The sequence below is a fragment of the Mustela putorius genome, unplaced genomic scaffold (assembly GCF_011764305.1).
Source record: "Mustela putorius furo isolate JIRA1106 unplaced genomic scaffold, ASM1176430v1.1 tig00003983_pilon_pilon_pilon, whole genome shotgun sequence".
NCBI lineage: Eukaryota > Metazoa > Chordata > Mammalia > Carnivora > Mustelidae > Mustela > Mustela putorius.
This window is the reverse complement of record NW_025422123.1, coordinates 4127643-4188590: the sequence shown is the minus strand read 5'-3', so window position 1 is coordinate 4188590 and position 60948 is coordinate 4127643. Positions and strand designations below refer to the sequence as shown.

Sequence of the window (60948 nt, the reverse complement as noted above, 5' to 3'; positions counted from 1 at the left end):
AATAGGGGCACCGAGGTGGCTCAGTCATTGGGCGTCTGCCTTTAGCTCAGGTCATGATCCCAGAGTCCTGGAATTGAGCCCTGCATCAGGCTCCCTGCTCAGCAAGAAGCCTGTTTCTCCCTCTCCCACTTCCCTTGCTTGTGTTCCCTCTCCTGCTGTATCTCTCTCTGTCAAATAGCCATTTTAAAAAATGGCTAAAAAAACAAATAAAATAAAAATTAAAAAAATAAAAACAAAAAATAATTTTAAAAATTTAAAATGCTTACTTTTTTCAATAAATGAATAATGATTTTCTTCCCTAGACATAGGTATTACAAATGCCTTCTGACCATATTAATTTCGTTTCACAAACAAGGGCTTTCTGTGTATGTATTTTTTGCATGTGACTGTGTGTGTTTGTGTATGTGAATATTCGGGTGTGTTTGTATATGTTGTGGTTTGTGTGCATATTTATGTGTCTGTGTTTGTGACATGTTGTGTATTTGTGTATATGTAAAAGGCTGAGTCAAACAATTATCTGGTGATTGTTAGAAACAACTTACTTTTTTTTTTTTTTAAGAAGGGGAATGGGAGGGGCAGAGGGAAAGGGAGAGAGAGAATCTTTTTTTTTTTTTTTAAGATTTATTTTATTTATTTATTTGACAGACAGAGATCACAAGTCAGCGAGAGGCAGGCAGAGAGAGAAGAGGAAGCAGGCTCCCCACAGAGCAGAGAGCCCGATGTGGGGCTCCATCCCAAGACCCTGGGATCATGACCTGAGCTGAAGGCAGCGGCTTAATCCACTGAGCAACCCAGGCACCCCAAGGAGAGAGAGAATCTTAAACAGGCTCCACCTCCAGCGAGGAGCCCACTGCGGGGCTCGAGCTCACAACCTTGAGATCATGACCTGAGCCAAAATCAAGAGTCGGAGGTTCAGCCAACTGAGCCACCCAGGCACCCCAGAAATAGCTTAAATGTTAAAGACATAAAAAGATTTGGGGGCACCTGGCTGGCTGAGTCAGTGGACTGTGCAGCTCTTGATCACAGGGTTGTGAGTTTAAGCCCCAAGCTGGGTGTAGAGATTACTTTAAAAGAATAAAAAATAAACAAAAATAAGGATATATAAAAAGGTAAAAAAGTGCTCAGGCTTTATGCTTTTCCATGTTTTAAAAAAGATTTTATTTATTTATTTGTTTGTTTGTTTGTTTGACAGAGAGATACATGGTGAGAGAGGGAACATAAGCAGGGGGAGTGGAAGAGGGAGAAGCAGGCTTCCCACCAATCAGGGAGCCTGCTGTGGGGCTCCATTCTAGGACCCTGAGATCGGGACCTGAATCGAAGGCAAAGACTTTGTGCTTTTCTAGAAGTTGCTTCTGCCTCCTACCAAGGTTGCCTTTCCTCTTTAGAAATACATCCTAAGGGATGCCTGGGCAGCTCAGCCTGTTACGTGTCTGCCTTTGTTCCAGGGTTCTGGGATCGAGCCCCACATCTGACTCCCTGCTTGGTGGGGAGCCTGCTTCTCCCTCTGCCTCTGCTGCTCCCCATGCTTGTGCTCTCTCTCACTCTGACAAATGAATAAGTAAACTTTAAAAACTTTTTAAAAAAGGAAAAAAGAAATACGTCTTAAAAGGGGAAACACTAGAAGGCATCTTCTGTAAAAGATGTTTAGGGGTGTCTGGCTGGCTCGGTCAGTGGAACATGCAAGACTTGATCTCAGGCTTATGATTTCAAGTTGGGTATAGAGATTGCTTAAAAAGAAAACGTATAAATAAATAAATAAATAAATAAGATCTTTTATATAATAATTTTTTTAAACCCAAAAAACTAGGGGTGCCTGGGTGGCTCAGTTGTTAGGCATCTGCCTTTGGCTCAGGTCATGGTCCCAGGGTCCTGGGATCGAGCCCCCCCATCAGGCTCTCTGTTCAGTGGGGAGCCTGCTTCTCCCTCTCCTGTGTCCCTGGCTCATGTTCTCTCTCTCGCTGTGTCTCTCTCTGTCAAGTAAATACATAAAATATTTAAAATAAAATAAAAGGGGATGAGGGGATGTTTGGCTTTTCTCTTGCCCCAACAGCATGACGCTGTTAAGACATAGTCTAGGAATGATGTGGAGACCGGAACTTGAGCTGTCCTGCCTCTCAGAGTTTTAGGGGAAAAAGTGATCCCTTTCAGAGGGATTGGGAGCAAACAGTTGTAAAAAGTGCCCAAGCCACTAGAAGTCCTCTCAATTCTGCAAGTAGACACTTTGCGACTCCAATCCAAACATCCCCAGCTCTTTCCATTTTCCTTCCTCAGTCCAGGCTAAGCTCCCGCCCAACCCCACCTCCTCCACCCTCTGATCTGAGGATCTCTTGCATTTTCTGAACTAACTGAGATTATTTTTTTTTAAAGATTTATTTAAAAAAATAAAAAGATTTATTTATTTAGTTAGTTATTTGAGAGAAAGAGAGAGAGAGAGCATGGGGTGGGGGGAAACAGGCACAGGGAGAAAATGTTTAAGCAGACTCCCTGCGAGCTCAGAGTCTAACAAGGGGCTCAATCCCAAGACCCTGTGATCACAGCCTGAGCCAAAAATAAGAGTGGAATGCTCAACAGCTGAGCCAGCCAGGTGCCCCTGACTGACATGATTTTATTTATCATTGTATCACCTTGTACAGAAAGTATCCTCCTTCCCCACCTGCAGACATCCTGGAACACACCTCAATGCTCCCTAAACACATGCATTCATTCTCTCTCTCTCTCTCTCCATTTCTCTCTCTTTCTTTCTTCTTTTATTCATTCATCAAAATGCATGATTTGCCAACTGTATGCTGGGCGTTGTGTCAAGAAGTGTGGCAAAAATAAAAAAGGAGATGCAATCCCAGCCCTGAAGCAAGAAGAGGGACATGCAAGGAAGTAATTATGATATGATATGATAAATCAGGTAATGGAGATAAGTGCAAAGTGCTATGTTATCTCTATCCTCAGTGGGTCATTCAACAAATGTTTATTTAGCATGTGCTGCACATCCGGCCCTATTCTAGATGTTGGAGATTCAGGGGAGAAGAAAACAAAATTGCTGTTTTCACGAAACTTCTAAGGACGGAAGACAAGTGATATACAAGTGACCTTGTAAATATATACAGTGATTTCAGGGGTGCCTGGCTGGCTTGGCCAGAAGGGTGTATAACTCTTGATCTCAGGGTTGTGAGTTCAAGCCCCACTTTGTGTGTAGAGATTACTTAAAAATAAAATCTTGGAAAAAAATAATAATTTCAGCTAGTGATGGGTACTAAGAAGAAAATGAAACAAGGTGATAGAATAGCCCTTCATCCCAGATAGTGAGACTTTACCAATCCTAGGAATTGCTGCCTCTTATGATTGTTTCCAGAGCAGCCCCGAGACCCAGAGGAGAGGGGCCCCTAGAAGGCCTTTGAATAAGGACTGGGAAGGTCTGTGGGAAGGGTTCTAACCACAGGGAGCAGCAAATGCAAAGTTCTAAGCCGGGGGAACAAGTGTAGTACCTTCAGAGACCAGTCAGAAGGCCAGTGACTGAAGCATAGCATGTGAGGGCCTCGAGGAATATGGTGGCTCAATTGGTCTTAGGTTCCTTTCAACTGCTCTGATGTGCCTTCCTGTGTCTCAGAGTGGAATCCCAAAACCGATGTTCCGGACTCCCTTGAAGCTATAGTCCTGGAGACTGGACCCAGAGTGTGGTCTTGGGAAGACAGAAGTGAGACAAAGGGATGGTGGAATGGACCAATGGGTGAAGGGGAGAGGGAGGTGCAGACCTGCAGTTGTGGAATGAATAAGTCATGGATAAAAAAGGCGTAGAACAAAGAAGATAATCGATGATGTTGTCAGAGCAATGTATGGTGATTGAGGGTCACTCCACTCATGGTGAGCATAGCGCCCTGGAAAACGTGTAGAATTACTATATTGTACGCCAGAAATTAATATAACATTGTGTGTCAACTATACTCAGATTTCATTAATTAATTAATTAAAGGTGCTGCTGGTCCACAAGGTTATGGAATAACAAAGTGAACTTTGCTATCCTGGTCCCTGGGTTGTAGTTCTGGTGTTTTCTGGAAATCACCAGTTCCAAGGGTCCTCTCCTGATCCCCACTTTCCTGAGCGGGCAGCAGCAGGTACTCCCTTGGCCAGAGGTTTAGCAGGGTGACGCCAGAGGTTATCCTAGAGGCCCAGCATCAAACCTCTTGTACCTGTCCAAGACTGTGAAGGAACCAGTATCTTATACGCAATTCCTTTCTGCCTCAAACACCAGTGGTGGTCTCTGCTTTCCTGCAGCGGGTCCTGAGTGATCTGGGTGTTTGGGAGACCCAGTGCTCACCCTTGAGAGATCTCTCCATTAACAGACAAGTGTCCATCGGACCCTGCCTCCTGTCTCCCAGCACAGAGCCAACTCCCTGCTTGTAACTAAACATGTACCTTCACCACCTCAGGATAGTGCAATCTTGGTCAAAGAACTGTTGGCAATCTTTTTATTATTATTTTTTTAATTTATTTATTTGAGAGATCAAGAGAGCACAAGCAGGGGGAAGAGCCTAGGGAGAAGGAGAAGCAGGCTCCCCGCTGAGCAGGGAGCCCAACGCAGGGCTCCATCCCAGGACCCTGAGATCATGACCCGATTGAGTCAAAGGCAGACACTTAACCGACTGAGCCACCCAGGTACCCAGTTGTTGGCAGTCTTTTTTGTTGTTGTTGGCAGTATTAATAAACAAGTCCACAAGTTTCCTTTTGTCTACAGTGCTTGTTGAATTGCTTAAAAAAAGAAAAAAGTAAGTAGATGTGGCAGGCTTGTTTTCCTCTGGGTGTCTTTCCCTGAGTAGGTTATACTTGGCTAGATGTTCATTGACCTGCCCATTATTATAATTCCCACAGGCTAACCAGATAGGGAAATGATATGTCTCTGAATTTCCAGGTGACTTGCCAGTTAAAGTCAAGCCTTATGGGGTGTTACGCTAGGCAAGCCTGTACAAAAAGCACCGAAGAAGATGCAATACTTCCCTCCAGGTTGAGAGTCTAGTAAGGAGTGATGCAAATAGTCACTAGACCAAATAGTGAATGCCGGGAGGTATCTGCTAGGCACGCCTCCAAATGAATGAACTAACTGAAATCTTACGACAATGCTATGACATGAATCATATTGTTTTCCCCATCTTACAGATGAGAAAACTAAGGCCCAGCAAGGGTAAGTCACTCTTCCAGAGTCACACTTAGAGTGCACTGTCAGGATTTGAACCCAGGCAACCTAGCTCCAGAGCCTCTAGGGGCAAAGCTACTGGCATCCGGGCAGTGTGTGAGGCTCCATGAAAGTGTTATGAGAGCAAACCAAAGACAGAAGTCACTCAGCCCAAGAGGGTCAGGGCTGTGTTCCCCTCCTCTGAAATAAATCTTCCATCTTCCGATCAATCCAGCACATGTGCATCAGACCGGGTTGTCAGGAAGGGTGCTGGGTTTAGAAAGGTGAACGAGACCTGTCTTCCTGCCCTTCACAGGCTCATAGGTAGGAGGGGAAGCTGCCAGCTAAGAACATGAATTGTGATGGGGGATAAGAAGGGCTTCCAAGCAGGGGGAAGCAGAGATAGCCCAAGGGTGTACCAATCCCGCAGGGGACTTACGGGTAAGAAAAGTCTTCTCCCAGTTGGGCTTTGAACAATGAAGATGGTTTGCCAGGCTGATAGTTTGGGTGGGTTTGGCGTGGGCGCAGATTGAGGGAAGGGCAGAAGGCATCCCAGATGGAGGGAACAGCAAGTGCAAAGACAAGGAGGTGGGGAACACGAAGATGTGTCTGAGGGTGTGGGAGCTCAGCTGGGCTGAGCTGGTGGTGGCAGCCAGAAGGGAGGCTGCGGAGGGAGGGGCAGGGGTGTCTTGAAGAGACCACCATGCTGTGCCAAGGAGTTTGGGCTTTTGTGCTCAGGGGAAACATTGTTCAAAATGAGGGTTGTAACCCATTTGAGTATGTGAAATTGATTTAGTAGTTTAAGACCAGTATTTTTAAAAATGAAAAGAAAGTTGAATGAAATAGACAAGAATAAACAGACACAATACTTTTTGTATTAAAAGTAAGTAATCACCTGCGGGGCCCAGTGGGTTAAAGCCTCTGCCTTTGGCTCATGGTCAGGTCATGATCCCAGGGTCCAGGATTGAGCCCCTCGTCGGGCTATCTGCTCAGTAGGGAGCCTGCTTCTCCCTCTTTCTCTCTGCCTGCCTCTCTGCCTACTTGTGATCTCTGTCTGTCAAATAAATAAATAAAATCTTAAAAAAAAAAAAAAAGGAGTAAGTAGCAGGCCGCCTGGTGGCTCAGTTGGTGAAGCATCTGACTTTTGATTTTGGCTCAGGTCATGATCTCAGGGTGATGAGATCGAGTCCTATGTTGGGCTCCACACTGGATATGAAGACTGCTTGAGACTGTCTCTCCATCTGCCTCTCTCCCCACTCCTCTTTTTCTCTGAAAGTAGAAATAAAAAGACTATACCAAAAAAATTTTTAAAAGTAAGTACCATTTTAGGGGTGCCTGGTTGCCTCAGGTAGTAGATCATGCAACTCTTGGTCTCGGAGTTGTGAGTTTGAGCCTCATGGTGGGGGTAGAATTTACTTAAAAAAAAAATAAAGGGGTTGGGGCACCTGGGTGGCTCAGCTGGTTGAGCCACTGCCTTTGGCTCAGGTCATCGTCCCAGAGTCCTGGGATCGAGTCCCATATGGGGCTTCCTCTGCTCTGTGGGGAGCCTGCTTCTCCTTCTCCCTCAGCCATTCCCCCTGCTTGTGCTCTCTCTCTCTCTCTCTGTCAAATAAATAAATAAAATCTTTAAAAAATAATAATAAAGGGGTTATTTTAAAAATGTTTAAAAAGAGTAAGTACCGTTTCATGAAAATGTTATTTCAATTGTATACAGAGTAGCACATACCCCAAGCTTTCCATCAATCCATTCTCCTTTTGAATTTTAATATCAGATACACAAGTGTTGACACTTGCTTGCGCAGACTACATTTTCCAGCCTCTTTTGCTGTCAGGTGTGGCCATGTTAGTAAGTTCTGGCCAATGCAGCATGTTCCAAAAAAGAATTGACTTCTTTGTGCCTTTCCCTTTTCCCACTGGCTGGAATACAGACGTGATGGTAGGAACTGGAGCAGTAACCTTGCGCCCAGAGTTAGAAGCTCTGCGTTGAGTGTATTAGGGCCTTGAAAAGTACAACACCCCCAGACTATAAAAGAGAAGTCAAGTTATGTGAAATAGAAGTTAATATCTACCTTATTTAAGGCACACGAACATTTTTATTACATTATCTCAGACCAATCCCTAGTGCACATATATGTGTACATGTATGCATGTGTTCATATATGTATATGTTTCTATACACACACACACAAGGCCATATTGTAAATTATACTTATTACTTTGGCTTGTGGTAAAAGAGAGAGAGAGAGAGAGAGAGAGAGAGAGAAACCCCCTATCCTTAAAAGCTGTTTTAAGCAAGTGAGAAATGTGATAAGTTTTGTGTTCCCAAACTGAAAAGAATCTTAAGGATCACTTAGCCCACTTACTCCCTCTTCTAACTGAAAGGGAAACTTAGGGCCCTAGGGGTTAGGTAACTGGTGCAAGGTCCTGGAGCTAAGTGGCAAGAGCTGGTCCTAGAACTATGATCTCTTTGTCCAAGCCTGGGCCCCTCCAGACTTTTTTTTTTTCTTTTAAAGTAAGCTCTACAACCAGTGTGGGCCTTGAACTCATGACCCTGAGATCAAGAGTCACATGCTCTACCCACTGAGCCAGCCAGGGACCCCCAGATTAGGACCCCTTCCATGTCGCCAGTCAGCCAGGATTTATTTATCTTGCTCTCTCTTTCAATCCTCAAACATTTTTCTGTAACACATTATTCTCTAATTATCTAATTCAATTCAAATCAGAAAATATCTGCTGCCAGGATGCCTTGGTGGTTCAGTCAGATAAGCAGATCCTGGGGTCCTGGGATCGGGCCCCACATCGTGCTCTCTGCTTGGTGGGAAGCTTGCTTCTCCCTCTCCTACTCCTCCTACTTAGGTTCTCTCTCGCTGGGATCTTAGATAGACACAAAGTGAGCATGGTTCTGTGTCCATGTGTGGATGAGGTTGCTTCCATGTGTTTCCAAGCTCTGACCCCTGAGGAGGTGTAGAAGCAGTGATGCCCCTGTCACAGTGGAGCACATACAGGGCCTAGGTTGCGTTTTAAATACCTTTCCTCAGTGAAAGAAACCAAGGTTCCTTGGAGCAGTGGTTGATTCCAGAGCTGGGAAAGGAAACCCCGAGATGAGCCCAGAGCATCCTCTGGTGACAGAAAGTAAGACAGTGCTCAGGAGGGGCAGCTGGGTGGCTCAGTTGGTTAAGCATCTGCCTTCGGTTCCAGGCATGGTCCCCGGGTCCTGGGATCAAGTCCTGCATCGGGATCCCTGCTCATCAGAGAATCAGCTTCTTTCTTCCTCTGCTCCTCACCCCCCTCCACACACACTTCTGCTCTCACTTGCTCAGTCTCAAATAAATAAAATCTTAAAAAAGAAAAAAGTGCTCAGGAAAGGATGGCGGGGTGCCTCATGGAAAGGAGCAAGAACCAACCTGAAAGCACTCCCAATGACCAAGGCTAGAGCAGCTCAAGCCATGAAATAACTAACAATGCTATTGGATTTTATAACCCATGGCATAAAATAAATACCCATGAGTACATATTAATATAAATCAATCATCACTGGGATGCCTGGGTGGCTCAGTCGCTTAAAGTATCTGGCTTCCGCTCAGGTCATGATCCCAGAGTCCTAGGATCGAGTCCCAAATCCGGCTCCCTGCTCAGAGAGAGAGAGCCTACTTCTCCCTCTCCTTCTGCATGTTGCTCCCCCTGCTTATGCTCTCGCTCTCTCTGTCAAATAAATAAATAAAATCTTTAAAATAAAATTAAATTAAAAATACTTTAAAAAATAAATTAATTAGGGGCGCCTGGGTGGCTCAGTGTGTTAAGCCGCTGCCTTCGGCTCGGGTCATGATCTCAGTATCCTGGGATGGAGTCCCGCATCAGGCTCTCTGCTCAGCAGGGAGCCTGCTTCCCTCTCTCTCTCTGCCTGCCTCTTTGTCTACTTGTGATCTCTCTCTGTCAAATAAATAAATAAAATCTTTAAAAATAAATTAATTAATTAATTAAAATAGAATCAAATCAAATCAGATCAATCAACCATTGCAGAAACAAATGACCTCCTTCACCAAGGATGTAGATGACTGGAAATATAAAGATTTCAAAATTTAGGTAGGTGGGGCTTGAATAATAAAATTTTGTGGGAATTGAAACCAAAACTCACTTGCAGTGGACAAGTCCTGGAACAGAAGGGAGAAGTTCTGGCACTAGTCTTATCTCTGTCACTTAAGTCTTGTCACCCTAATCCTTTATAACACGGGGATAAGACCATTTCCCTTGGGGCACCAGGCTGGCTCAGTCAGTGGAGCATGTGACTCTGGATCTCAGGGTCACGACTTTGAGCCCCATGTCATGTGTAGAAATTACTTAAAAAAGAAAAAAAAGAAAAAGAAAATAGGGACACCAGGGTGGCTCAGTTGGTTAAGCGGCTGTCTTCGGCTCCAGTCACAATCACAGGGTCCTGGGATGGAGCCCCAAGTCGGACTCTCTGCTCAGTGGAGCCTGCTTCTCCCTCTGCCTGCCTGTCCCCCAGCTTGTACTCTCTCTCTGTCAAATAAATAAATAAAATCTTAAAAAAAAAAAAAGAATAAGAAAATAAACAAAATAAAAGAAGGAAAAAACCCATTTCCCTTGCCTACCTCACGTTTTTTTCCAAAGAAATAAAACATAAAAAAGAAAGGTTAGGGGTGCCTGGGTGGCTTAGTGGGTTAAAACCTCTGCCTTCGGCTCAGGTCATGATCCCAGGGTCCTGGGATTGAGCCCCACATTGGGCTCTCTGCTCAGTGGGGAGCCTGCTTCCTCTTCTCTCTGCCTGCCTCTCTACCTGCTTGTGATCTCTCTCTGTCAAATACATAAATAAAATCTTAAAAAAAAAAAGAAAGGTTACATGCAAAAAAAGAAAACAATACAATAACAAGTCAGTATTTGTGGTATATTTATTTAGTGCTGTGTTTTTCACATTTTGTGCTTTGTATTGGTGACTTCACTGTTTAAATCTGTCCCAGCTGTGGTGATGCAGTGTCCCTAAGTGACACACCTCACATAGGAAACACACGTGTTAGATAAGCTTCCCTCAGACGTGACTTATGAGGTTGTTGGCCATGGGTTCAAGGTGAATGAGTTCATATACATATATATATATTTATATATATAAAATCAGATATCTTTTTTTAAGCTTCTTTTTTTTTGAAGATTTTATTTATTTGACAGACAGAGATCACAAGCAGACAGAGAGGCAGGCGGGGGGGGGCGCGGGGGAGCAGGATCCCTGCTGAGCAGAGAGCCCAATGCGGGGCTCGATCCCAGGACCCTGAGATCATGACCTCAGTGGAAGACAGAGGCTTAACCCACTGAGCCACCCAGGTGCCCCAAATCAGATATCTTAAAACAGAAACACACATAGAATGTTGGTTACCAGAGGCTCACAGGAACCTGACTCTGTGTTCACCTAGGAGCAGTGTGGTTCCGTGTTCACAGCGACCTTGCAGAACACAGCTACTGTGAAAAATGAGAACTGAAAAAGTATTTAGTAGCACCTTCTGCATGTCTGGCCCACCTTATGACTTCTTTGACATGGTCTCAAATATTCCTTACAACATCCTAGAAAAAAGGGTTCTGTGAATCCAGAGAAGGAGACAAACCATGAGAGACTCTTAATCATAAGAAACAAACTGAGGATTGCTGGAGGGGAGGGGGTGAGGGGATGGGTAACTGTGTGATGGACCCTGGGGAGAGTATGTGTTGTAATGAACACTGGGTTTTATATAAGGATGATGAATCACAGATCTGTACCCCTGAAACAAATAATACATTTATGTTAATTAATTGAATATAATTTTTTTTAAATAGTTTTTGTCTTGAGTTTTATGAGTCATGTAAGTGTTGAAGTTGGCTGCCTCTTCTGCCCTGTACTAGCCCCTGACAGATGTCTGATTAGCTGGGTACTTTTGTGGTCACATTTTTTTCAAGGAGCCCAATAATTTTCCCCGATGACTAGACTCTGTCCTTGCCAATTTCAAAGAGAAAATACTTACTGAAAATACTTACTCACTTGAAATTTGTTCCCAAATTTCCTACTTTTTATGACAAAAAAGGCCAAACATACAGAAAAGTTGAAAAAAGAGTAAAATGAACATTCCTAAACATTTAGAAGACTTGTCATATGAGCAAGTGATCATTCATACAGAGTCTAAGAACAGAGCTAGGAGCAAGGAGTGGAAGGTGGCAGAAAACAAACTTCAGCTTGAAAAAAGGAAGACTGTTCTGTCTTGCAAGGCGGGGGTGGGGGAGGTGGCCTGGGGCTGAGGTAGAATGCATATAGACCGGGACCAGGGACATGGGGGAGTAGATCCCTAGACCAGATAGGACGAAGGTCTAGACAACAGCTCAAGTGTACGAGGCTATACAAGCCACTGTTTTGTCTGAGTTCTAGAATCCGCCCAGCATTGTTTTTATAGTGTTTGTGTGGTATTTTGGCCACCTCGTGTGTTAACTCAGCATTTGAGGTCAGATATGAGTGCCCAACATCCATCTGTAATGCGGTTTCTCTGGGAAGATGGGTTGAATTTCAAACAAACGATACACAAACAAACTTTTGAAACATGACCCAATAGAAGCTGGAGAATTATCTGTGCTGCTTTTTCCTTGTCCTTAAACTCCTTGTCATATCCCAGATGTCCTCCTCCTGCCACCGTTCTGGGATTTGGGGAAAAGATCTGTGTTTGCCTTATTAAATGATGCTTTTCTAAACTTTGGATTCCAACACGGGTTTGATGAGACAGGAAGGAAGAAGACCCAAGATCTGTCCGGCCCCGCACCCTTACCAGAGTCAGATTTTCCCAGCCCGGCTCCAAGATTTTGTCTGAAGTAAATGTCTGCGGTGATAGGTAACTCGGCCTCATGTAGACTGACCTGACACCCTTAGCCTACATTCTCTTCTTTGGCTTCCAGTCTGTCTCTGTTCCAAGCAGACAACATATTTTTGGTCCTTGGTTACAATTTATTTTAGCATTTGATTAGGTATCCTCTTGTCTATTCTCCAGGTGTCCCACGGGTCTTAGTCTTGTTTTTCCAGAAGATGGTAAACCTTGACCTTGTGTCTGCCCCTAACATAGTCATCGTTAAGGATCTCTGTTAAAACTGACGGCAGGGGCAGTGTGGTAAATAAGGAAAGGCCTTAAACTTGGAGACAGATTGAATTCTACTCTCAGTCATTTCTCAGCCATGTGACCTTGGTAAATTATTTAATCCCTGAGTCTTGGTTTTCTGATTTCTGAAAGGGAAATGATTATACACTTATAAAGCGTTTGTCACATGCTAGGCTCCCAATAAATGGTCATCCTCACAAATGAGCTCATGCTGTATGACACCGTTTAAATGAAATTCTAGAACAAGGCAAAACTAATCCATAGTGCCAGAAAGTAGATCAGTGGTTGCCTGGGGCTGGTGGGGGTGGGATGGACAGATTGATGCCAAAGGACCGAGGGAAACTTTGAGGGTGGTGGAAGCTTTCTGTACCTTGATTGTGACAGTGTTTACACAGGCGTGTACCTCTGTCAAAATACATCCAATCACGCACCTAAAATTGACACTATTGGGTCGCCTAGGCGGCTCAGTGGGTTAAGCAGGAATTGAGCCCCACATCGGACTCCCTGCTCCCTCTTCCTCTGCCCCTGCTCATATTCTCTCTCTCGCTCACTCACTCTCTCAAATAAATACATAAATAATTTTTAAAAATTAAATTAAGGGGGTGCCTGGGTGGCTCAGTGGGTTATAGCCTCTGCCTTCGGCTCAGGTCATAATCCCAGGGTCCTGGGATCGAGCCCCGAATCGGGGGGTCTCTGCTCAGCAGGGAGCCTGTTCCCCGCCCCCCACCCCTGCCCCTGCCTGTGTCTCTGCCTACCTGTGATCTCTGTCAAATAAATAAATAAAATCTTTTAAAAATTTAAGTTAAATTAAAAGGGTGTTTTTTAGTATATGTAAGTGATCCCTCAGTAGTTTAAATAAAAGAAAAGTTCAGAGGTGCCTGGGTGGCTCAGTTGGTCAAGTGTCAAACTCTTGATTTCAGCTCAGGTTGTGATCTCAGGGTCATGGGACCAAGCCCGGAGTCAGGCTCTGCACTCAGCACAGAGTCTGCTTGTTTCTCTTCCTTTGCTTTTCCCCTCACTCATGTTCTCTCTCCCTCTAAAATAAATAAAATTAAAAAAAAAAAAAAGTTCATTCTTTTCTTATCTCCATCAGTGAAAATGTACTAGATCGGGGCACCTGAGTGGCTCAGTCCTTAGGCATCTGGTTGACTCAGGTCATGATCCTGGGGTCCTGGGATGGAGACCTGCGTCAGGCTCCCTGCTCAATGGGAAGCCTGCTTTTCCCTCTCCCTCTCCCATTCCCCCTGCTGGTATTCCTTCTCTCACTGTCTCTCTCTCTCTGTGTGTCAAATAAATAAATGAAAAAATTTTTAACTTCCTTGGAAACTTACTTTATTAAAAAAAAAAAAAAAGTAGGGCCCCTGGGTGGTTCAGCTGTTGGGCATCTGTCTTCAGCTCTGGTTGTGATCCCAGGGTCCTTGGATGGAGACCTGCATCCGGCTCCCTGCACAGCGGGAAGCTTGCTTCTCCCTCTCCCACTCCCGCTACTTGTGTCCCTCTCTCGCTGTTTCTCTCTCTGCAAATAAATAAATAAAAATCTTTTTCTAAAAAAATGTGTTAGATTAAGGGACACGTTCCAGGGTGACTGGATGGCTCAGTTGGTTGAGCATCCCACACGTGGTTTTTGGCTCAGGTCATGATCTCATGAGTCATGGGATGGAGCCCTTCCTCTGTCCCCACACCCAGCTGGAAGTTGGCTTGAAAATTCTCTCCCTCTGCCCTTCCCGCACTCGCTCTCTTTCTCTGTCTCTGTGTAAAAAAATAAATTAATTTTAAAAATAGTACCATGGGCGCCTGGGTGGCTCAGTTGGTTGAGTGACTGTCTTCAGCTCAGGTCATGATCCTGGAGTCCAGGGATCGAGTCCCGCATCGGGCTCCCGGCTCTGCAGGGAGTCTGCTTCTCTCTCTGACCTTCTCCTCGCTCATACTCACTGTCTCTCTCTCTCTCAAATAAATAAATAAAATATATTTTTTAATTGGTACACATTTCAGAGCCAAGTATACATTTTATTTTTCATCTTAGATTATTCATATTACCTTATAATTTTCCCTTGGATTGATGTAAATAAATGAGAATGGGTTTGATATCAAATCTCTTTTTCTTTTCAAATCACTTTCACTTTTTAAAAAAGATTTATATTTATTTACTTGAGAGAGAGAAAGAGAGCGGGGGAGGGGCAGAGGGAAAGAGAGAAACTTAAGCAGACTCCCTGCTGAGCTCAGAGCCATGGTCTCAGACTCCCCAGAGCTCAATACCACTCTGAGATCACAAACTAAGCCAAAACCAAGAGTTGGAAGCTTAACCGACTAAGCCACACAGACGCCCCTCAAATCTCTCTTTTTAACTGACTTGTATTATGAAGTTGGGAGGACGTGTCACAAGGCCTGTGAAGGCAGACAGACGCTGGCACCAAGACACAGTGAAAGTATACTTAAAGTACCACACATTTTCCCCAAGTCACCAACTGAAAAGGGGAAAGTATTTTTCTGGTGAAATAAAAGGATCGAGGGCTTAGAGAATGGAGTGGCCTGAGGGAGCCTGTCACATGTGTCTACTTACCTTTCTCCCTTGTCCTCCACCTTGTCACAAGGCTCCTCCGTTCCTCTTGGGGTGGGGGGGCACACCAGATGTCTTTTAAGAAATTTTCCTGGTATCAGCTCATTGGGCATAACTTTATTATGTGTCCACACGTAGCTGCAAGAAAATCTGAAAAAGTTAGTCTTCCTTCTTAAAGAAGGCCATATTGGGGTGCCTGGCAGGCTCAGTTGGTGGAGCATGTGACTCCAGATCTTGGCATCATGAGTTCAAGCCCCACATTGGGCAGAGAGCCTTCTTTAAATATAATAATAATAAAACTTTAATTAGGAACACCTGGTTGGCTCAGATGGTTGGGCATCTGACTTCAGCTCGGGCCATGATCTCCAGGTCCTGGGATTGAGCCCCACATTGGACTCCAGGCTCAGTGGGAGTCTGCTTCTCCCTCTCCCTCTGCCTCTCCCCCTGCTTGTGCACTCTCTCTCTCCCTCCCTAATGAATAAATAAAATCTTAAAAAAAAAATTTATTAAAATTTAAAACATAGGGAGACGCCTGGGTGGCTCAGTCAGTTAAGCTGCTGCCTTTAGCTCAGGTCATGATCCCAGGGTCCTGGGATCAAGTCCTGCATCCGGCTCCTTGCTTGGCTCTCTGTCTCTGCCTGCCACTCTGCCTGCTTGTGCACTCTCTCTCTCTCCCCTCTAATAAATAAATAAATAAATAAATAAAATCTTTAAAAATAAAAAAATTTTAAAATATAGGAATGCCTGGATGGCTCAGTCAGTTAAGCATCTGCCTTCAGCTCAGGTCATGATCCCGGGGTCCTGGGATTGAGTCCTGCATCGGGGTCCCTGCTCGGCCAGGAACCTACTTCTCTCTCTGCCTGTGCCTCTGCTCCTCCTCCCAACTTGCGCTCTTTCTCTCTCTCTCTCTCTCTAATAAATAAATAAATAATCTTTAAAAGAAACTTTAAAATTAAAAATATATATGTTGGGGTGCCTGGGTGGCTCAGTCAGTTAAGTGTCAGCCTTTGGCTTAGGTCATGATCTCAGGATCCTGCTATTGAGCCTCATGTCTCCCTCCCTGTTCAGTGGGAAGTTTGCTTCTCCCTCTGCCCACCCCTGCCTCCCATGCTCCCTTTGTCTCTCAAATAAATAAATACAATCTTTAAATATATATATTCATATATATATGTATATACATATATAAAGGAAGGCCATATGATGAACTAAAAATCAGAGGTTCTATCACCAAGGAAGAAAAAAGGATTGGCCTAAACAATTAATCTCTGTCCAAAGCCTTATCTGGTAACAGAATATTTCATATATAATAGTAGAAAATTGGAAATTACACAAATTAATAATGTATTTCCATATTATGGCCATATAAAAATGATTATATTTATCTGTAGTTCTTGAAATGGAAACTTTTCAATAGTACATTGTTAAAAGTGGTAGAGGGAGGAGTTACCAAAAATTGAGCTCTGCCCTGTAGACGTTTATGTAGATAATACCTGTGTATATATAGGGGCATCTAGGTGGCTCAACTCTGCATAGTTGAGTGTCCAACTACTGGCTTCAGCTCTGGTCTGTGATCTCAGGGTCATGACATCCAGCCCCGCACTAGGCTCCATGCTCAGTATGGAGCCTGCTTAAGACTCTCTCCCTCTGCCCCTCCCCCACCCTCTCTAAATAAATTAAATTTCTAAATAAATTAATTTTATTTAAAATTAAATAAATTTATTTCTAAAATAAATTAATAAATCTAAAATTTTTTAGTTTTAGATAAAATAAATTAATAAAATAGTAAATCTCTAAATAAATTAATATTTATTTAAATAATATATAGTTCTCTCTAAAATAAATTAATAAATCTAAAATATGTGTGTATAAATAAAAATATAATACACGGTTGGATGGATGGATGGATGGATATGTAAGATGTCCGGCTCCTGGGAGCCCGCGACTGTGTATCTGGAAGTTATTGATCCCCTGGCCTGGAGCTCAGAGGGAGGTATGTCCTAGATTCTTGGGAATCATCCTAGAGAAGGTGGTCCGTGAGGCTCAGGGACGAGGCATAAATCTTGCCTCGACTGTGCTGCAGTCATCTTCCCTTCGCCTCTCCAGAGCTGCTCCCCACACGTACTTCTCCACCTTGCTCTGCACCCCAAGAGGCTGACCTGTGATGATGGCCCCACAGGAGACTCCCTGCCTTCTGTCACCCCATGGAGCTCAGCCAACTGGAGTGGGAGGCCCTGGTAGGAGACCAGAGGGTGGAAAGAGATAGCAGGCCGGGGCATTTACTTCCCTGGCCTTCCGTGTGGGGTCACCACAGGCGGACGGCTTTTCTGGAAGAAAGGTCACAGCTCCTGTAGGGCAGGCTTTCTACATACTGGTGTGGTTCCAATGCTCGCTCCCTTCTCTACCCTTAGGCCCGAGTCGCTAGCTCTACCGTACAGCAGTGCACCCTTCCCAACACCTGCCCCACACCTTCGTGCATGGCTCTTTTTCACACTCCCTGCACAGGACACAAATGTGCCCCCACCTGTTTCCTGCCGGGGTCCTGACCCACACATGGGGATGGAGGGGGGGCGGTGAGGAAGGGAAAGAAAGCAGCAGTTAGTTTCAAGGCAAGAAGAAGGAGAGGAAACTGGGCCGAAGGGGCAGAGAGGTCAAAGGCAAACCAGGGATTACGAAACCAGAGTCAGAGTCTTAAGGAGGAGGGCAGGGCCAAAAGCTTTATGAAGATTGCAAGGATGGATCTCAAAGGCGTATTGGGATGGGCCATGTGGAGGAAGAGCTGGGAAGAATGAAGAGAGTTGGGCGGGTGGTTCTGGAGGAGGGGTCTGAGTGGGAGATCAGGCAGAAGATAAGAGATGAAGAGAAGTTAGAGAAACCTGCCTAGAAGATTCGGGGCAGAGGGAGATCAAGGAGGCAGCTAGGCCACAGAAGGAAGAAACAGGACTCTCAAAAAAAAAAAAAAAGAAAGAAAGAAAGAAAAGAAACAAACAGCACTCTTGCCCAAGTGGGATAAGCAGGTAGCAACTCCAAGAATGAAAGTGTTTATACAGCAGCACACACGTATCCATACATATACACACCACACACACTGTACTGTACTTAAACACACCAACATACACACACACACCACGCTTCAGCACACACACCGAAGATACACATACTTGCACATGTACGCCGCCACACCATGTCGTCATCTCTGTATCACGCCAGACACGCACACCACGTCTACACTGCCCACCCCAACCCCGCCACACACACATCATACACACATCACATCACGTGCACAAGAGCCACTGCGATGTCCAGAGATCTCATGGGAATCCCACACAACATCAGATCTCCACTTGGCTAGGAGACTTGTCTGTTGGCATCGTGTTGAACCCTAGAACGGGCCGAGAAGGGAAGTCTGGTTCTAGCTACTTATGCGTAAGAAAGGAGTTCTCAGCCCTCTGCCAGGTACAATAGTAGATGCTCCGTGGATAAATCTGGAATGGTTACACAGTCTGTGGCTTTCATCTTGGGGTTTTAGGCAAGAACCACACCTAGCTGTGTGTACTGACCGCCTAAGTGATTTAACCCATGGCTCCCCTAAAGAGTGGCCTCCACTGGGGGCACCTAGGTGACTCAGTTAAGTGCCCAGTTCTTGGTATCTGCTCAGGTTTTGATCTCAGGGTCGTGAGTTCAAGCCCCATATTTGGCTCCACACTGGGCAGGGAGCCTACTTAAAAAATAAAACAAAAACAAACAAACAAGCAAGCACAAACACAAAAAGCATACAAACAACAACAACAGAAGAGTGGCCTTCACTGACCACAATCAAAAGGCCTGTCCATAAAATGAAATTTTCTGAAGTGAAAATGAACCACACACGTGAGTCTTTGTAACACTGTGTTGAGTGAAAAGAACAAATTCCAGATCACTACATACATACATGATACTTACAATAAAGTTCAAGGACACCCAAAACTCAACATTACATAATGTAGGAACATGTGCTCATAACATCAAAAAATGTTTAAAGAGAGGTAAGAGACTACTAAAGGCAAAATTTAGGAGAGTGAATGCATCAGGGAAAGGCAAGGAAGGGATGAAGAGAGGATCATCTAGATAGATGGATGTCTGCTTCTCGAGTTGCGGGGGCTTCACCCAGTCCAGTGAAATCTAATAATAACAGGAGGCCACGCTTGGACCTCAAGAACATATCATGAACCAAGGATTACGATTAATCCAATTCTGTACATCAGACATCCTGTTAATGATAAATAAAAATAAAGACTGTCCCCTGAGCTTGACCCCAGTTCTGCATATTTTTGCACTTCCTCCCACAGCGCTGCCGAGGGGTCACTGCAACCTTGCTCTTGGCAATGGGGTTACTAACGCAAGGCTGGGCAGGAAGTGAACTGGGGTATGAGGCCATATCTGCTTTAACACTGTTGTCGATAGGTCCTTTGTGGTGAGGGTTTCCAAGAACCAGCAGAGCAGTTGAAGGAGCTGAGCAACATTTACAAGAAATGTGCCCCCGCCCCACCCCGAACCCGCCCTCCTCCCCCCCTCCTCTTTCTCTGCCTTTTACCGCCTCCAACTCTTCCTCCCCACTCAGGCTGCAGAGAAGGAGAGCTCACTAGAGCCAACAATGAATATTTCCACACAATTGAACTGCTTACCCGACTCTCTGAAGTCTGGGGAACAACTGCCTTGACCTCCAGATCCTGGGCCCTGAAGGAACCTTGAGATGACTAAGCATACAAACATTATTCTAAGTGGCAGTCTCACAGGATGGTAATGAACATGGATCTCCTGGGTCCAAAATCTGACCTGTCCCTTCCTTTGTGACCTTTGACATGGTACTTCACTGCTCTGCACCTCAGTTTTCCCCATCTGTAGAATGGGGATAAGTAGTAAACTACCTCATGGAGAGTTGTAAGATTAGCATGTGGAACGGTGCCAGGCACACAGTCAATACTGAACGAAGGGTAGCTATTATGCCTAAGTGGTATGAAAAATGTAGGTCCCCTGCAGGGGTTAGCAAACTTTTTCTGTAAGGGCCAGATAGTAAAATATTTTTCACTTCGCCAGACATAAAGTCTCGGTCACAACTACCCAGCTCTACCATTGTAGCAGGAAAGCAGCCTTGGACAACACATAAATGGGTAAGCTTTATTTACGAATGCTGACAATTACATTTCATGTCATCCTTCCACGTGACAAAACATTACTCTTCATTCAATCGCTTTTCAACCATTTAAAGATATAAAACCCAGTCTTAGCTTGTGGGCTGTACAGTCTCAGGTGCTGTGCCAGGCTCCGTCAGTAGGCCAGAGTTTGCTGATCCTTGCTTTCATAGGGAGAAAACTTGGCCTCTCTGGATTTCTTAACTCAGTCTGCATGCTCAGTGCTCACTTTACAGATGAACAAACTGAGTCTCATTCTTCAGAGCCAATTGAAATGGTGCTTCCTCTTTGAAGCCTTCCCAGATCACCTCCGCCAAGGGCAGTCATAACTCCATTTCCTGCTTCCTAGGTGATAAACACAAATTTCTTCGTTACTTTTTAAAATTTATCGAGGCTCCTGGGTGGCTCAGTTGGTAGAATATGAGAGAATCTTGAGCTCAGGGTCGTGAGTTCAAGCCCCACATTGGGCTTAGAGCCTACTTAAAAAAAAAAAAAGGAATAATGTAAACACCTTAATCTTTATCGTCTAACCTCTGAAATAAAGCATTGCCCAAATAGTCAAAGACCCCTGTGCAGATAACCATTCCCAAATCATTGCCTCCCTTCCTTCTCTCCAGAGTAATGACCACTATCCTGACTCTGGAAATTTATCGCCCACTCCATCTCAGTCCTCTGACCACGGCTATACGCATCCCTAAGTGGGAGATGATAGTGTTTGTTCACAAGCAACACTCCTGTTATTTAATTCTATCTTCCTAAAAATCCAATCAAGGAATATCTCTAGTTAGAGATTAGTCTGAGGGGGTCTAGGAACTTGCCCAAGGGATTCACGCAGAAGGTGGTAGAATCAAAGCTAAAGAGTGAGTCCCGGGCACCTGGGTGGCTTATCTGATTAAGCGTCTGCTTTTGGCTCAGGTCACAATCCCAGGGTCCTGAGATTGAGTCCCGCATAGGGCTCTCTGCTCAGCAGGGAGACTGCTTCTCCCTCTCCCACTCCCCCTGCTTGTGCTTTCTGTCAAATAAATAAAATCTTTAAAAAAAAAAAAAAAGAAAAGAGTGAGTCCCAAGCCGATGTTCATAACCATTGGTGCCCCCACCCTTCCCCCTGTATTCCTGTGGCCTTAGTTGTATTAGTCATCGACTCCCTTTCCACATTAGATTGTCAGCTGGCAGAGAGGAGATTAAACGTGCTTTCACCCTTCCCATACAACCCCTCATATCCTGCACCCAGTAGGAGCACAATATGCATTTTTTCAAAGAGACACTGTCTTCCATCACCCCTAGCAGTCTCAGAAGAGGATGGGGAAACTTGCCAGAAATTCACTTCAAGGGAGCGATGGGTGGGGCTTTGCAAGATTTCGTTAGAATTTGGAGCAACTTTATAGTTCAAGTGTCAACTTTACTGGAAAGGCTGAAGCATACAACACTCACGTGCCACAAGACTGGGAGTTGGTGTGTATGCTTGCGTGGGGGTGGGGAGAAAAGAGGAACTCGGGAAATCAGCCTCCCAAACCGAGAAATCCTTCCTTTCTCTCCTGCCTAGGGCTGGGATCCGGTCCAACTTAAGGGTAAACGAGTGAGAAGTAGTTACCTGGCCCCTCCAGTAACCTGACCAGCCAGCCTCTCACCAGTGTCCCAACGGTGTGTGCGCGTGCACGAGGCGGGGGAGGAGGGCATGCGGATGACCCGCAGGAGAGAAAAAATGTTAGAACTGCTACTGAGGCTTATTGAGAAAAAAGAAACCAACATTTACTAATACTTAATATGCAAATTAACAGCAGTACGCGCTCTAGCATGCTGCCAATCAGCATGCAGTTAGGCCACGTGCACTAAAGTGGATTCACAGGTTCCCCCATTCAGTTTAAACTAAACCCTCACAGGGGCCCCTGGCTGGCGGTTATCGGTAGAGTGCGCCTCTTGGTCCTGTGAGTTCGAGCCGCACATTAGGGGTAGGGCCAACTTCAAAAAATTTTTAAAATATACTCTCACAAAAAGAACAAGGGACTTCAACAGATTCCTGTAGAGAAACCACAGACCAAAATTACTAATCCCAGCACAAGCAGTAAGAAGAGGGCAGAGCTAACATTTATTTCATCTACTCCCCATTATAAACTGTGTAAAGCACATGGGAGGGGAAAACCCAGGTCTGCTTAGGTCAAAAACATTTCCACCCATCTGCTATTAATGACTCAACCCCACACTAAAGGTGAAGGGAACTTGAATCAGGAACTGAGAGTAATACAGGTATCTGGTTTTTCAGTAAGCTTAACACGTGTCTAGTCTATCTGCCCCAAACATTTTGCTGGTGGGAAAGAGCTGCACAAAGCTTCCACTCAGTTTAGCAATAGAGCTGTTTGCTGTCTCGAGGTCAGCCCTGTTCCAACAGAACTTTCCACAAGGATGGAAATGTTCTATAGTTCCATTACCCCATTGACAAGTGGCTCTTCCCTGAAATGCGACTTGCGCCACAGGGAAACAGCCACCTTTGCTGTGCTACTGCAGTTCTAGAATCTGCATGGGGCAACAGAGGTTGGAACACTCGGGCCGAATTCTGTCCAGCCAAGATTGCCCACCCACCCCACCCCCCAACCCTTCGGCCACACATTGACTTCAGAAAGGTATAGGCTACCCAGGCTGCCAGGTGGCCTGGTGCAGGGAACCAGAGTTGAGCTTCAAGTCCTGTGGGAGCTTCCCAGGAGTTTAGTAAGAGAGCATGCCTCTGCACGGACAACACTTAAAAGCCACAAGTTAAGACAAAAGGTTTTTATTCAAAAAACGCCAAGTATAAAAAAAAAAATAAGATCTCTTTTATTCCCCTGTACAGTATTTCACTCAGATAAAACCAGCAGGCTACATACTGCTCAAAACACAGCCCCAGAGAGGATCCGGAAGGCACACCATCCAGAACTGCTTTTCATATAGCTATCCTATATACACCAGTCAGCGATGCCCCTCCCCGTGCCCCTCGGAACCCGTCCCCACTCAGGTCAGGCCAGCGAGGGGCCCGGCAGCAGTCAGGGAGCCACAGCAGCTGTCCCGCCTGAGTCCCGTCACCCTACGAACAGAGCGAGCCCTCCCCGAAAGGTCCGCAAGTCAGAGGAGGAAAAGGAGGAAAGAAACTATGGCAGCAGCCGTGGAAGCTTGGAGCAGGAAGGGAACCAAATAAATAAATAAATAAATACATAACGTTGACCTCCAGGTTAGAATGCGCATCTTTTCAAAAAACAAAAACAAAAAAGCCAAAAAAAACCAAACAAACCAAAAACAAAACAGGTAAAATAACTTAAAGGCAAAAATTAAAAAAGATCAGATCAACTACAATCCTTTTGTACACTACCATGCCAACTATACACACATTTACAGTTTTTCTGTTGATTTGCATTGTTTGTGCATTTTGTGTGGTGTGTGTGTGTGTGTGAGACAGAGAGAGAGAGAGGTCTTGGCTTTGAAACAGTTAAGTAAAAACCAAAAAAGGAAGACCAGTTCACTCTGGAGTTTTACTAAAGGAGGCAGAAAAAAAGGGCAGGTGGCTCAGCATTTGGCCCTGTAGCCTCTTCCATGGCACCTTTCATATGAAGGATGGGGAGAGGGGGACAGGAGAGAAAAACAGGGAACCAAACCCAGGCAGATTTTTGGAGAAGCAGCAGGTAAAAGAGGCAAGTTCAAGTATTTCTCCCAGCACAGCCGGAGTCCCCACAGAAGGCACTCAGAAGAGTCGGAAGAGGTGACAGGGACTTAAAATGGTGCTAGTCCTATCCCACCCCAACCCGTTTCCCCCTACCCGACCCATCGCGGCATTCAGCAGAACTCGTGATGTAGAGAACAGTTCCATGGCAGGGTTCTGATCCCCCCACCCCCCCACCCCCGGGAGTTTGCAGAGCCCAGCAGTGCTTGCTGGACGTTCTGTGAGAAGGAGAGAGCATCTACGGGAGGAGTTGAGGCCTAGGACACCTGGAGTAGAGTCTCTTCCCCCCACTGTTGGGAGGCGACCTCCAGGGGCCTGGGGTCTGGAATGAGTTATAAATGTTGTTCCTGTTATCAAGCCCTGTCCTGCTTGGCGAGAAGTGTCACTGGTACTCGGGAAGCTGGAAACAGAAGCTTCCCCTCCCTTGAGCATCTGACAGGGAGGGGAGAATCTGCCAGAAAAGCTGCTATTTGCTGGGCCCTGGTGACAGGCTGTGCAGATGGATCTCAGCTGTTTCCTGGGGCAGGAGGACATCTTGCATCCAGGGATGGTTCTGGATTTCTTCGAAGGATGGCCGGTCTGATGGTCTCAGGGCCAAGCACCATCTAATGAGATGCTGACACTCTGAAGAAAGCAAGAGAGAGATTATGAATGACTCAACTCGTTTTTGCAATGCAAAGGTCTTGCTAATTTGCTTCCCAGGGGCCAACAAGTCTGGCGTCCAACAGAGACCAGGAACTTTCTAGAACTCTATTTTTCAATGGAAGATATTCACTAAGATCTAGGTCCTCCAAGCTGCTTTCAGCTAAAAAAAAAACCCCCCCCAAAAAACAAAAAAACAGCTCCCCTCTTAAACCTGTGGTTTTTAAACTTCAATAGCCAGCGCCTTTCCCACGACACCCACTCACCAGAAATAGGAAGAATGATGACAAGGGATTTTGATGAGACATCAGTGAGCATGATGAGGTGATTCAATTCACCTACAGCTTACAAATATGAACACCACCCACAATGAGGTCACGGGAACCTCAGAGTCTGCCTTCGGGGGAAGGCTCAAAGAACCCTCAACTTTTCTTTCACTCCCTGGCAAAACAGCCAGGAGTTGAGAGATGAGGACTACGGGTACTTTTAAAAAAAATCTTTCAGTGAGGGGCACCTGGGTGGTTCAGTGGGTTAAGCCTCTGTCTTCAGCTCAGGTCATGATCCCAGGGTCCTGGGATCAAGCCCCACACATTGGGCTCTCTGCTCTGTGGGAGCCTACGTCCCCCCTCTCTCTGCCTGCCTCTCTCTGCCTACTGATCTCTGCCTGTCAAATAAATAAATAAAAATCTTAAAAAAAAAAAAAAAAACCTTTCAGTGAAACTAGATGTTTTGTTTTTTTTTTTAATATTCTCACACATGCTCTTCCTCTGACCTCTCAAGGAATGCTCAAGTGCAAACCATTCAGTTTCTGAGGACTGGCTCTCCAGATTCATTGGCCCAGGACTCTGCTAAGCCAAGGGCAGCGGCATCCCCTGGAAAGGCAGAGCTCTGCAAAACGCAGAGACTGTCCCCTGAGGACTGCCTGCCTTGTGACTCCTGCTTCTCCTCAACAAGGCGCTTCCCCAAAGTTACCTGAAGAGACCCTCTGCCTGAAGAAAACTTGGCCCCTGATGATCTCCTCATCGTGCTCAAAAGGAATATCTCCACAGACCATGTCATACAGCAGGATCCCCAGGGACCAGACCGCTGCCGACCTGCCATGGTAGCGATGATAGCGAATCCATTCTGGAGGGCTATACACCCGGGTCCCTGTGAGCCGGGGGAATAGAAAAGGAAAACACAAGCTTTGAGCAAAAATTGAAGCAACTCTCACACTCAGTGGTACACGGACTCCTTGAAACAAAACACTTCACTTCTCCCAGGACAGGGTCTGGGCTAACTCTATTTCCCCCCTAGGCTAAAAGGAGTGCAAGAGTGGCATCTCTCAGACCCAAAGCATTCCCCACCCAGCAGTCCAGACCATAAACCAAATTCTTTATAAACTGCTCCAAGAAACAAACAGGCTGGCCACAAACCCAAAGCCTGAGGGGTGTATGTGGTAGGACCACCTACAATGGGGTGAAGGGAGGAGTGTCTGCACACAATCACGGGAGACAGCCCACAGACTATCCTTAAACTGCACTAAGGTGGCCCAGGAGCCTGGCTGAGATTCTGATCTCAGATATGATCCAGTGCAGGGCCCTTACACAATATACTGTAACTTAAGTCCGGGTGCCCTTTAGGAGGCCTTCCTCCCCACCCTGTGCGTGCAGAGGCAGACACCCACACCCTCTCTCTTCCCCTCACTACTGGGAAGGTAGAGCTGTAGAGCGGGTTTCAGACCACGTGATTCCTGTTTACAAACTTTGGGTTGTAAAAAAAAAAAAAAAAAGTGGGGGGCCATCCCGCTTGTGCTCACCAGGGGGCAGCAAAGACTCGAAGGAAAAAACTAGGGAGGACCCGGCCAGCCATTAACTGTTAAATACAAAAAAATGCAGCCCAACCCAGCGTCCTCCAAGGGCAAATAAACACAAACCACAAGCCCCAGTCACAAGTTTTGAAAGGCTGTCGTTTGTTAGGTTAAGTCGCTCAAATGATGACCCACCCTCCTTTGCTTTGATCTCTGGCTCTCAATTCCATCTTTTCTGAAAGAACCCGCTCCAAGCCCCTCCCTAGGATAGGTTTTCATCCTTTCTGCGGAGACACCCAACTAATTTTCAAACCAACAAGAGATCTTATTTCACAACATTTCATCCCCAACTCCCTCACCCCGCAACGCCATAAAATAAAGAATAAGCCCATCAAAATAAATTATTTAGTGAAACTACGGTTTCTATTCCTTTCCCGGCCCTAGATCAAAGGGGTAGAAAAACTGCAGTTTTAAAAACTAACCTTACACAAAACTAAACTCCCTTAGCACAAAACAAAAATTACAAAACCGGCATCAATTTTCATCTCTCCCGCTCTCCCCACCCCCCAACATCCTTTTACTGGCGGGGAAACTGGGTCAGACTTCAGAAATCTGGGCTACGGCCGGTTGCCCACAACCTCTTATTCATCGGGAAAGCTTGGAACCCACTGAATTCCACTTAAAAAATAAAATCATGCCAGAAACATGACAGGTTCAGCTGGCTCGAAATCTCCGGCTCTACTACGCTGGGAAGCTCTCCTTCGCCCCACCCCTGCTAGCATCGAGCCAGACGGCCCGGTGACCTTTACAAAGGGCCGGAGAGGAAAGCCGGCCGAGGCCTCCAGGCAAGGCCAAGTCACCTGGGCAGATCCCTCCCCGGCAGCTCCCTCCCAAGCCTGGCTCACCATCGAAGTCCGTATAGACGGTGTCCTTGAGCAGCGCCCCCGACCCGAAGTCGATGAGCTTGAGCTCGCCGCGATTGAGGTCAATGAGGATGTTCTCGTCCTTGATGTCGCGGTGGAGCACCCCGCAGCTGTGGCAATGCCGCACAGCCTCCAGCACCTGCCAGAAGAAGCTGCGGGCCAGCTCCTCCTGCAGGGCCCCCCTTTCCGTGATAAAGTCGAAGAGGTCTTGCACCGGCTCGGGCCTCTCCAGGATCAAGACGAAACTGTCGGGCCTCTCGAACCAGTCCAGGAGCCTAATGACGCCGGAGAAGCCCGAGCTCACCTTCTTCAGCAGGACCACTTCCATGGGCACTCGGGTGCCATTGGGCTGCAAGGGCAAGGGAGCTGCGTTAGAGCGGGAGTCGGAGGGTGTCCCTCACCCCACCCATCCTAGGGGTCGCTCCCTCCAGGGCACTCACCAGCTCTCCCCAGTCGGAAATCCGGTCCTTTTCCACGTGCTTGATGGCCACCTGAAAAAAAACCCCAAAGAGTCTCCATAAGATCCTCTCGCTGGGGCCAAAGCACACCAGGGCGCCCCCCTGCCCAGCGCGCCCTCCCCACGGCGGGGCGCCCACTCACCGGCAAGTTGTCGGCGACACGGATGCCTGAGTAGACCGAGCCGAAGCCGCCGCTGCCCAGTAGCGGGCCCACCTGGTACTGCGACTCCAGGGGCTCCTTCTCCTTGCCTAGTAAAGAGGGAAGCACAGGAGACTCAGTGCCGGCCCGAGAGCCCCCAGTTCCCACGCTGGGGGTCCAGCCGCCTCGCCATCCTGGGCTTGGGGGGGTAGTGCTCACCGGGCGCCAGCTTGGTGGCGTGCAGGTCGTTGCAGGGCGCGGCGCGCAGGTGGGCAAGCGAGTTGATTTTGGACAAGAGCATCCCAACCTCCAGGGTGTCGGCGTAGGAACTGTGTCTGGAGGAGCTGCAGCAGGAGCTGGGGCTGGGGTTGTGCCGGTGGCTGTGCCTAAGGCTGGGGCTGAGGCTGCGGGTGGCGTTGCGGCTGCGGCTGCGGCTGGCGCGGAAGGCCGAGGGCGAGTCGGAGGACGACTGGGGGCGCTGGCGGCTGGCGGACACGCCGGCGGGGTCAGGCAGCGCCGAGGGCAGCGGGGTGGGCGGTTCGTGGGGCTCGGGCGGCAGCGCCGCGGCACTGAGAGCTTGTAGCTGCTGCTGCTGCCGGTCCCGCCACCGCCGCCGCCGCTGCCGCCAAGTCCTCTCGGGCCTCCTCCGCCACCGCGGCCGCTGCAGCAGACGCCCGGCTCGCCCAGCAGCCAGGAGTAAAGGGGCGGAGCGCGCCGGCGGGTGGGGGGACGCGCGGGCGGGCGGGGATGGGGCGGGGCCTCTCCGGGAGGCCTAGGCGGCGAGCCCGGCTGCCGGGCCGGAGGAGGGAGGAGAGGGGGTGGGGAAGCGGCGGGACAGGGCGACTCCCCTTGGCCCCCGCCCCGCGCGCTCCGTCGCCGCGCCCCGGCCCCGCCCCCGCCGGCCCGTTTCCAGCCAACCAGAAGCCGGCTGATCTGCATAACGCGGCGCGCCACGCCCACGCCCCGCCCCGCTCTCGCGGTCAGAATGGTCTCTACGCCGCCACGACGTGGCGGGAAGGAAAAGGCGCCAAAATGGAGGGGGAGGGGCGCGGGGCGTGAGGGGAGGCGGGAGCTGGGTGTCGGGCGGCAAGGGAGGAAGGATGGGGAGGGGCGTATCGATTCAAACCCAAACAATAACAAAGCCATCAAAGGCCGCCGGAGGCAGGCTCTGCGGCTCTCTGTTTCTTGGAGGTTTTTGGGTCAAGGGCTCGAGCTGGAGCATAACAAGTTGCGCAGAGGCGACGGGCGTCGGTGTGTCAGGCGGGGAGATGGGGCTGCCGTCGCGCCGGGGTGTGAGGGGCTGTGTGGGGAGGGGGGTGGCGAATGCCGACGAGGGTGGTCCTTCTGTGTGACTCAGACCCGAGACCTCCAAGTCGGCTTGGGCGGGTTTCACGAGGCGCTGTGGGCTCGGGTTGGGTTCTCGGGGTTTGTGTGTTGGGGGCGCGTGGGGGGCTAAGGATCTGTAAGATGTGAGTCACGGCGGTTTCACCGAGGGAGTGGAGGTGTCACAGGCCTGGAATAAAACTGGGGAAGAGCTCGGCTTCTTCGGGGGAGGGGTCCAGATCGCGGTTCTTACAGCTGGTGAAAAAGCAACCCCCAGATTCGCAAGCCGACGTTTTTGTAAAAAATGCAGAAAAGTACCAGTGAATCCTGGTTCCTAAGAAGTGGTGTGTGTTAAGAGTGTCGGGTAAAGAGGAACCACGAAACAAATGTTGGTATTATGATGCCAGATGCTGTCTCAGCCCCTTCTGTGAGGGCGGGAGAGAGGAAAATTCCTCCTGTAAAACGAGGGTGGGAGGGTGCGCTTGATTTAATCAGAGTTTTCGCGTTGTATTCACCTTTTCATCAGCCTGTTATTACCAGTCTGGCAATACTAGCAATTATTGGCTGCACCGAGGCTTGTCTCAAAGGAAATCCCCCGACTCTCTGCCCCACCATGGAAATAACATGGAAAACTGGCCAATTCCATTTTCATCCTTTGTCCTTTTAAACTTCATGTAGAGTTGATAACGACGTGTGAAATGAGTGAATTAAAATTCTATGTAATCCATAAATTGGATTGTCAGTGGCCTAAGTAATTGAAAGCCTACTGCATCCCATTTTAGTATTTTTCAAGTTCCTACCACTTAAAGGAGAAATGAGGTTCCAGGATCTGTTACAGCTGCAATCATTAATGAATTTAAATGTTTCATTAAAAGTTTTCTACGGTGCTCATTTTATAAAGATGTGTCTAGATATTTCACAGCTTTTAGGAATCTATCTTATAAAATACTGCATTTTCCTTTTATTTGTGTACTATGGCCTCTCATTTTTGATGACTAGGAGAGAACCCAAGAGAACAAGAATTATTCCCTTTTGGGGCGCCTGGGTGGCTCAGTGGGTTAAAGCCTCTGCCTTCGGCTCAGGTCCTGATCTCAGGGTCCTGGGATTGAGCCCCACATTGGGCTCTCTGCTCAGCGGAGAGCCTCCTTTCCCCTCTCTCTCTGCCTGCCTCTCTGCCTACTTGTGATATCTGTCTGTCAAGTAAATAAATAAAATCTTTAAAAAAAAAAAAAAGAAGTATTCCCTTTTTACAGATAGCAAAATGAAACATAAGTAGGATGACAGAAGGTCATACATACAACAGCTAGAGGAGGAAGAGATGAAATGACCCAAATTCAACTCAGAGTATTCAATGATTTCCTATTGTCAGGGTCTAAAACTGTCCTTGGTACTGAGTAAGACATGTGTAAATGTAGGTGACCCAGCACTTCCAATCCCCTCTACCCTCCCTTTCCTTTTCCAGTCCCTGCTGGGCAATCCCCACAGGTTCCCACTCACCTAGCACTTTCCAGACATTCTGCCTTTGCAGAGGCATTCATCCTGTTCTGAGGATGCCCTTACCTCCTCATTTTTATTTAAAGCCATTCCATCCTTGAGGAGGACCTGATTGTTGAATAACTCAAGCATTCTTCACCATCTACTCCACTCATCCAACAATCATGGGTTTGGCTTTTTATTTTTTTTAAATCTTTGTTAATCAACTTTTTCAATTATTTATACCATGTTTCCCTATGCCTTGACATATGTTTCTCTTGTCCAGCATTTCTTGGACAACATGTGTACTGAAGGGAAAGACCAAAATGAGTCCCAACAAAAAAGTCAGGTCATGATTAAAGTCAATTTATACCAAATTTAAATGAATTAAGTGGGCTTGGGCAAAATAAAGGAGAGGTTAGGACCAAAGGGTTTAACCTGGTTAGTCTGCTTTGAAATCTGGGATCTGGCACCCACTAGTTATTTGATATTCTTCCAGTTACTTAACCCTTTCTTTTCTTTTCTTTTCTTTTCTTTTTTAAAGTTGCTTAACCTTTCTAAGCTTTAGACTCTAAATGAAGATAATAGCACCTACCTCATAGGGCTATTGTAAGGAGCAAATAAAAGTCTGCATGTAAAGCTCGTAGACCAGCACAGAGTAAGCTTCTAATAAGCATTAGCTGTGATGGCAATAATGATGATTGTGTTTGTGACAATAATGATTTGGGAATGGTCTTGCACCTTGGAGGTTTCTAGGGTGAAATACTAGGTACATCACTTGATTGTAATCATCCAGGGAGAGAATGTGATTCAAAATAATTGTATACATTAAATCAAGTTCAACCTTTTTCACTTTCTCTAGATCTTTGTAGGGCTAAATATTTAATTAGGTAGAGCTAAAGTGATTAACATTTAATATGTCTGCTTTATATGGTGACTGCTTCACAGCTGGAAGTTACAAAACATGGACCTTGCTTGGCAAAGAGCTTTTATTTACTTAAAACTGCTTTTAAAGATAATTATTAAACATTCAAGTATGTTTTGTGTTAAAAATTACTCTTTGAGGGTAGGGAACTTGATGTTTTTATTCATCAAAATGTAGTTTTAATAATAAAAACAATCACAGCCTTCGCTGTTTCAAGGAATCTAACAAAGAATCAGAAAAACCCGCTAATAATTAAATGACAAGTGCTTTTGAAAAGATAGGCCATAATCATGCTTACAATTCTCTGGAAAGGGAAGAATTTGTTAATGTTAATTTGAACAATAGCCACATTAATCCTTAGGTCGTTTTCATAGTCCACCTGATACAGATTTAATCAAGTCACTGACAAAGGAATGACTTAAGCAATTTCTGTAATCCCAGAAGTTTGGAAGAAATAAGTTTGAAAGGGATGCCTGTACGCTTTTTTGAAGTACATCTGAGTCTAGTTGAAGCACTCATATAATAACTAGGTCTGTATAGCATTTTCTCTATGAGCTATTTGCAATTAATCGGGTAGAAATAATTTGGATCTGCATCTCTTATTTCTCTCCTGAAAAAATAATTACTATATATATATATATTTTTTTTTTTTAATTGTAGTGTTGTTGGCACACAACATTACATTAGTTTCAGGTGTATGAATTACTTTTTTTTTTTTTTTTAGTTTAAACTGTGAAACACCATTATTTTTTATTTTACTCTCTCCTCATTTGGTGAAATAAAAAGAAAGGAAGAAATTTGGAGAAACCCAACTGCTTCCTATAACTTAAAAATAACTCCGGGGGCACCTGGGTGGCTCAGTGGGTTAAAGCCTCTGCCTTCAGCTCAGGTCATGATCCCCGAGTCCTGGGATGGAGCCCCACATCAGGCTGTCTGCTCCGCAGGGAGACTGCTTCCTCTTCTCTCTCTCTCTCTGCCTGCCTCTCTGCCTACTTGTGATCTCTGTCTGTCAAATAAATAAATAAAATCTTTAAAAAAAAATAACTACAATTACATCAACAGTAGTAAGGTTATTTAGAAAAATTTAAATGTCACATATAGTTCATATGTGTGGAATATGTGTAAAAATCTACTACAAACTGTAAGACATAGAACAGTCTAAATTTTAAGACTGAAGTAAAGCCTCTTTTTAAATTTGTAATAATCATGGTAGTGGTGGACATGGTAGAAGTGGGACCAGACTGTCCCAACTTCAGAAGGGTCAGGAAATCTATGCAGTCAAGTTAGAACCGGTTCTTGTCCTTGACAAGATGTGACATTTGTTTCAAGTTTATAAATCTCTTAGTTTTCAGTTTCCTAAGCAAATCTGAAGAAAAAAAGTGTTTTTATTATCTGGCAAAGTATATTTAAATTCATTACCAATTCATTTTTTTAAAGAAATAAAAATAACCTAGATTTATTTTTGGAATTTTACATATTCAGCACTGAAAATTTGAGTAAAAATAATCAATATTTATTGAAGGCACTGTACACAAAGATTTTAAATTTCCTGAGTATTGACTGGATAGGTCAAAACAAAAAAGAGTAGCTAAGAATGTATAAAGATTATAGGAAGCTTGGAAACTGTTATAAAATACCTTATTAAAAGACCAGGAAAATGTTTGCCTCAGATCAAAAAGACAAGCACACGAATAAAAATCCTGCATGTCTAACTGATGAAGAAAAGGGGCCATCATGTGTGTGTGGGATGTGTGTGTATGTGTGTGTGTTTGTGAAAAAAAGCGAGAGAATGTTATATATTTGGATGTTGGGGAGGGGATTGTCTGCCATCTTTTTTTATTTAATTTTTTAAAATTTTTTAAAGATTTTATTTATTTATTTGACAGAGAGAAATCACAAGTAGGCAGAGAGAGAGGAGGAAGCAAGCTTCCTGCTGAGCAGAGAGCCCAATGCGGGACTCGATCCCAGGACCCTGAGATCATGACCTGAGCCGAAGGCAGCGGCTTAACCCACTGAGCCACCCAGGCGCCCCCCCCCTTTTTAAAGGTATTATTTATTTATTTGACAGAGAGCGAGAAATCACAAGTAGGCAGAGCAGCAGGCAGAGAGAGAGGGGAAAGCAGGCTCTCCGCTAAGCAGAGAGCCCAATGTGGGGCTCAAGCCCAGGACCCACTGAACCACCCAGGCATCCTGTCTGCCATCTTTTAAAAAGAATTAAATTGCTGTTTTAAAAATTGGAAAAGCCAGAGTGAATCTAGGTAAGTGGGAAAAAAAAAAAGTTGCTCAAAAAGATTTCATGATAGGAGCACATGGATGGCTCAGTTAAGCGTCTGCCTTCTGCTTGGGTCATGATGGGACCAGTAGGGGGGCTGTTTGATTCTCCCTCTGTCTCCCCCACCCCGGCTCATGCTTGTGCTCTCTCTCTCTCTCTCTGGAATAAGTAAAATCTTAAAAAAAAGATTTCGTGTTACATCTTGTTAAGCATTCAGAGAGATCCCAGAGAAAGCGTGTTTATTATATATCTCACTTGTTGTTTAATAGTAAACAGTCTTGGGACGCCTGGGTGGCTCAGTTGGTTAAGCAGCTGCCTTCGGCTCAGGTCATGATCCCAGCATCCTGGGATAGAGTCCCACATCGGGCTCCTTGCTCAGCAGGGAGCCTGCTTCTCCCTCTGCCTCTGCTGCCATTCCGTCTGCCTGTGCTCACTCTCTCCCTCTCTCTCTCTGACAAATAAATAAAATCTTTAAAAAAAAAAATAGTAAACAGTCTTACTTTTCTGTGTTTGGTCTGTACAAATAGATTATAAACATATTAAGGGCAGAAACCACATTTTCTTTCTTTCTTTCTTTCTTTCTTTTAAGATTTTATTTATTTATTTGACAGAGAGAGACACAGCAAGTGAGGGAACACAAGCAGGGGGAGTGGGAAAGGGAGAAGGAGGCTTCTCTCTGAGCAGGGAGCCCAATGCAGGGCTTGATCCCAGGACCACGGGATCATGACCTGAGCCAAAAGCAGACACTTAACAACTGAGCCACCCAGGCACCCCGAAACCACCTTTTCATTGAACATGAAGGCTAAGTGCTGAACACAGGTTTAGTGAAAGGGACAGAAAGAGATACTCGAATAGCACCCCACACTAGAGCGTCAAAGATGTCCTAGGCATTTTTCTAAGCACTTTCTGTGGATCTTTATATAAATCTTATGGCATGGGCAGTTTTACTGTCCTCACTGGCTTACAGATAAACAGAAACTAAGAAAGTTAATTTGCTGAAGGCCACGTGGTAGAACCATCTCTTACCGGCCATAACATTCCACTTTTCCAAAGAATGCAAGATTAGTTTAAGGGATTTAACAAGGTATTCTATGATTAAGTTCTGAGATTATCATCCACAGGGGCAGGGTTCAGAGGAGGTGGAAGTCAAGGAAGTCTCCAGGAGGATGTGGAACTTAATGTGGATTTTAAAGAATGAGTAAGAGGGGCACCTGGGTGGCTCAGTGGGTTAAGCCTCTGCCTTTGGCTCAGGTCATGATCCCAGGGTCCTGGGATGGAGCCCCGCATCGGGCTCTCTGCACAGCAGGGAGCCTGTTTCCCACTCTCTCACTGCCTGCCTCTCTGCCTACTTGTGATCTCTGTCTGTCAAAAAAAAATCTTTAAAGGATGAGTAAGACATGAACAAGTAGGAAGGAGAGAGGGAATAGGCTCAGTAACAGGCTCAGTAACGCAAAAGATGCTTTGTATTTTGCTCTTTTGCATTCCCTATAATGTGAGAAATTAATGAATAAAAGTGTCTTTAAATAAGTCAAGGGTGCCTCGGGTAGTGCAGCCAGTTAAGCATTGGACTCTTGGTTTCAGTTCAGGTCATGATCTCAGAGTCCCGGGATTGAGCCTCCTGTTGGGTTCTGTATTCAGAGCAGAGTCTGCTTGAGATTCTCTCTCCCTCTCCTGCTGGTACTCTTTCTGTCTCTAAAATAAATAAATCAATCTTAACGTGAAAAAAGTTTCTTTAAATCAAAAGCAGAAAGCCAGAGGGAGAAATCAGTAGGACCTCCTGATGTCATGATGCAAAAAGTGAAAGAGAGAGATGAAAAAGATGTAGGCTTTATTTCAGTCTTTACTAAAGAAGAAACCAGGAAGATTCTCTATTCAAATCATCTCTTGAAGCTGATGGTTTAGGAATAATAGCTTACACTGTGGCCGACACATAAGGTGTTCAAGATCCACATGAGGAAGAAGACATGCATTAACACGTTTGGATGAAATCTACTTGACAATTTGGAGAAACCTACATTTTCAACATGTACTTCCTCTTTTCCAATTCTGTTTTAGCTCTCTTTTTTAGGTTGGGTGCTGCTAAAACAAACATGGAAAGCTCACCACAGCCAAACCCAGAATTGTATTACACACATGGAACCATTTTTTATGGCCCTCAATATATAACTTTGTCAAATACTCTTTTTAATGTCTAAGTACAGGGGTGCCTGGGTAGCTCAGTCATTAAATATCTGCCTTAGGCTCAGGTCATGATCCAAGGGTCCTGGGATGGAGACCCACATCAGGCTCCCCACTCAGTGGCAGGCCTGCTTCTCCCTCTCCCACTCCCCCTGCTCGTGTTCCTTCTCTCACTGTCTCTCTCTCTGTCAAATAAATAAATAAAATCTTAAAAAAAAAAAAATGTCTAACTGCAGCCTTGCTCACTCTAGGATGAGCTGTGTTTTCCTTTTTTTTTTTTTTTAGATCTATTTATTTATGTTTTAGAGAAGGGTGGGGGGAGTATGCACATAATTAGGGAAAGGGCAGAAGAAGAGGGAGAGGAAGTCTTAAGCAGACTCCACACTGAGCATGGAGCCCTATTAGGCACTTGTTCTCATGACCCTGAGATCAGGGCCTGAGCCAAACCAAGAGTTGGTTCCCTCAACTGGCTGAACCACCCTGGTGCCCCAGCTGTGTTGTCCTCTTTTTTTTTTTTTTTTTTTTAAGATTTATTTATTTATTTATTTATTTGACAGAGAGAGATCACAAGTAGGCAGAGAGGCAGGCAGAGAGAGAGAGAGAGAGAGAGAGGGAAGCAGGCTCCCTGCTGAGCAGAGAGCCCGACATGGGACTCAATCCCAGGACCCTGAGATCATGACCCGAGCCGAAGGCAGCGGCCTAACCCACTGAGACACCCAGGTGCCCGGAGGACTGGCTTTTTGCCAATAGAAATCCCATTCATAAGAATGACTTCAGAGATAACCCTCATGACTGCCAATGATAAGTTTGAGTCTCAATTAGTGAGTGACTATCTCTCTAATAAAGTAGCATCACTGAATATAGAAATAAGCTGAACTTATCCAGGGAAAAGTAATATCATTTCTGTAAAGAGGACAACACAGCGGCGCCTGGGTGGCTCAGTGGGTTAAGCCGCTGCCTTCGGCTCAGGTCATGATCTCAGGGTCCTGGGATCGAGTCCCACATCGGGCTGTCTGCCCAGCGGGGAGCCTGCTTCCCTCTCTCTCTCTCTGCCTGCCTCTCTGCCTACTTGTGATCTCTCTCTGTCAAATAAATAAATAAAAATCTTTAAAAAAAAAAAAAAAGCCAGTCCTCTTGGGCAGGGCTGTAAAGGCAATGCTGATTGCATACTTTGCCCAAATTACATATGTATCCCCAAGTTCAGTCTATCCTTTTTGACTAACTCAAGTCCATTTGGCCTTCCTGCAGTTTTTCCTGGTCTTCCAGTCGATAGTTCTTAAATGCACAGCAATTATTTGTACCAGTGATCTGACAGAATCATATTCTTTTATCTAAGCTTTTATTGTCATCACAGTATCATCTTTAAAAGCAGGGAGCATCGAGTGTCTGCCATGAAAGGACCCATGTTTCCCCAATGAAATCATAGGCTCTTCAAGTGCAAAGACTACATTTTAAACTTTTTAAGATCAGGCACCTCCCTTCAGGAGGTACTAAACAGACGATTTTTTTTTTTAAGATTTTATTTATTTATTTGATAGGTAGAGAATAAGTTGGCAGAGCTGAGGCAGAGGGAGAGGAGAAGGGAGTTTCACGCTGAGCAGAGAGCCCGATGTGGGGCTCGATCCCAGCACCCTGGGATCATAACCTGAGCCGAAGGCAGACACTTAACCAAGTGCCCCTAAATAGACACTTTTTAAAAATACTAAATTGAATTAAACCCAAAAGAGAACACATAAGATCCTGTGAATGTCTCCTGCCTTAATCTTTGCCCCTGCCACTTTCACTGTGTATTATAATGAAAAGAAAAGTGGCTGTTTGCTCTTTGGAGAATACAGACTTCAGAGTAAATTTCTGCCTTTCTCAGAAAGGTACTTTTTGGGGCATCAGGCTCCCTGCTCTGCCAGAAGCCTGCTTATCCCTCTTTCCCTCCCCCTGCTTGTGTTCCCTCTCTTGCTCTCTCCCATATCAAATAAATAAATGAAATACTAAAAAAAAAAAAAAGGTAGTTTTCTTCCCTGAAGATGTATTCCCTTACTTCGGCTGGGGGAAGGCAGAGAGAGAGACAGAGAGAGAATCTCAAGCAGACTCCCTACTGAGCACAGAGCCCAATGTGGGGCTTGATCCCACGACCTTGAGATCAAGATCTGAATTGAAACCAAGAGCTGGGCACCCCTCTCAGAAAAGCGCTTTTATAAATTAAGGTTGCCAGGTTCCTAAACCAAAGGATTAATGAAGTAGGTATAGGCAAAGGTACAGAGGTAATATCTAATATTACTCAAGCATTTACTATGTGCTAAGGACTATTCTAATTAATCACTATGTATGCCCTATATATGGCACATACATAGTATGTATCATAGATATTTGTATAATACACATATTTATCTTTTCCTCTTAATTATTATACACAGGAAGTCACATAACTTGTTCAAGGTCCACAGGTGAGAGAGTCACAAGCTGTAATTCATGGAAAATATGCTGATTAAGAGGACAGACAATGTTAGGGGCAGCTCTTTGTGCATAACAGGTGATACGCAAAGCAGAGTTCCATGAGCCAGAGTAAATAAAATCAGGAAGCAAGGTAGTGAATGGAAAACAATGGAATCAGTGGATAATTTCCTTCAATATTGCGCCCAAGAGAAATGAATGGGGATTGAAACAATGTTGAAAATTAACCCTGTAAGTGAGTAGTGGCAAAGAAGAATGGCTGCTGAAAACCAGAGCTTCTGACAGCTAAGTTTGTGTGGTAAGGGTTAGTCTTAAGGTAAGGGGAAGCTATCATCTTTATAGCAGTGAGACAAGAATCTCTTGGGTCTTGCTTTGGTTCTGAGTGATTCAGTCAATTAGTCAATAAGACATTCAATGAACAGCTACTGTGTTCAAGGTACTGTGTTAAGTACCACTGAGATGCATAGAGACAGAAGGTATGGTCCTAATTCCTGGTTAAGGATCTTTTTATTGTGGTAAGGCAAGATAGAGAATCACAGAGATTGACCTGTAGGGAAACTTAAATATCTTCTCATAAAATCTTTTCAGTTTTCTAGATGACCAAAACCAAATCTCAGAGACAGGAACTTTGCCAAAGTTCCCATAGCATTATCAGAGTGAAGATAGAGCCCAACCTTGATTGCTACCCCTAGGCACTTTCTCTTTTCTTATAGAGATATAATTAGTAATAAAAGGTTAGTATTTACCAAGTAGCAAATTAATGGTATAGACAATACATCTCTTCTTACCATAATATGTTTCCAGGGTCAAGGTCTCAATGCTAAAACTTTTTCTGGGTAATTTTCAGGTGCAAAGGGACTTTCCCAGTTGTCTCCTCAGCTGTTTTAGCATGAAAACAGAAAATGGCCCCTCTCTGCTCTCTGAGCACCTGTGCTGCCTCAATTGTATACGCCACGTGTGATCTTCATATGTCTTGCTCAGTAGTTCTGAAAGTATGTGGTCTCTCCAAACTAGCAGCACCTGGAAACTTGGTAGAAATGCAAATTCTTGGGCCCACTCCAGATCCACTGAATCAGAAACTCTAGGGGCGGGGTCCAGTGATCTGTATTTTTACAAACTCTCCTGGTGACATTGATGTGTTTTTGAGCTTGAGAACCTATGGTCTCTAAATGGCACCTCAGAGAGATTGTGAACTCCTGGAAGGCAGGGACCGTGTCCTCCACAGATTTTTCTTAGCTTAGTATCCATTTTTGAACATAGTGGGTATTCATAAGTATTTCTTAAACAACTATAGGAGTGAACAAAGTTAAAGTAAGATAAAAGGCATGGTAAGCATACCCTTATCCACCTCTCTTCATGTAATGATTCGCACCTTTAGTTCACTTTATGTTATGGGCTGGAATGGCATCTTCCCCAAGTCAAAATTCATATGTTGAGTTCCTAACCTCCCAGTACTTCAGAATGGGTATTTGGAAATAAGACCTTCAAAGAGGTAATTAAGGTAAAATGAGGTTATGTGGGTGAGCCCTAGTTCAATATGAGTAGTGTCTTTCTTAGAAGAGATAAGGATTAGGACAAAAAAAAAAAAAGAGAGAGAGAGAGAGAGAGATAAGGACCTAGGGACAGAAGGAAGACCACATGAAGCCAAAGAAGGGAAGATGGCCATCTCCAAGCCAAAAAGAGAGGCCTCAGAAGAAACCAAGCCTGTCAACACCTTGATCTCGGACTTCTAGTCTCCAGAATCATGATAAAAATGAATTTTTGTTGCTTGAGCCACCAGATTATGGTACTTTGTTATGTACCCGGACAACTAATTTGCTTTTTTTAAAAAGTTAATTTAATTTATTTTTTAAGGAAAACCTACCCGCATTGTGGGGTTTGAACTTATAACCCCGAATCAAGAGTTGCCTGCCGTGCTGACTGAGCCAGCCAGGCGCCTCTCAGCCAATATACTTTGTAAAAAATTTACAAAAATATTGGCTCTGAAATCCAGAAACTCCCATCCAAGCCTATGACAAGACAATCTTATTTTTAGATGACTCTATAACCATCTTTAGATGTTAGCCATTAAAGTGTTTGTTTAAGAAATTACCCTTTCATGCTCCATAGGAGCCCAGATTTTGGAGTCAGACAGAGATGGGTTTCAATCCTGACTCAGCCACTTAGAAGTTGTGTAATCTTAACCTCTAAAGACTCAGTTTCCTTGTCTGTAATTTGGGGCTAATAATAGCTCCCTCCTAGACATAACTCAATAATTGGCAAGTATTTCATAGGTCCTCAGTATATGGTGACTTAAAAATGATAATTAACCAAATTATTCAGATTGGCCTTCTCTGAGAGAGAGAATTACAGCAACATTTTACTGTAATGTTCGAATTGGCTTAACAAACATAGTGCTATGGTACTTCTTCAGAAGACTATAAAATGACAGATTAAGTATTTTTCAAGAGAATTTGAAGAGTCGTGGGGAATAAAAGGATAAGAATGTCTGGAATGCAGTGGAAAGAGGCAACACCCGAGATTAGTTAAATTATCTCAAATTGATGAGCAATTAGACTGTATGAAGGTAGGGATTGCTGATTTTGTTTTGCCGCCCCACGGCCTATTATGGCACCCGGCATCTGCTGTAAAATCAACAACTTTCGGTGGAATGAATGAATGAATGACCTTCTGCAGGGACAATTATATAGATTATACAAACACATTTTAGGCCAAGTACACTTACAAAAAACTGGGGGTTCTATAGCATTTTAGCATTGTGTGATCAAAATGTTACTTTTAATTTTATTGATTTATTTATTTTTAAAGATTTTTTATTTATCTGGGAGAGAGAGAGAACAGGCACACACGTGTTGGGGTGGGGGAAAGAGGGAGAGGGAGAAGCAGACTCCCCACTGAGCAGGGAGTTCCTGAGTGGGGGGTCCCTCTCTACACCAACTTGGGGCTGGAACTCACAACCCTGGCCCCAAGAGGCACATGCTCCACTGTCTGAGCCAGTCAGGTATCCCCAAATTTTTAAATTTTTAACCTGGGAATTTCATATTGCATAAATAATCTAAGAAAATAATCCTGGGGGAACCTGGATGGCTTAGTTGATTAAGCATCTGCCTTAAACTCAGGTTATGGTCCTGGGGTCCTGGGATGGGCCTACAGCCAGCTTCCTGCTGGGTGTGGAGCCTGCTTCTACTTTTCCCTCTGCCCCTCCCCCAGAACTCATCCTCTCTCTTTCTTTTAAGATAAATAAAATCTTTAAAAAAAGAAAAGAGGGATGCCTGGTTGGCTCATAGGGTTAAACCTCTGCCTTTGGGTCAAGTCATGATCTCAGGGTCCTGGGATCAAGCCCCACATTACCATTGGGCTCTCTGCTCGGCAGGGAGCCTGCTTCCCCCCTCTCTCTGTCTGCCTCTTGGCCTACTTGTGATCTCTCTCTCTCTCTGTCAAATAAATAAATAAAATATTAAAAAGAAAAAAAAAAGATAAAAAAGAAAATAATCCTAAAGGAAAAAGAAGCGTTATTTTTTAAAATGTCTTTGGAGCGGGGTGCCTAGGTGGCTCAGTGGGTTAAAGCCTCTGTCTTAGGCTCAGGTCATGATCCCAGGGTCCAGGGATTGAGCCCCCATTCTGGGTTCTGCTCAGCAGGGAGCCTGCTTCCCTTGCTCGCTCTCTGCCTGCCTCTCTGCCTACCTGTGATCTCTGTCTGTCAAATAAATAAAGTCTTTTAAAAAAAAATGTCTTTGGAGCGCCTGGCTTATTCAGTTAGTGGAGAATATGACTCTTGATCTTGGGGTTGTGAGTTCAAACCCCACATTGGGTATAGCTATTACTTAAAAATAAATAATAAACATGTCTTCTACTGAAGTAATATTCAAATTGAGAAATCCTGGAATAGTGCTTGGAACCTCTCCAACCCCCATCAACATTTTACCTCTCCTGCCTTTCACCTCGGACCTCCCTTGCTGTGCCCAAACTGTTCTTACCATCCTCACAGCCCCTCGTGTAAGTGGCCCAGTGCCCCATACGTCAGACCCTTTGGGATCAGCTTCCCTCACTAAAACTTAACTCATCTTGTGCCTGCTTATCTTTGGGATAGTCAACCAACTAATCTGATTAATTAATTAATTAATTAAATTTTTAAAAAAGATTTTATTTATTTGACAGACAGAGATCATAAGTAGGCAGAGAGCAGGCAGAGAGAGAGGGGGGAAGCAGGATCCCCGCTGAACAGAGAGCCCCACCTGGGGCTCAATCCCAGGACCCTGGATCATGACCTGATTCAAAGGCAGAGACTTTAACCCACTGAGCCACCCAGACGCCCCTGATAAATTAATTTAAACTGAGGTGCTAATGAATAGTAATGGCCGAATGTCAGTCTCCTCCTGGATAACAATTGATTTCAGCAGCACCTCATTGTGAAGAGTAAGTCATACATTTCAGGCATGTGTCCCAGCCATTGGGGGGAAGATATTTTAAGCAGGGGGATTTCCTCAAACCCCTTAAATTACACGATGTAGACAGCTGCCCATCCCACATGATCTGGCCAACTCCTTGGCATCCAGTTATCAGCACTCAGGGAACACTAGAGGAAACAGGTCTGTTCCTCTTCTTAGCAGAGCTTGGAAACAGTGACTGGACTATTTATGTCACTTAAAGGAAAAGGGCATTTACTCTGGAACCTACCCAGAAAGCACACATTCTCTGGGCTTAGAGGTGAACTCTTCTCCACCTAATCTCTGGGAATAGCTGAATGGCTAATGCCTAGATTAACCAAAATGAGTGAACTCAGACATGCAAACACAGAGAAAGGACTGGTAATAGACAATTAAGCTTCTCAGGTAAAAAGATCCTAGATTCCTAGATATTGATATAAATTTGTATGACCACACACATGACAGAACATTGAACCTAATAATAAAAATAGCTGCCTTTTATCAGGTGTGAACTATATTAACTGTGCTCAAGAATTAATATATTTTAAAAGATCTAATCCTCTGATACTAAGGAAAATATGTGTTGTTATCCCCATTTCAGATAAGGAAACTGAGGCAAAGATAGGTTAAGCAAGTATCCCACAGCCAAATGGGAAATGAGATTTGAAGCCAAGTCTTTGAACTCCCAAGTTCATGGTTGGAACAGAAACTTAATAGTCTTTCGTATTCCTGAATCAAGAATTTTAAAGCTGGGTGCCTGGGTGGCTCAGTGGGTTAAGCCTCTGCCTTTGGCTCAAGTCATGATCTCAGGGCCTTGGGATCAAGAGCCCCGCATTGGGCTCTCTGCTCAGTGGGGAGCCTGCTTCTCCCTTTCTCTGCCTGCCTCTCTGCCTACTTGTGACTTCTCTCTGTCAAATAAATAAATAAGATCTTAAAAAAAAAAATCTTAAAGCTGAGGATCCTTGAACATCCTTTCTGATTATTCAAGCCCTGCTGACCTCCCTAAAAAGGAGCTTACTACCTCACAAGGCAGCCTGTGCCATATAGCTATACTTATTGGGAAGCTTTTAAATGTTAAATTAAAACTGTTTCTCTGGAACTTCCCTTCATTTGATCTTCATCATGGCCCCTGGAGAGTTCAAAACAAAACTATTTCTCTCCAGGAAGCCATTTTGGTATGAAGACAGATCATGCCCTACCCCTTCCTTCCCCCACCCGTATCTTTGGGGTAGTCTCAGTCCCAGGAGATGTCACTGTTGAACTGTTTACTCTCAGAATCATCAGTAACATGGAGAAGCCCCAAAGTGCCACCTATATCTTGGGTCTAAATCTGGGTAATAGTTTGATCCCAATTACTTACTCAGGTACCTGTGAAACATCACCTTTGTGAGCCGTTGGACAGCTCCACAAAAGTATGGAATTCATCTAATGGAGCCAATAATGGCTGACATTTACTGAGCTCTTTCTATGTGCCAAGAAGAGTGCTAAGTGCCTTACAAACACTTTGCCCACCCCCAACCCAACCACTCTGTGAGGCAGGTACTATCATTATCCCAGTTTTACAGATGAGGAAACTAAAACCCAACCATTCTGAGGTCTTCTGGCTGTAATTCCATGTCTTTCTTTTCCGATGATGTGAGGAGACGGTAAGGGCAGGATGGAACTTGCTGTCCCCAATATCAAACCTGCATTTTCCCATCTCTCTTTGCTTATGCACTGCCTCTCTCTATTTTGGCTTGTTTCTTCACAAACATTTAAAAAGCACCTCTCACGCGGTCAAACACTTATTTTATAGTGACTAGAGTTAGGACACAGTCTGCAAAGAAAGTTTTGACACCTTCCAAACCTAATCTCCAGGGTCGAGGAAGGCTTTGGAGAGGAGGTAGCCTTTTCTATTTATGACACATAAATAGGAAGAGAGGAATCCAACAGTCAAAGGACTGGATAGGGAAATTCAAATTTTAGCATGAAGGAACGGCATGTGTCAACACCCAGAGTCATGAATTTGCATGAGAGAAAAAACTCCACTGTATCATGAGTAGGGTCCAAAATTTTAGAAGCCTAAAATAGAGGTAAAGTTTGCATTGCTGTGAGGTTTAAGAAAATGGTTATTTTTCAGTTGGATCTGCACTGTCATGAAAATCACAGAGTAAGGATGGTGAAACTCATTGTGTACACAACTAACTGCTCATTGAAGCCAAGTTCAAAGGATCATGAGGCAGTCATTTGCAGTTGCCCCCCAAAACACTCCTTCTAAAGAGTTTAGTCTGCCCTGGAAAAAGAAAGTGGGAGGGTGCTCCACAGAGGATTAATTGTCAGTTACATCTGAAATTTACATATAACCAACTTTTTAAAAAATTTTAACAAGAAAAGACTTTTGGTTAGCTTCTTAAAAAAAGTTTTTTATTTATTTGTTTATGTAAGTAATCTCTACACCCAACATGGGGCTCAAACTCAGGGCGGTGAGAACAAGAGTCACATGGCCTTCTGAATGAGCCTGCCAGGCAACCCCCCATCCTCAGACTTGAACTTTGCCGCTGAGTATGGCCTTTGGATGTAAAAGGAGTGGAGAGAAATCTCATTGAGCAACTAACCATAGGTGATCATAAACAGTTGTGTATGCCATTATGTCGAATATGAATTTTATCTGAAGGGTGACTGAAAGCCATAGAAGGATTTTGAACAGACCCAACTCAAGTGCCTCCTTCTGTGAAAGCATTACCTGACTATAACACTTGGTGGGGAATTCTTTTAATCCATGTGGTTTGTATCATTTGGTCTCATCTCCCCTTAGATTTGATACCCTGTGTTATGTTTTTATCGCCTGGTATCCATACCTACAGTACATGCTCCAGATGTATTTGTTGTGTGAAGGAGAGCAGCAAAGGCAAAGGAATTGTTTGAGTTCCTGTGCTTGCACAATTGAGTCCATCAGAACTGAGTTCACAATATGAACGAACCATTGAAGTTGTATCCAGAGACAAAATAAAACTTTTAAGGTGTTTATAATTATGAATGTAAATTATGCAACCATATTTATTCACAGGAAGGCTTTAGTTTTTCATTTGCTCGGTTCTACTGAACCCCAAAGTGCATGGGACTACAGAGGACACAAAGCAAGTGTATATGCTATCAGCATAATGTTCATCATGGATAGAATTGATTTATCAAGTTAATACATTTTGTAAGATAAGTGAAAGGGCTAAGATTCATTACTAGGGCTAATTCCATGTCAAAATCCCAATTATAGGCCTGAAGCTTGCAAATCTACACATTTCATTTGAGGAAGAGTGCTTGGATTCTACGGGAACCAAACCAGATTGCGGAAAGACACCCCCGCCCCCCAGGCCAGTGCTTCTCAAAATGTGGTACGAAGATTTGTTCAAAAGTGCAGAAATGCAAATTACCAGGCCCCACCCCTGCAAGCCTACAGAATTTGCAATTCTGAGGGTGAGGCCTGGCAATCTGAGTTTTAAAAGCCCTCCAGGTGATTCTGATGCCGGAAGCTCAAGTTTCAGATGCTAGTTACCCTGGCCGGCTGCGTTTCACAAGGGACCGGCAGAGATGGGGAGTGCGGGAACCTACTCCCTTCTCTTCAGGGATCTTTAATATCTGTTGGTTTGTTTTGCCATTACCCTAATACAGATGGAACGTAAGGCCCATTAGACAAAACATGAACCAGACCTGTTCCACAGAACTGTGATGTCAGTTTTCCTTGGCTTTGCCTTTGGTCATTAAAAAAAAAAAAGTATTGCTTCATGAGCCATACTGGTCTCTGAACTTTTCCCTTTTCTAGTAAAAGTACAAATTCCAGCTGGAGTTCTTGACCAACAACATCTTTCTACAGAAGTTGCTGTCTTCTATGCTTTGCTGAGTTCCAGAGATAAGATAAATAATTTACCAAATGTAGGTTTCTGATTACTCACTCTATTAGCATTTAGAGCCGAGAGCTCTGGCCCCTGGGGAGTTTGATCCGTTCAGATGCAGGCCATCTGCTTTTGTTTTTTGTGGGGTGTTTTTTTTTTGGGGGGGTGGGGTTGCCTGGAAAAGCCGGGAGCTCCCAGCATCCCACACATACTTTAGGGATGAACTGCCTAAATCTTAAGGGTTTTACTGGAAATTCTGGGGAATGCTATTTTCTTATTTAAAAAAAAAAAAAAAAACACAAAACACACAGCTGCTAAGACTCTTTCTTCCTCCCTGTCCCCCCTCTCTCTCTTAATTTTTATGCTGAGTAAAAACACAACTCCACAATTCATTTTCATTTATTATACAAAATAAGATAGCTGAAAGGGTATTTTCAGTCTTGTGCAATTTATTTATCCTAAATTTATGCTGCACACCACAAGAGTAATTTCAGGGAATTTTATAGAAGGGATGGAGTAAAGTTTCTCCTAAATCAAGTGACACTGTTTGGTAGTGAGGGGAGGAGGGACGGGGACAAAAGGAACAGCCTGTTACATCAGAGAATCATCCTTCACTCACACAATTTCTCAAGTATTGTAGCAATGCCAGTAGTGATAGAAGCAATAGGTGTTGTGCCTTTAGTTATTCATGGTTTCTTTCCTGCATGGTAAATACATGTCATTATTATTTTATGCAGTTCTTAAGAGTAAAATGGGGGTACAGAAAAAAATCACAGCAAAACAGCTGATTCTGTAGGTTGTCTCTTGGAACAGAGGAGGAAAAAACTGAGATAAACCAAAGAAGCAATGTGTTGTATATGGAATCCACGCTCCTTTGGTTCCTTCAAGATAACTTGATCAGCAACTTCCTTCATCTCTTTTGAAAAGAAATATTGAACTGCGTGTCTGGGTGGTATGCCATAGCGGCGAGAGGATCTTATTTTGGAAACTTCTGAGAAGAAGAAATTGCATTTACTCTCTCATGTTGCATTTTTGTATTTCCACGGACCGTCTTCATGCAAAATCAAGGTTGTACATCCCACTTCCTCCAGTGAACACCCCGTGAATGAGTAGAACAATAACATGACTATTGTTTTCCCGTCAGTGATTTAGTCGAAAGCTGATAAAAAGCTGATCTCTCCCAATTCCAAGTTGTACGGAAAATCCCTTGAACGGAAAGGAAAGTTGTGGGTTGCTTTGGGGAGGGCGCCTAGCTGAGCATCAAGCCCAGGTACAAAAACACCATGTTAGATCGGGGATACCCCTACAAGGTAAGGTAAGGACACAGAAGGAATTCCTTGGGCTTCACAGCTCTGGGTTGGAAGCAATTAAAGAGGGAAAGGTGTAAAAATGGTACTTGCTACCTATTTTGTGTTTCTCTGGGAGATTAACCTACTTTCTTGGCTCATTTTCTTCTTCCTACATAAGTTGATACAAAGCTCTGGTGGCTGGCAGACTCCGATGACTCCGCCTGCCACGGTCAGCAGAGTTCAAGGCCTCCTCTTCGGACACCCAGAGTCATTTACCCCCCTTTCCTCTGCTTTCTCCCCACAGCAGGTAAAAAGGCTTCCGCGAGCTTCAACACATTTTTCCTTGGCATATGACTGTGCTAAGCCCCGGACGGTGAGTTAGTAGCTGGAGCGTGTGCTCCTTTTCTCCTTTCCCGTCTTCTGACATATCCAAGAGGCTGGAGCAAATCTGAGATCTGAGAAAAGAGGCATCTAAGGCATCTAAGTACACACACACACACACACACACACACACACACACACACGAGGGGAGGGGAACTCGGACCCAGCCCCTTGCTCTCCACTCCAGCTTCCCGTCTGCTGCATTTTAGAAGGTTTCTTATGGCTCCTGCAATGTTTTTTTGGTTGGTTGGAGGGCTGAATGAAACACAACCTTCCCTGCAGACATCAAAGCATGTCTCCTGCATAGCAAACTCTCCATCCAGCCTTTCGTCTCTCCGGCTACATTCCAATTTAACCGGGGCTGCCTTGCATGATAATCAGGCCTAATTACCGCTTTATCCCTTGATTGTTGTGCTGAGTTCTGGAACTGCCGAGCTTTTCTCCGTTGGATCCTGCCTCTTCTCGCACTCTCCCCGGTATTATTTAGCACACCAGTCCGAGAGAGCTCGCAGATCTAGCCTCACCATGAACAAATGGTCGGAAAGGGCAGGACTGTACCTTTGGGATCTCATGGCTCTGTCCACCTAGGCACTTGAATGCCTTTCACCACTGTGGGAAGACCTTGCCTTGGACAGGATATTCTGAATACCTCAGGAGCTCTAAAGAGACGTATTACCAGGTTAAAGAGTAAAACAGGCCATGAGATGATATCTTCGTTCCCCAGAGCTATTTTCCTACCTTTTTTCCTACCGCACACACACAAACACAAAAATCGTTTATGCAATGTAGAAACCAGTACGAAACGACTGGTTTCCAGGACTTCTGGAAACTTCCCGCCAGTTCTTTCACTTTGGTGAGATGTATTTTGAGGCCTTAATTTCTCGAACTGAAAAAGGCATCACAGGCAAATAATTGAAAAGAAATGGGGGATCGGGTGGTTCCAATTATCTCCATCTTAAACCATCCAGGTAGATGGTAATATATTTTACTTTAAGGTTCTTTTTAATGCACTATTGCGTACATTTTCTGAGTGCCTACATGAGCCAGGCAGTGTCGGGTGCTAGGGACTCCAAGACAATACAACACATACAACTCTTGCCCTCAAGGAGAACAAGCTGAGCTTTAAGAGACTACAGGTTGGGCACCTGGCTGGCTCAGCCCACAGAGTACGTGACTCTCAATCTCAGGGTCATGAGTTTGAGTCCCACTTTGGGCAGAGAGATTACTTTTTTAAAAAATGGACTAGAGGTGGTTAGATGAGGGGGAGCTCAGAACACCGGGAAGGTCTACATACAATAGTTTTTTAAATACGATCTGAGTGAAACAAAATTGACCTTGAGTTGATCATTGTTGAAGCTGGATTTTGAAACACGATTGCTCATTATTACTATTTTGTCTATTTTTTTAAATGTTTGAAATGTTCCATAATAAAAATGGAAATGCATGGAATTTGGTGGAAATGCAGATTCTCTGGCCCCCACTGAGTCGGTGTTTCTTGATGGGGCTCATGAATCTGCATTTTATACAAGCTCTTCAAGCAAATCCAATACCTACTGAAACTGGAGTTCCTTGGTAGGGGAGACAGTAAGTCTCCCAAGACCTACTTACTTACGCCAAGAGCAGAGGTGTAAGAAAGAAGAAAAACCATTTATCAGCAAAGAAAAACTTCTCTGGAAACCACTTCATGAGATTGGACAATTCCAGAACTGGAAAGAGGACCCCCGAGGTCCTGAGGCTAAGGCCAGAGCATCTCAAATTGTAAGGTGCCCAGGAATCACGAGAGGATCCTGTTCAAATGCAATCCGTTGGGGTGGGGTGGAATTCTGCATTGCTAGCTAGCTCCCAGGTAAAGCCTGGCTGTGGGATTGAGGCTCACACTTGGATTAGCAGGCATTGGTGTTTTACAGAGAAGGAAACCGAGGCTCTGAGAGAATAATACTTGCTCAGAGCTGCAAGCGGCCAGTGCACCCCTTTGTGTTGCTGTTGGTTAAGGAGGCCGAGCCCATGGAGCTGGCCTCTTAGCAGCATGGTACAGGGAACAGGTTGCCTTACTGCAGATTGCAAACGTGGGCCAGTCCAGGAGCTGGGCAGCAGTACGCGTTTCCCCTTAGCACCACAGGGCCATGTGGCTGTTCCGCCATAGTCTAATTTCTTATCATCATGACCGCATCTCCCAGGTCTGGGCTCTTGAATTCTTCTTGGAATTCCAAGGGACTTCTTAAGTAATCATTAGATCTGTTGAATACATGACCCAACACACTGACATGGGCCAGGATTTGAGCGTATTTTCGGGCCCATGCTAGTGCATCAAGCACGTTAGCTCTCCTGAGTTGCAAAGACAATATGGTTTATAATTTATTCAATATACTCCATGGTACCAGGATTGGGGAGCATTCTTTGACACAGGAAATCCTGTTTCACACAATGACTGGTAAACTCAGAAAACTGATTATACCAGACCTGGTACAGATTCAAGTGTTTTTCCCATTCTCTCTGAAGGACAGATAAGAGAATTTATCATCCATTGTGAAAGGGGATGCTTGTTGGCCGGATGGTGGTGGTGGTGGTATTTGGGGGTAAGGTGGGGGGGGTACTTCCTAACCTTTGTGGTTAAGGTCAGGGAGGCTGCTCCTGCCCTCCCTTTCCCCATCCGTGACAACTCAGGACAGGGCAACTAATGACATTAGCTGGGGGCATGTTTTATAATCACTCATTTCCAGGTAGTGAAGAACTATAGTAGGATATTTGGACTCAAGAAACTTCTAAACAAAAATGCTACCAGAGCCTCCCTCCCCAGACACACAGACACCCACACACACCCGTTCTCTGCTTATTCCCTCAAATAAAGCATCTTTTCCTCTGGCCTCCAAACAATTTCTGTTGGAAGGAAATGTCTCTGGATTAGAACAGTCTGTGATCTTTCCCGGAGACACGAGTTAGTCCTCTTGAAACATCACATGTTACACTTGTATCTTTTCCCCCTGGTCCAAAGACACATTTTCCCTGAGCCTTCTTATCTAGAAATGCTAACTCCGGGACAGATGAAGGGTAGGCAGCAGAATCTCCAGCCCCGGCAGTCCCAATCAGAGTGAAGTTTGAAAGCTTCTCTTAGGATCAGAGTCCAGGGAAAAGTTAATTTTTGGTTCTAGGCCTGTGGACTTAGATTTTTATGCGGGTGAGGAGTGAGGGCCTGGAATGAGTAAACTCTTGGGGGTGGGGGTGGGGGGTGCTGGGGCGCCGGGATGGGGGAGGGGCGTAGGGCCTCCCGGGAGCCCCGGGCCTTTAGTAATCTGCTTTGTGAATGGAGTTATAGGGGGATGGGGACGCACATACTTGGAATGCCTTTATCTGGGTGGGCTCCTTCTCTCCGGACTTTCAGGATGTGGGAAATGGAAGATGAAAGAGGCTGCATTTCCAGCCTATCAGGTTACAGTGTGTAAAATGGAGAGGGAAAGGAGGGAGGGGGGTGGAGGGGGTTGGGAAACCGGGGAAGACCGCGTCCAGGGGGGCCCGGGAAACCCAGTTTGGGAACTGGCTGGGGAGAGTGAGAAAGAAAGAGAGCCGGGGCGTGCAGAACACGTTTCACATCACCTCAGAGCTGTGGAATTTCCTCTCTTCTGGGGGGAGACCTGTGAAGATGGAGTTGGTTGAAGGTTAGTCGGTGATGAATAATAGCCCCAAGGCGTCTGATTGAGGGTGTTACCCAGTGACTGGTGTTTACCAGCAGAGTCGGTGGTGGGGAAGGGAGGTGAGCGCCCGGGCCATCGGCCCTCCGCGCTGGTAAGCAAGCGCTGTGACCCGAGGATGGAGTCCATGTATGGATTTTATTTGTGTCTAACCCCTGTGGTATGCGGAGCCCGAAGTGCGGGCCGAGGAGGGGCGCGACAGGAATGGGAAGGTAATTAGAAAAGGCGGGAGAACCTCCTCCGTGCCTGAACGATCCGGGGCCCGGCGGGCACGAGCTGGGTTCTGTTTTGTGTCTCGGGTGTCCCGGGGGCGATCCCTGCGGCTCTGTTTCTGTTCCAGGACAGCCACGTGCTCCCCGCCACTGAGCTGTCGCCGCCCCGCGCCCTGAGGCCTCACCTCCGAAGAGCTGTGCTCTTCCCTTGCATTCTACCCGGGCTGGTGTCCTTCCTCGGGCTCTTAAGAGAAAGGGAGCGCCATCCTCAAAATTCCACCCCAGCATGAAAGTGTGCAAAGCCAGGATCAGTGGTTGGGAAGGCCAGGGACAGCTCCTTTGGGGAAGAATCAAGGTAGTGGAGAACCCCCTTTGGGTCACGTTCTGGCAGAGACAGGCATCAAGAATAGGGAGAGGGAACACGGAAGCAAGTAATGGGGAAAGTGTGTTCAGAGAAAAGGAATATTTATTAAACCCTGATACCAATCCTAATCAGGCAACCTATTGTTAGGGTGGTAGAGAGTTATCCGAGGGCGTATAAATCACCCCGTACAAAATGACAAAAATATTGCTTGTTTGGGAAAAATTAGAATACAATAAAATACACTTGTCGCAAACCATACCAAGCTTCATTTCATCTTCTCTCTCTTGTTTCAGAAAGCTGTTAAGGATTTTGCCTTCTATCGAGGTCGTCATTTTCAAACATCTATTAGTGCCATATTGTAGTCGCGTGAGAGGCTCAGTTAATAAAGATTTCTGGTTGATAGACTGGTAAAGCAAGCAGCCGTTTGCAGTATATTTGAATTGCTACTGAGCTATTGAACAATGCACTCAGTCCCTTTTTTTTTTAATCATCTTGCAAAGGAAACACTCATGTTCTCCCTCTCCTCTTTCTTTTCCATACCCCTTACCCCCACAGTTTTGGAAAATAAATACAATGTTTCTTCCTCTGTGTTATCTGCTCTCTGGCTACCTCTCCTAGGAGAGCTGTAGCCTTGACCCTTGCCAGACTAAACCCAGCTACCCTAGTATACACTGATCTTTTTTTTTTTTTTTTAAGTTGTCACTACACCCAGCTTGAGACTTGAACTCACAACTCTGAGATCAAGAGTCCCCTGCTCCACCGACTAAGCCAGCCAGGTGCTCCTATGCTGTTCTTTTCTGAACTCACAGTCATTTTCTGAGTTTGACTTTTTTTTTTTTTTGAAAGGTTTATTAAATTTGGGATGGAAACTATTATTTGAACTGGTCCTTCTGGATTTCTTAGTGGTTTCCTAGAAAAGGAAAGGGCACTAACTTGAGTGATATTTCCATTGTGCCCAAGTAAAATAAGCCAACAGCGTGTTTTTCTATTCTCAGTTGACACGAAAACTAATTTTTGAAAGCCCTATAGTCAGCTTAGTCCATCATAACCTGCTGTTGACCTGAGTGGAGGATCTAAGGACTCGAATGTTAAAATTAGAACTGACTTTGAGTACTGGCCCTGTTTACCAGCTGTGCACCTTATTTTTATTTAACTAACACTTATACAGCATTTACTAAGTGCCAAGCACTGTTCTAAGCGTTTTACAAATATTTGCTTGGCTAATCCTCAGAGTAGTCTTATTATTATGTAACACTATTACAAAGTAGTGTTATTATTGTCCTCGCTTTACAGATGAGGCATCTGAGATGTGGAGAGGTGAGGTCAGTCTCCGAACCCTCGAATATGAGATTAAGCTTGCTTCCCTAGCACATCCCCTGTGAGGTGGGAGAGGGAGCTCTGTTTCCCCATCCTCCACCACACTACCTTGGACAAGTCTCTTGGCAGTGCTGGGGCCCTGGGAAGCGTGGGAAACTTCGGCGGCAGGGAAGAAAGGCATTTCCACACACGTGGAAACCCAAAGAACAGGGCCAGAGGAAGGGAAGACTTGGAGGACTGCTCCTTCCGCCCCCATCCCCGCATAGAGCAGCATACCTTCTTATAATTCAATCCACAGCCTCAGTCCTGTACCATTTCCGTTTCCTTAAACTGCATCTAGACATGATTCTGGTCCCCACCAGCTCCTGACCTCATTACTCATTCTGTTTACGGCTTGGCCTCACCCTTCAGACTGCCCTGATTTCCCAGATAGGAATTTGGCTGCCCTCATTGACTATGATTCAGATTTTTGCCCTGGCCACATTGCGCTAAAGCCCTGCTGGGTACACAGACTCCCTCCTCCTTCCTCCCCTGAGACCCCTGGCATAGGTAAAGCAGGGCTCTCTGAGTAAATCCCTCTCCAGAGAGTTTGAAAACCTTGAATGAAATCTGGGGGGAAGCCATTGAAGGATTTGGATGGAGTGGGGGGGGGGTTGGATAATGTGATGAAGGAGGCTTTCAAGGAAGATGCGATTATGCAGGGGTACAGACTAGGAAGGGCTGAGGTGAGGTGCCCAGTTGAAACAGGGAGGGAGAAGCACGTGTGGGAGACAGAAAAAGGATCTCACAATACTTGGTCTTTGGACAGGATTTGAAGGGTAGGAGGATGTGGAGGTTTGTGCTGTGATTCTCGAGGGCTTCTTATCTGAGGCCTCCGGGAAGTTGATAGGCTAGCTGTGAGAAAGCAGAAGGACTAGAGTAGTGTCTGGTAATTAGGCAGAGGCTCAAGAAATGTTTACAGAATTTGATATATTTATGTTGACTCTCTAGGTCTTGTCATTAAAATATTAATAGCCTGTGGAAATATGAAACCAAGAGCCTTGAATGTCTTTGTCTTAAGGCTGACCGGAAAGACACAGGAAGAGACTGCCAGGGCTCACCTGTTGGGGACACTGTGAGAGCATCCTGAGAGGGACTGAGGAGCTCTGAAGAAAAGCCTCACCCAGGACATCCCTGTGCCAGAAATGAAGGATGGGAGATGCCAGGGAGGAGGGGGATCTTGGGTTGGCAGCAGACTGGCTAGGAGAGGGCAGCCTCCAGGCAGTCACTGAGGCAGCAGTCTGTTTGGGGGCACCCAGGGTGCCCAAGAAGGAGAACCACAATCAGTCAGCATTGGGTAAGCATGGTGACCCTCTCTGAGCAGACTGTCTTTCCAGGTCTGTTCTTTACCTTTATTACCTTAAAAAAAAAATACATATTTTTTAAAAAGTAGGCTCCACACCCAGCATGGAGCCCAGGGAGGGCTTGAACTCACAACTCTGCACTCAAGACCTGATCTGAGAATGACAGTCAAATGCCTGGGGCATCTGGGTGGCTCAGTCTGTTAAGCCTCCGACTCTTGGTTTTGGCTTAAGTCCCGATATCAGGGTCTTGAGGTCAAGCCCCCCATCAGGCTCCCTGCTCACCTAGGAGTGTGCTTCCCCTCTCTCCCTCTTCCTCTGCCCCTCCCCCTGCTCATTATTTCTCTCTCTCTTTCTCTCTCAAATAAATACATCTTTAAAAAAAAAGTCAGATGCTTAACCGACTAAGCTACCCAGGTACCCCGTTCTTTACATCTGAAGTAGAGAACTAGTCTGGGGTCCCTTCCAGTTCTAGAGAAATCTACTGCTATCTTATTACTCAGTTATTTTAGCCTCCTCCTCCTCCTTGATGTCACTTGTGGTTCCATCTACCGGCTCCCTGTGGTCGCCCCACTGAATCCTCTCTCTTGCACCCATGTAACTTTTATAATCTTTCTCTTCTCCTTAGAAACTTAGGCCACACTTGAAAACAGTCCCCCCAAAAGGGAAAGCTCTAAAAATGAATTAAATTTTTTTTTTCTGTGCTTATGTTTGAACATATACACGTTTTTTCCATGTCTCATCTTTAACTCTGGATTATGACTCGTAGGGGGCTGAGGATTGTGTCAGGCTTGGAGAAGGTGTTTTATCACGACTACAGTAGGCCTTCCCTGTGGATCCCAGTTTGATGGAGAGGTGAGTTCCAGTGGCCAACATCTATTGTTTTTGATGCTGGGTGCTCTGTTCATTGCTGTGTGTTTCCCAGAATCCTGGCAGCGACCCTCTCACTTACATATGCTTATTATCCCCATTGGACAGATGAGGAAGTGAAGACTCAGGGATGAAATGATTTGTCCAGTTCTCTCTGCGTGTCTCAGTTCCAAGCTGACATCTGTTGAGCACTTACAACATGCCAGGCCCTGTAGCCAAGCTTCACATTGACTCCTCAGGAAAACCCTGTGAGGTTAAGTATTCTTGGCCACATTTTCCAAGTCAGGAAGCAGGCTCAGAGAGGTTAAGGAACTTGCAAAAAGCTCCCTCCTTGGAAGCGTTGGGAGTGAGCTGTCACCTGGAATCCGGGGAATCCTATTCTTCACTCTTGAACACTGCCTTCAGTTATTCAAATACCCCAGGAACTTCTGTGCCAAATTGTTTTTATCCTTGAAGCGATCCTAGGGAAGGCCCCTCAGGTTCCAGGGTGTGCTGTGACTGCCAGAGAGGGCAGGGGCTGGAGAGGCCCGGGGTGTGGGGGGGAGGGTGGGGGGCTCGGGGATTGGAGATGAAGAGCTTCAGGACTGCGACAGGCAGCAGCAGCAGCTAAGCAGGCCTTAGGACTGCCTCTGTGCGTGCCCTGGAAATGCAAACAGCCCTCTCAGCTGGACTTCCACCACTGGCCCGGCCTGGGTGGCTGGCGGAAAGCCTGCTGGAAGGGAAGCCCCATCCCAGGGAGCAGCCGCAGGACCCTGGAGCAGTGGCTTCCCCCTCTCTGACCTTTAACTGGAGCTGATGAATTGGCAGCAACTGTGTGACATCAGGGGGACATGTTCTTTTTTTGTGAGCTCAGAGCTTCCATTTAAAGATTCCTCAGTCACAAGACGGAGGCTGCCGAAGTCCAGGCACACTTGTGGCCACAGCAGGTGATGTGCACTTGCTCCAAGTCCTCCAGAAGTCTGCGTAATCCCAGGGATTCCGGGCAGCTCGGGGATGGCCATGTAAGGGGTGATCGCTGGCCTTATTTATCCCCGCTGTGCTGCCGCCACTTGGCCCTGCCAGGACTGGATCACAGGGGCTGGGCACGCTGACTGGGCATGCACCCAGGAACCCTCAGCATCTGGCACTTTCTTCTCTGGGATCACTCTCTTCTTGTCCTTACCCCCACTGAAAACTATCATTCCATTAAAATTAAGCTCAAAAGGTATCCAGACATGTCTTTCTTGACTTTTTGTGTGTGAGATGGGTGTGTGTGGGGGGGTTGGGGAACAGGAAGGGAGGGATCCGATGTCTACACTTGAGAGCGGTAGAAAGAACTATTATTTTTTTTTTTAAGATTTTATTTATTTGACAGAGATCACAAGTAGGCAGAGAGGCAGGCAGAGAGAGAGGAGGAAGCAGGCTCCCTGCGGAGCAGAGAGCCCGATGTGGGGCTTGATCCCAGGACCCTGAGATCATGACCTGAGCCGAAGGCAGAGGCTTTAACCCACTGAGCCACCCAGGTGCCCCAGAACTATTATTTTAATACAGCAAAAGTAGAAGGCAACTTCGATCTCTAAATACTGCAAACCTCTCATTTTACCTAGAAGGAAACTACAGGCTGGGAAAGGGAGAGTGACTTGCCCAAAGCCTCACAGCCCCTTGGTGGCAGAGGCAGGACTAGAACCATGACCTGGGGCAAAGTTTATCCTTTTCTCTGGGCCCCAATTCCCTCCCTGATAAAATGGTGTGGTGGGATTTGATGATGTCCAAGATTTCCCTCAAGAACTTAAAATATAGGGTGCCTGGGTGGGTCTGTACGTTAAGTGTCTGCCTTTGGCTGAAGTCATGATCCCAGGGTCCTGAGATCGAGTCCCACATAGCGCTCTGCTCAGTGGGAAGCCTGCTGCAGCCCCACTTGGGCTCTCTCTCTCTCTGAGACATAAAAAAATAAATAAAATCTTTTATTTTTTTTTAAATATTTTATTTATTTATTTGACAGAGAGAGAGAGATCACAAGTAGGCAGAGGTAGGCAGAGAGAGAGGTGGAAGCAGGCTCCCTGCTGAGCAGAGAGCCCAATGCGGGGCTCGATCCCAGGACTCTGGGATCATGACCTGAGCCGAAGGCAGAGGCTTTAACCCACTGAGCCACCCAGGCGCCCCATAAATAAAATCTTTTAAAAAGGGAAGGGCACCTGGGTGGCTCGGTGGGTTAAAGCCTCTGCCTTCAGCTCAGGTCATGATCCCGGGGTTCTGGGATCGAGCCCTGCATTGGGCTCTCTGCTCGGCGGGGAGCCTGCTCCCGCCTTCCTGCCTACTTGTGATCTCTGTCTGTCAAATATATAAATAAAATCTTAAAAAAAAAAAAAAAAGAGGAAGGTGGGGACTGTTAGAGAGCAGGGAACTCCCAGACTTAGTGATAGATGACTTCATCACCTTTGACACCCATCTCTTCACTTCAGTCCTTTCCCCTGCCTTGCCTGGAGACCAGCATTTTTCCTAGAGCAGGGATCCTCCCCTTTCCCTTCCCTTCCCAACCCACAGGCATGCACATTTCCTAATTTCTGCTTATTTACTGGACCACCACTACTCCGGCTGTATGTCTGGAGCTTTCCACTACCTTTTATTTTATTTTTTTAAGATTTTATTTATTTATTTGACAGAGATCACAATCAGGCAGAGAAGCAGGCAGAGAGAGAGGAGGAAGCAGGCTCCCCACTGAGCAGAGAGCCCTATTCGGGGCTTTGATCCCAGGATCCTGGGACCATGACCTGAGCTGAAGGCAGAGGCTTAACCCACTGAGCCACGCAGGCGCCCCTTTCCACTACCTTTTAATAAGGTGTTACTCACTACATGCAGGTTACGTGGTCACATTTAATCCTCCTACCACCATCCTCTGATTTACCTTTACATACCTGCATATTCTCACAGTGAATATGTGGTAAATTTCTAAAGTGAATCTAACGGGATCATTTCATAACTAATCATTTCTTTCTTTCCTTTTAAAAAGATTTAGTTATCTATTTGTCAGAATGAGAGAGAGAGAACACAAGCAAGGGGAGCGGCAGGCAGAGGGAGAAGCAGGTTCCCTGCCAAGAAAGGAGCCTGATGCAGGACTTGATCCCAGGGTCCTGGGATCATGATCTGAGTGGAAGGCAGGTGCGTAACCGACTGAGCCACCCAGGTGTCCCATAATAATCACGTCTTATATCCCCTCTCCAGTATTACCTCCCTGTGTTAGGTCTCCAGCAGCCCCAAAGCTCTGGCTGGGGCCCATTAAGTTTGCTTTGATGTCACAGGTGCTAATGAACTGGAGGTCACCGGCTTTATTCTCATGAGGACCCAGTATCTTTGTCCTATTGCAAGACCACAGACCATCTGTCCCCTTGAATTTGATGAATACTCGGAATTAGGAAGAAGAACCAGGATCGTTTGTGCCTTTCTTGACTAGTGGACAAAAATGGAAAGCGATCAGTTATTACCTTCTTCCTCTGAGCCTTCTGGGAGCTAAAGAGAATGCCAGCCCACCGAGTTGTTGGTGTTGGTAAACTAAGTTCTACGGATCGATTTGCAGGCACTTCCTACAGTAGCAGCTTGGGCACTAACCTGTAACTGAATTCTGTCATTTGGGGACAAAACCATCTTTTGGCCACCCCGAGTCATGCTCTTTGTGGCATCTCCAGCTGGTCAGCAGGTCACGCAAGGTGGGGTGGAGGCAACAGCTGAAAATGCAGTCATGCCCTCCTAGGTCCCAGGGAGACTCTAGGAGCGGGAGTTCTCTCAAACAGGTGTCTGCAGGGGTCTGACAGTGGAGGGATGAGGTGGCTGGGATTTGGTGTGAAACCACACAATGTATGACCACTTCTTGGTTCTTTCTTTGTGCATTCCTTCCATAGATACTTTTAAAGCACCCATATGGGCGAGTTAGATCTAGGATTGTGCTGGACACTGAGAATTCCAAAGCTAATAATAGTGTTAGAGGTTAATATTCTAACTCTGGAGACCAACATCTAAGCAAGTCATTATTAATACAAAGTGAGAAACGCCATCATGGGGCTATGGTCCCTTAATAGGGGGAGGAATTCCTTTGGCTGGTCTGGGAGTGAGGGGCTGGGCCATGAAGGTGTCCTTTGAACAGAGATAGGAGGAGGGGAGAGTACATTCCAAACCCAGAGAGGAGCTGGGGCAAAGGTACAAAGCCTGAGTGAGCACAAGCCTGGTCAGGGAACTTGTTTTTTTCTGCAAAGAACTTTTGCAAGTGTTCGTCTATATCATCATCATCAAACCTAACATTCATAGAACTTACCGACTGTATGCCATGCAGCCTGCTAAGTGCTTTACTCATATCCTATTTTATTTTTTAAAAGATTTTATTTATTTATTTGACAGAGACACAGCGAGAGAGGGAACACAAGCAAGGGGAGTGGGAGAGGGAGAAGCAGGCTCCCCGCAGAACAGGGACCCCAATATGGGACTCGATCCCAGGACCCTGGGATCATGACCAGAGCCAAAGGCAGATGCTTAATGACTAAGCCACCTAGGCGCTCCTACATCCCCTATTTTAAAACAACAATCCATTTTATCGGTGAGGAAGCTGAGGCCCAGGAGCCGTGAAGAGACTCGCCCAGGTTAGGAAACACCTGCACTTTAACCCACTGCAGCCTATCTTCCTGATTGGTTCCTTTCCCTTTACTTTGTGGATTTGTTATTTTGGAGGTGTGCACATTTTTCTCACATGTCTGTTTGTGTGTTCACGTCCAGGCCCCCTCCTGTCTGAAGGGCGAGTCTTGGGAGGCCACCCCGTTTGGTTTCAGCCTTTACCTCCCCAAGGTGTTCCAGCAAGTGATTGTGCGTAAATTAAGCCGAGCCTGAAGTTCCGTTTGTTGTTGTTGTTGTTTTTTTTTTTTTTGCCATGGGAAAATTAACCCCAAAGAAGAGTTTATTGTCCACTGACACAG

At 45.5% G+C, this 60948-nt stretch overlaps 1 protein-coding gene and 2 long non-coding RNA genes across 3 annotated transcripts; 1 reads left to right on the top strand and 2 right to left on the bottom strand.

Annotated features, from left to right (window-relative positions):
- Window positions 1–19976: 19976 nt before the first annotated feature.
- LOC123389526 lies at window positions 19977–22567 on the bottom strand. Its single transcript, XR_006604138.1, has 2 exons — window positions 21596–22567; window positions 19977–20349 (listed from the first exon to the last, which is right to left on the bottom strand). It is a non-coding gene; the product is annotated as an uncharacterized LOC123389526 (long non-coding RNA).
- A 185-nt stretch (window positions 22568–22752) lies between these two features.
- PIM1 (Pim-1 proto-oncogene, serine/threonine kinase) lies at window positions 22753–28341 on the bottom strand. Its single transcript, XM_004740020.3, has 6 exons — window positions 27860–28341; window positions 27644–27750; window positions 27484–27534; window positions 27026–27392; window positions 25304–25480; window positions 22753–24313 (listed from the first exon to the last, which is right to left on the bottom strand). Exons 1-6 carry the CDS (start codon window positions 27939–27941, stop codon window positions 24156–24158), a joined length of 942 nt encoding a protein of 313 aa, XP_004740077.1. The 5' UTR covers window positions 27942–28341; the 3' UTR covers window positions 22753–24155.
- Window positions 28342–51734: 23393 nt separating this feature from the next.
- On the top strand, window positions 51735–56541 carry LOC101690020. The gene is made up of 3 exons (XR_001181632.2): window positions 51735–51875; window positions 55911–55996; window positions 56120–56541. It is a non-coding gene; the product is annotated as an uncharacterized LOC101690020 (long non-coding RNA).
- The last annotated feature ends 4407 nt before the right edge of the window (window positions 56542–60948 follow it).

Excerpts from the sequence above, each read along its gene's own strand:
- PIM1 (XM_004740020.3), bottom strand. The coding sequence starts at position 27,941 with ATGCTCTTGTCCAAAATCAACTCGCTTGCCCACCTGCGCGCCGCGCCC. Across the intron at positions 27,751-27,859 it reads CGCCACCAAGCTGGCGCCCG|GCAAGGAGAAGGAGCCCCTG; the intron begins GTGAGCACTACC and ends CCTCTTTACTAG. Across the intron at positions 24,314-25,303 it reads CAGGCAGAGGGTCTCTTCAG|AGTGTCAGCATCTCATTAGA; the intron begins GTAACTTTGGGG and ends TGCTTTCTTCAG.